The 72,089-nt window shown below is 36.7% G+C and overlaps 4 protein-coding genes and 1 long non-coding RNA gene across 5 annotated transcripts; 3 read left to right on the top strand and 2 right to left on the bottom strand.

Moving 5' to 3' along the window:
- The first annotated feature begins 26,786 nt into the window (after positions 1 to 26,786).
- LOC127091690 (arabinogalactan protein 41) lies at positions 26,787 to 27,345 on the top strand. The gene is made up of 2 exons (XM_051030372.1): positions 26,787 to 27,015; positions 27,160 to 27,345. The coding sequence occupies exons 1-2, from the start codon at positions 26,907 to 26,909 to the stop codon at positions 27,231 to 27,233; spliced, it is 183 nt and encodes a 60-aa protein (XP_050886329.1). The 5' UTR covers positions 26,787 to 26,906; the 3' UTR covers positions 27,234 to 27,345.
- An 11,611-nt stretch (positions 27,346 to 38,956) lies between these two features.
- On the top strand, positions 38,957 to 40,810 carry LOC127091689 (low affinity inorganic phosphate transporter 4). Its single transcript, XM_051030371.1, has 2 exons — positions 38,957 to 39,348; positions 39,616 to 40,810. Exons 1-2 carry the CDS (start codon positions 38,957 to 38,959, stop codon positions 40,808 to 40,810), a joined length of 1,587 nt encoding a protein of 528 aa, XP_050886328.1.
- Positions 40,811 to 47,719: 6,909 nt separating this feature from the next.
- Positions 47,720 to 50,340, bottom strand: LOC127093907 (pyrophosphate-energized vacuolar membrane proton pump 1). Its single transcript, XM_051032801.1, has 7 exons — positions 50,335 to 50,340; positions 50,058 to 50,272; positions 49,860 to 49,946; positions 49,432 to 49,762; positions 48,922 to 49,332; positions 48,774 to 48,833; positions 47,720 to 48,096 (listed from the first exon to the last, which is right to left on the bottom strand). The coding sequence occupies exons 1-7, from the start codon at positions 50,338 to 50,340 to the stop codon at positions 47,932 to 47,934; spliced, it is 1,275 nt and encodes a 424-aa protein (XP_050888758.1). The 3' UTR covers positions 47,720 to 47,931.
- An 80-nt stretch (positions 50,341 to 50,420) lies between these two features.
- Positions 50,421 to 51,459, bottom strand: LOC127091688 (uncharacterized). Its single transcript, XR_007791977.1, has 3 exons — positions 51,260 to 51,459; positions 50,695 to 50,817; positions 50,421 to 50,604 (listed from the first exon to the last, which is right to left on the bottom strand). It is a non-coding gene; the product is annotated as an uncharacterized LOC127091688 (long non-coding RNA).
- Positions 51,460 to 54,473: 3,014 nt separating this feature from the next.
- On the top strand, positions 54,474 to 58,119 carry LOC127091687 (plastid division protein PDV1). The gene is made up of 2 exons (XM_051030369.1): positions 54,474 to 54,958; positions 57,077 to 58,119. Exons 1-2 carry the CDS (start codon positions 54,641 to 54,643, stop codon positions 57,581 to 57,583), a joined length of 825 nt encoding a protein of 274 aa, XP_050886326.1. The 5' UTR covers positions 54,474 to 54,640; the 3' UTR covers positions 57,584 to 58,119.
- The last annotated feature ends 13,970 nt before the right edge of the window (positions 58,120 to 72,089 follow it).

The raw sequence follows: 72,089 nt of genomic DNA, 5'->3' as shown, positions 1-72,089 counted from the left end.
GATCAAACGGTCAGGTGAAATAATGATTGTCGAGGGGCATTGAAGAATAAAAGAATAAGTTGCAGGAGCCTCCGATTCTGTTGCCTCCCTATGGAAAGAGACTGTTAATCTGTACTTGACGGTCCTCGAGGGGTCTATGAGGTGTGTATTGGGGCAGCATGACGAGTCCGGTCGAAAAGAGCATGCAATTTACCTTAGCAAAAAGTTTACCAACTGTGAAACAATACATTCACTACTCGAGGAAACTTGTTGTACTTTGGCATAGGCTGCTCGCCGACTGAGACAGTATATGCTGGTTCATACCACTTTGTGGATTTCTGAGATGGATCCGATCGAGTATGTGTTTGAGAGTCAGCATTGACCGGACGGGTTGTGAGAGTGCAAAAGAATATTGACTGATTTGTGATGCTATCAGAAGGCCATCAAGGGGAGTGTATTGTCTGATTACCTCGCTCCGCAACCCATGGAGGATTATCAACCAAGGAAGTTTGAGTTCCCTGATGAGGACATCTCGAGGTGCTCAAATCGAAAGATTGTGAGGAACCGATCCCGGAGGAGGGGCCTGACCCTGAATCCGAACGGATTCTGATGTCTGATGGGGCCATTAACATGAATGGAAACGGAGTTGGTGCTGCTTTGGTTACGCCAAAGGGATCCCACGTTCCTTTTGTTGCCCGGATAACATTTGAATGCGCTGATAATGTGGCAAGTACGAAGCTTGTATCCTGGGTATTGTACCTCGGTGCGCCCACTGGGGCAACACCTTTCTCACTTATATATGGGATGGAAGTCGTGCTACCGGTTGAGGTCCAGATTCCCTCTTTGAGAGTCTCGATGGACATAAAATTGCAAGAGGCTGAATGGGTAAGAACTCGGTATGAAGAGTTGAACCTGATTGAGGAAAAGAGGCTGGCAGCCATCTGTCATGGGCAGTTGTACCAGCAGCGGATGAAGCGTGCTTTTGATCGAAAGGTACGACCTCGAGTATATCACGTAGGTGATATGGTGCTGAAAAGGATCCTTCCTCCTCAAAACGATCGAAGGGGCAAATGGACACCCAATTATGAAGGTCCATTCGTGGTCAAGAAGGTTTTCTCTGGCGGAGCCTTGTTGTTAACGACCATGGATGGCGAAGATTTTCCATCCCCTGTGAATGCGGACGCAGTTAAAAAATACTTTGTGTAAAGAGACCCGCTGGACGAAAAGAATAAAATAGTCCAGGCAAAAATGGGCATCCCGGCGAACCAAAAAACAGAAAGAAAAGGTTCGGGCAAAAATTAGGGATAAAGATAAAAAAAATTGTACATCCGGCAAGTCGAAAACCTGAAAAGGCGACTTGGGCAAAAAAGGGTATCCCGGTGGACTGAAAACCCGAAAGGGCGGTCCAGGCAAAAGAGGGATTGAAACGAACAATTGCGTCTGGCATGATCGTTTGTACTTTGGTTAAGGCACATGGATAATACCCGGTAGGGATCAGTCGGAAACGTCTTGTTCAGAAGGCAAAAAGCACGGAGAGTCTGAGGACATATGGGGTGTAACCGAGTTGGAACTCGATGAGATCACGGTTTCACATTGCCATTAGGATAGATTTTTCCTTTTGTGCGCAATTACCTCTTTTCAGGTATTGCTTCCTTTGTATTGCTCATTTATGAGCCACACTTTTTCAATCAATAAAATGCATATTCAGTCAAATAATTTTGTTTTTGTTTTTCATTACCGCTTTGATTGCAAAAACATCCAATTGTTTGTGATAAAGAATCTTTGCATTTTAAGACATACAGGTCCCTTCCAATGCATGATTATAAGATTGAGAACTTGAAATCTTATTCGGAAGGTTGAGCGACCCAAGTGTTGAAATCTTGACGCGCCTGAGGCACGTTTTTATCTAACGATCTCTTTTGCAGGTGTTGTTTGATGTCTTTCCCTCACTTGCAGGCTGTGATATGGAAGCTTTTGACGAACAATCCCCATGGAGTCCAATCAGGGACGAATGAATAGAAGAATGGTGGAAAAGACGACAAAAGATGTACGACGATCCTGGATATTAATCAAGAAGACTCTTCAAAGTCTGAGATTGAAAAGTTTGTACCAATCCCAGGAGTTCGCTCTCCGTGGAGTATGGAGCAGTCGAGAATACAAGGTGATGAATCAGAAAAGTCCAGGCGAGTCTGGGAGCTCTCAAAATTGGAAAGCTGACATTGGATTTGAATGTTGAATACCAAGGTTCGACGAGTCGGCAGGTGTTCAGTGTCAAGAATTTCCTGGTCTCCCCAAGCAGAGTTAGGACGAATAATTCCCCAGCAGATCCAAGGTCTGTGGTTTCCCTAGCAGGGTCGGGATGGTTATCTCCCCAGCAGGTTTTAAGTCGGTGTTTCCTCAGCAGCCAGGCCTGAAGGTTGTTGTTTCCCAGCGGAGGTATCTGTGGGTGGTGGTTTCCCTAAGCAGAGTCGGGATTGTTGTATCCTCAGAAAGTCAAAGACCGTTGTTTCCCCACAGAGTGCGTTGGTGGTTTATTCCCCAGCGAAATCCCCAAGCGGATCGGGTGCAGATGAGGTTTTCCCCAGCAAGGGTGGCCTATTTCCCAGCAGCAGTGCTATTCCCCAGCAGGGTGGAGATTAGAGTGTTGTCGAGTTCCTCAGCAGAGTGTCTTGAGCTCCCCAGGAGAGTCCCTTGAGGGGAATGCTTTTTATGCATTCATCATGTAGATAAGCATAGCATATTGCATAATAAATCGCGTAGCATTTCCATGATTATGGAGTATTACGTTGAAAAAAGTCATGCATCATTATTGCAAGCATAGGCTAGTCTCAAGCCGTGGTTACCGTTTGAGATTTGGTTTTGCCAGTGGGTGAGGATGCTACTCAAGCCGTGGTTACCATCCAAGAATGGGTTTTTGACGGTCAGTGAAGATGTTACTCTGAGGAGTTTAGCATCATGACGTCAGATCAGTAATGTTCCCTAGTAGTGCGATATTGGAGGAAACTTTTCCGTCGGACAGAGATGGAAATGAAGATCGCGATCAGCGCGACTCGAGCCGTGGTTACCGCTTGAGATTTAGTTTCGCCGGATGGTGAAGATGTTACTCTGAGGAGTTTAGCATCATGACTTCCGATCGACAATGTTCCCCGGTAGTGCGATACTGGAGGAAGATTTCTGTCGTGCGAGACGGAAGTTTGAAGATGTTACTCTGAGGAGTTTAGCATTGTGACATTGGGTCAATGGTATTCCCTAGTAGTGCGATACTGGAGGAAGATTTCTGTCGTGCGAGATGGAAGTTGGAATGTGTTACTCTGAGGAGTCCAACATCATGATTTTTGGAGCAACAGTATTTCCCAGTTAGTCCCCGACAAGCGTCTGCCTGGTTTTGACATATGTGGATGTCATCCTTGTGATACCAGTAAGTGTCGTGTCGATCCCCGTAATGTCTGTTTTCTTTGGTGTCAGTAAACATCATTGTTCGATGTCCAGTAAACGTCGAGTTCCTTCCCAGTCATTGGTCAATGTCTGGTCGAGTTTTCTTTGGTGTCAGTAAACATCATTGTTTGATGTCCAGTAAACGTCGAGCTCCCTCCCAGTCATTGGTTAATGTCTAGTCGAGTTTTCTTTGGTGTCAGTAAACATCATTGTTCGATGTCAAGTAAACGTCGAGTTCCCTCCCAGTCATTGGTCAATGTCTGGTCGAGCTTTCTTTGGTGTCAGTAAACATCATTGTTCGATGTCCAGTAGACGTCGAATTCCTTCCCAGTCATCAGTCAATGTCTGGTCGAGTGTCCTCTGATATGTTGCCATCGGAGTGGTATTTTGGTGTTATTTCCGGCGTTGCCAGCGGAATTATCACAAGAAAGCGGAGAACGGGGTTCAAATGGAGAAAAGGAAGTGTTGCGGCATTTTCTGGAGAGTGGGGTCCAAATGGAGAAAGGGAGACACAGGGTGTTTTCTGGAGAGCGGGGTTCACAATGGCGATCACAAGTTTTCGTCAGGCGACTGGGGTTCAAATGGAGAATGGGGTTCATTATTTGGCAAGCAAGACTACTATGAAGTTGTCGGGGTTCGACTGCGGTGATCCGGGATCATTCGCGCAAAAGAAAATATTTGTTCGGGGTTCAAGAAAATGAAAAAAAGGGAATCAATCAGAAAGTTTCGGGGTTCAAGAAAAGTAAAAAAAATATAATAATAATCCCCAGCGGATAGGTGGTGTTCAGGCCATGGTTATTCTTGTGTTACCATTTATTTTGGCATCCAGGTCAATATTTCTGTTTCGGTATTCAGGCCGACTATCTCCGTACCCGACGGATTCTTCTGTTCAAGATTGCTTCTTTGCCGACTCTGACAGGCATTATTAATTATTTTCCCATCAGAGTGCAAATTGTTCGTCTGTTCTTGGTATTCAATCACTCTTCATCCTGATCATCTGAAAGCCGAGGCTGTTCATATCGACAGGTTCACAGTGGATTGAATAGGGGCAGCTGTAACACCTCAAAATTTGCCCTCCTCTCTTGGGACTAGCCTAGCATATTGCATTTCATTTTGTAGGTCCTTAGTAATTGCATATTTGCATATCATGTGGCTACCTTGAGCAAGTCGTCCTCCTAGGTCTTGATCAGAAGATAAGGAGGTTAAGAGATTCAAGCTGAGGGTCCTATTGTATTGATCACTAGCCATCTGAGGGTGTGTGCTTCAAATTAGGGTTTCTTGGTTCCTCAAAGAGATTGGTCATTATCTTGGTTGCAATGGTACATCACCATCATCATGGTCTTATCATCACCAAGAGGTTCATTGTGCTTGATCAGATGCCTTGGGATTAGGGTTTTGACCTCTGGTCAACCCTAATCAGTTGTATTGGGCCAATCAGGGCTTGTCAAAGGAGATGAGGTCTTTATGGAGATGGGGATCATTATATGGTTATATTGAGCTTATGGAAGCTAGGGTTTCATGTTTGAGCCATTTCATCAGGAGATTGAGGCTCAAATTCATCTGTGCATAGCCAATTCATCTATCAGTCAACAAAAGTCAACCAGAAGTCAACTGATGGATTTGGAGGTGGGAGAGGGTTAGAGACACTTCATTCATGTCCAAGCAAGTTTCATTTGACATTTCAAACATCAACAATGAAGAAAATAAAGTCAGATGAAAACTTTCCAAAAATAGAAAGTGACTTGTAATTCAAAATTGCCAAAAATGGAAAGGTTTTCTCCTTAATATTACATGTCCAACAATGCTTCAAATGAAATTTTGTCCAACATGAAAGTTGTAGATCTTGCTCTCACCTTTCCAAAGAGTCCAAGAACATGAATTTCTCATGTGTGGTTGGCAAGTTATAGATCAATCTTGGTCAAGAAAATTTGAATTTCAAAAGTGCATAACTTTTGAACCAAAAGGCCAAATGAAGTGGGATTTTTTGCCACATTCTTATTTTGTCATGTACTATCCAAATTACACATCATAACTCATGCATTTTGCTCACAAAAATATTGAACTTTTCATGTGAATTCCATTTGAAAATTGGAGGGAAGAAGGCAATTTGAAAATTATGCTTGGTATTCACTTGATTCCATTTGCCTTGGCTTACAAACCACAGTTTGAGGTGAATTGGAACAAAAACCCTGCACTGTTCCATTGGTTACTACATGTACAAGGCAATTTGTTAATTTGCACTAAAACTTTCATTTCCTTAATCCACTTGTATTTTGGCTAATTGTGATTAGCAACCTCATTAACAACACATATAAAACCATAATCATAACTGCTTTTGGCCTAATCATAACAGAATTGAGATCTAGATCTAGAAATCCAAAAATTCTTCAACTTCTTCTCTCAACTTTTCTCCATTTTTCTGCACAAACCTTGCATTGATCTTCATATATCCTTGATCCACAAGCATTTTGGAGTGGAATTGAAGCAAGATCCATTGATTCTCAAGCCAATTCGAGGACTGTTGCAAATGTGTTCAACAATGGAAAATGGAGATTTGAGCTAAATCGTGCCAATTCAACTCTCAAGCATTCATCCAAAGCATCATACAAGAGTTGTAGAGCTTCTGTTTCAGCATTACAAGGCCAGAAAACATCAAATTCACTTCTGCCATTCCATTGAGGTCAGTTTTCGAGTATGATGATTCTTGAAATTGATACATGCTTTTGGTAGATCTTGGAATGTAGGTTAATCTGCAAGTTGAATCGTTGAAATCCATGAAGAAATGAACGAGTTACATTGATTAGAAGTTTCATGTATGAATATGTTTTCCTTCGAATCTTTTGATCTAGGATGAATTAGGTTAAATTGATGTTAGTTTGTTAATGTACGTTGAAAGAGGATTCTAGTGATATAGATTTTGTAAATTTCTGAGCACAATTGTTCTTGAGCTATGAATGTGGATAAACACGTGATAAACCCTAATTTTCGCGTCCAGAAAGTGTCTTTGATCCACTTTTGCCTCGTTTGCATGGCTTTTGGTGTTAGTCGCCCATGTAGTGGACCACGTGTCCTTCCATGTTAGTGAGCGCGCGCTACAATTTGAATCTTCCCTCTCTTCGATTCCGAGCGAGGGACAATCCAAACCTTGCCATTTGCTTTTTTTCACTTTAGGCCATGTTGTTCATGTGTGCTTCCATGTGGTTTTTTTATTTTTTCTCCAATTGAAAAATTCATAACTTCATGATAGATTGTCCAAATTATGTGAGATTTTTTTCATTGTGTTCATTAAGATCTCCAGTATTTTTTGGTGATTTTTCCAGAAATTGTGCACGTGTGGTTTTTAATGTGGCCTAGGGTTTACTCATGCTTATCTCTTCTTGCACCTTGCTTGCTATTTTGGTTGTGAAATGATGATGCTTAATCCAATGAAGCTGAAATTTTGCATGTATAAACTAGAGATCCTAAATGACATTTTGGCTTTGAGTTTGTAATTTTATCATTTCTGGTTTGTGAGATATGAGCTGATCAATATAGGTGTGACAATGTGTGTCACACCATTTCTTGTCCAACTTGTGGATTTTCATTACCATTCCATATGAACTTGAATTGATGTGAATTCTTGCATGTTGACTCTTCTGGATGTTAAGTATGATCATGACATGGATGGACTTGAAACTTTGCATGTGTGTTCTAGACACTTTGAAGTTTGCCATGGCTTTGGTTTGATGCATTTATCTTGCACCAATTCTGTTTTATGCTTGTGTAAAGTTGATGCATGAATTTGTGCTTCCTTTGAGCTTGTTTTGCCTTGCCTTGACTTAGGGAATTTATTTGACATTCTTCCACTTATCCAATTGACTTGAATTTTGGTATGATGATCATGTAATGAGTGCTGTTTAGCCATGATTTTTCTTGGGATTTATTGAATTATTTTTTAGTTAGTTTGGATTGGATCATTCTGTTTGGTTCTATGAGGTTCTAACTTGCATGCTTTGTGCTCTTTGCCTTATGAAATGAAATTGGTTGATGATATGGATATGAGACCATTTGGATTTGTTTCTAATTTGATTGAACTTGATTTTTGATAATTTTCATGTTCTGTTTTGGTTTATTGCTCCCATTTTGACCCTAGGCCATGTCCTAGTGGTTAATGCTTAATGTTTGAGCTTTGTTTCAGGTCAAAGAGCACAATTGCTTATACTTGATGATGTGCACTCAATTGGAGTTGGTCCATTGCTTGTTTATGACTAACCTTGAGCTTGTTTTGTAGGCTTTGAGACTTGTACTTAGGCCTTGTGGATTGCACCTTTGTGCATTGCTTTGCTTGTTTGTCTGTTTATGTACAGTTGACTGTTGACCATTAGCTTGTCTGTTTGACTGTTTGAGTTGTGTACTGATTATGTTAGATTGTTTTCAGGTACATTAGTTGATATAGTTCATTGTGAACTTGCTTGTGCTGTTGCCTGGTTGTGTAAACCATTTGAGGTATAACATTTCTTCTCCATGTAGTCTGGAAGACCTGGCCTGTTACTTGGTCAGGCACCTGTCTGAAGTCCTCCTTAAGAGGCAATGCTTGTGTATGTTTATTTTTGTGCCAAGCAGGAAAAGACCTTTGATAAGGCAATTGGCAGATACAAGAGATGTGCAATCCATCTCCTGCTATTCCGTTGAGTCATCCCTTTGCTCACATAACTGGTGTTGATGCATTGTGGATATTAATCCAAGATCCATGTTGAGTTAGTCATAAGTGTAGAAGGGCTCCCACTTTCTGAACCCACACTTCCTTTGTCTAAAGCTCTCCCAGGCCAGGGATAAGAGCTGTGAGGCACACCCCTCACTTCCCATTTCATCTGCTTCACCCTAACTCTCAATGTTAGGGTTAAGAGCTAACATCACCTTGATACAGTTGGCTTGCTTTTGCAACCTAACCCTTGTGTGAGCCCACTTTGTCTGTATATAGTGTGTGCTAATTGTGTATGTTTGCTTTGTGTTGATTATGCTTGCATGCTTTGCTTTGCCTGTTTAGGATAGCTTGTTGCCTGTGCAAGTAGATAGAAAACTCAACCTAGGACCATTCTGGAATACATGATAACTATTAGGCTCGAGTCAGTCTCCCTTCTAGTTTGTCATTTCCCAGTCTCTGGTTAGGAGAAAGTTTCTCCCCTGTTAAGGGGAACTACGTTGCCCTGATCCTCATACCAGATGATGTACGTAGGCAGGAGGTCGTACGAGATCTCTCCGGGCACCCTTTTCTTTTTTTTAGTGTGTTGTGCTTGACAGCTATCAGGCTCGAGTTCCCGACTCCCTGCTAGTCTGTGTTTTCACCCTTTTTTCTTTTTGTGTGTGTTTGCTTGACAGTTGCTAGGCTCGAGTGCCAGACTCCTTAGTAACTTGTTTGTGCGTTATCTTTCCTGTGTGTGTTAGGAGATGGACATAAGCCCAGCGATTGGCAGTCCGTATCCTATTGCTTGTTGTGTGGAGTCCGACGTAAGTCCAGCAATTGGCGTTTGGTTTCCTGTGTTTGTGTTTGTTGGTTCGGAATCCGATGTAAGCCCAGCGATTGGCATTCGGATTCCATGTTTGCCTGTCTGTGTGTGTTTTGTTTCGGCGTGCGTGAGCCGAACTACGGTAGCTCTGATTCTCATTCCAGATGAGATACGTAGGCATAGGATGCGATATCCTAGCGAGCCCTTTCCTCTCTTCCCCCACCTGTGTTGTTTGTTGTGTGTGTGCATTATTTTGAGCATTGTTTGAGCAACCTTTTTTCTATCTTTTGAGCGTGGATCCCGTCGAGTACGACGGATGCGTAGGGGTGCTAATACCTTCCCTTCGCATAACCGACTCCCGATCCCATTCTCTTTGGTCGCGAGACCATATCTTTCTAGGTTTACTTCGAGCGTTTCCTTTCCCTCTTTTGGGATAAATAACGCACGGTGGCGGCTCTGTCTGTTTTTGTTTTAGCCCGCCGGTTGTTTTTCGCGGATGCGACAAAATGCTCCACCTGTTTTGGGTCCTCTTCCTCCTAACATTCCTGATGAGGCGGGACCAGACACAGATGATGAATATGATCAGAGAGAGAGATCTCCCGTACCACATGTGTCCCCCCATCATCCTTCACCACCACACATCGCACGATCTTCTTCTTCTGCATGTACCACTCCTAGCTTCTATATTACAGAGGAGATGTGGCGTGACCACCTGGCTAGAGAGCAAAGGCGTGACGACCTACTCTCTACCCTCCAGCAACAAATAACGGGTAATATGAACTTCATGCAAGAATCGCAGCGGAGGACAGACATGTCCTATGACACTGTCCTGCAGTCCCTGCAAGTGATCACCGATACACAAGCCCGTCAACAACAATACAACCAGAGACACATGGCACTAATTGAAGCCACCCAAGGTTCCATTATTGGTAACCTTCGAGAGGTGAGGACCGCTCAGGATGCCCTGCAGGCGAGGATGGATCAGAGAGACCGTCGTCGTACCCGATCCCGTCGTCCACCTTAGGATGGCGAGGGCACTAGTGGTCAGCAATAGGTTGCCAAGTAACTCTTCCCTTATCTTATTTCGAAACATTGGGGACAATGTTCGATTTAAGTGTGGGAGGAGCATTTATCCTTTTCCTTTTATTTTCAGTTTTATTTGTTGTTTTTAGATTGTTTATTTCCTTTTAGTTGTTTAATTTTCCTTTTAGTTGTTTATTTTGCTTTCTAGTATAATACATGAGTCTGACGAGTCACCAAATACAGTAGATCTTTAGTACAATCCTATCTCCCCATACCTTTAGCCTCACCAAAATTTTTTGCAAAAGAAAATAGTGTTATTTCGGAAGTTTTCAGGTTTTAAGGACATGTTTTGAGTAAGGATGCGGTGACTTGGGAGAACTTTGCGAAACATCAGTATCTGTTGTAGCACCATAAGCTTCGTAAATATAGGAATCATTCCCGAAACCCCATATACCATGGCCTTAATCATCATTTCCGTATAAGTCCTTAGTAGTTTATCTCAGCAGTCAGCTCCGGCCTACGCATCCTCTACGTAGGGGACCGATGCAAATAAGTGAATGATCCAGAAAAACAAAAAAATAAAAGAAAGCAAAAAGGCAACTCCGGTATAGGTGACCCTCACAAAGTCATTTAAACCAAAGAATTGTAAAAAAATTGCTACAAAAAGAAAAAGAAAAAGAAAAAGAAAAGCAGTACTCACTGTTAGTTGGTTCAAAGGTATTTGGCACTGAACTCGGTAGGGCGGATTACGATCCGATCCCCCACAACTACAGTTGGGTCCAATAAAAGGATTTATGTAACACCCCAATAAAATGAAATAATTATTTAAATTGAGTTAATAGTATATTATTAATTTAATTAAATAATTGGATTAATATTATTGGATTATTAATATTATTATTTGGATAATATTATTGGGTTTTATTATTGGAGTATATAAGTTGGAATAATAAAAAGTCCCAATTTTTGGAAAAAGGGTTTTCACGTGAAAAGGAACAGAGAAACGGCTGAAAGAGAGAAAGGGCAAAGAGACAGAGCAAGGGAAGAGGAAAAGCTTGAAGCTAACGGAATTGCCGGATTAACTCAGGTAAGGGGGGTTTATCATCGTTTGATGGGTCTTATGGGATAGCATGTAATGGGTAGTGATAAACCTCTGATTTTGACTCTGATTGAAATGATATGTGATGAATTTGTGAAATATTGATGGACGAATTTGGAATGATAATTGATGAAAATTCGTAGGAATTAGATGTAGTAAGGTTAGCGATTTGAGAAGTTGAATGTGTCTGATCTGTATCTGATAAAACGAACGAAAGTGTATGAAAATTTAACTGTAGAAGGTTGGAATTAGAGAGATCTCGTAGCAGAGGAAACCATAGCAGATCTGGGAATTTGATTCTGGTCATACGCGTATGGCACTAGGCAATACGCGTATGGAATGGCTTGAAAATGGGAGTTTTGGTGCTGGTACGCGCCATACGCATGTGATACGCGTATCCCTGGATTGGTACGCGTATGGTGTATACCATACGCGTATGAGTGAAAAAGATGATGTTTTGAACGTGAAATTTTCTCTGTTGGTACGCGTATGAGGATGTGGTACGCGTAGCATACGCGTATGAGAGTGGGCATTACGCGTATGGACTTGGTCAGGTTTGGGCAATACGCGTATGGGCGTAGGCAATACGCGTATGGGCAGAATTGTGGTTTTTCTGAACTGTTGCTGTGCAGTTTTTGGTTGTTTAGGCTGAGTGATGTACTTAGCTGAGGTATGATGTTGTAGGGATCATTTCCCGCTATTTTGAATAGTATAGGTATTAGTAGAGTGTGCTAATACTATGATTGATTATGTGGCATGATATGATATACTTTTGTTGATGATATGTGATGGTATACATGATGATGTGAATGTGTGTATTTGTGAATAGATTATTTTATGGCTTAGAGTGTGAGCATGTGTCTATTCTCGAATTGTTGTTGATGTTGCATTGCTAGGTGATTAGCATGCATATTGTGGCCTTTATGGTGGTAGCTAATTCCCATGGTGAGGAATTAGTGAGTAAATCATTTTGATTGTTGTTGTTGATGTTTGCATGCTAGGTGATTAGCGTGCATAGCATGGCCCATTTGGGGTGGTAGCTAATTCCCATGGTGAGGAATTAGTGAGTGAGTCACTATGTCTCAAATGAGTGGGACTAGTGAGCTTGGTAGCCGTGCCTGGATTTGGACGGTGAGGTTGAACTATATGTTCACAAAGTAGTCGGTACCGCATGCATGGAGTCTCATTGCATAATATATGTATGGCGTATAATATGAATGGATGTATTCCAATATTATACGTGTGTTTGTGTTGATGTTGAGTATTATGTTGAGTTGATGTGCTGTTATTGAATATATGTCTGGATTAGGGTGATGAAGTGTGTTAAATTACTTAACATGACATGATATTTTATAATACTTATTATATCGATTGAGGAACTCACCCTTACAACTGTTTTTCAGGTAACGAGCAGTGATTGAGTAGGAGCTAGAACTTGGAGTCTAGAGTAGTTACTTAGTGGGTCATGCTCTGATAGATGTAACATCGGGACGGGATGTTTTACTTGTTTTCATTGATGATTGTTGAATAAGCTTACATGTATTGTGTTGCATGTTTTGTATTGATATTGGATTTTGTTCCGCTGCAAATTATGCAAATGATTTATTTAATTAAATAAATGAGCATGACAGGATAATTTGGAACATGGTGTGAAAATGTTGTGTGACACCCTTCGGGGCATAATTACTCTGATTGATATTTTTATTATTTTAATTAAATATTTGGGGTATTTTAGAAGGGTGTTACATTAGTGGTATCAGAGCATAGTCGGTCGAGTCGAGTCGTAATTATTCTATTTCCCTGTACGGTATAGGTGTTGTGTAACCCTATCAGTACTCATTGTTTTAGTTTGTTTGGGTTTTCATAATAGAGATGGCTGGAAGAGGTAGAGATGATGCTGCAATTGCTGAGGCTCTGGGTATGCTAGCTGGAGTACTTGGAGGAAATCCGAATGTTGTGGGAATGGGAGCTGCTCGTCAACTGAGTGAGTTCCAGAAGAACAATCCTCCAATGTTCAAGGGAGCATACGATCCAGATGGTGCTCAGAAGTGGTTGAAGGAGATCGAGAGAATCTTCCGAGTAACTGAGTGTGCCGATAACCAGAAGGTCAGGTTCGGTACGCATATGCTGTCAGAGGAAGCAGATGATTGGTGGGTTGCTACCCGCACTGAGTTGGAAACTGCTGGGAATGCTGAGATCACTTGGGCTGTGTTCAGAGAGAGGTTTCTGAGGAAGTACTTTCCAGAGGATGTTAGAGGAAAGAAAGAGATAGAGTTCTTGGAATTGAAGCAGGGTAACAAGTCGGTTACTGAGTATGCTGCTAAGTTCACAGAGCTGTCAAAGTATTACACTCCCTATAATGAGGCTGCTGGGGAATTCTCAAAGTGTGTGAAGTTTGAGAACGGGTTGCGTCCCGAGATCAAGCAGGCTATTGGATATCAGCGGATCAGAGTGTTTTCTGACTTGGTTGACTGTTGCAGGATTTTTGAACAGGATTCCAAGGCCAGAGCAGAGAGCTATCAGCAAAGGGTTGATAGGAAAGGCAAGAGTCAGAATGATCGTGGGAAACCGTATGCAGCTGGCAAAGGTTTCCAGAGACAGAGTGGGACGAAGAGGCCTAGTGGGGGAGACTCTAGTGCCCCTGCTAAGTGTTACAGATGTGGCCAGGCTGGACATCGTATCCATGAGTGTACCAGTAATGAGAAGAAGTGTTTTAAATGTGGAAAAGGTGGTCATTTGGCTGCAGATTGCCGGTTGAAGACTGTGACTTGTTTCAACTGTGGAGAGGTGGGTCATATCAGTCCACAGTGTCCTAAGCCGAAGAAAGAGAATCAGTCGGGAGGAAGGGTCTTTGCTTTATCGGGTTCTGAGACTTTTGCAGATGATCGGTTGATCCGAGGTACGTGTTATATTAATGGCTTTCCTCTTGTAGCTATTATAGACACAGGTGCGACTCATTCCTTTATATCTTTGGATTGTGCTGTGAAACTTAAGTTAGAGATATCTGAGATGTATGGTAGCATGGTGATTGATACTCCTGCGAAGGGTTCAGTGACTACTACTTCAGTTTGTTTGAGTTGTCCTTTGAGTATTTTTGGTAGAGACTTTGGGATAGACCTTGTGTGTCTCCCGTTAGTGCAGATTGATGTTATCTTGGGTATGAACTGGTTGGTGTTTAACCGAGTTTCTATCAACTGTTTTGATAAGACTGTGATCTTTCCTGAGATTGAGGAAGGAAAAAGTTTGTTTCTATCAGCGAGGCAGGTGAATGAGGAAGTAGCAGATGGGGCGGAATTGTTTATGCTGTTAGCGACTCTGGAGGCTAAAGATAAACTGATGATTGGCGATCTAGCCGTGGTGTGTGATTTTCCTGATGTGTTTCCTGAAGAAGTGAATGAATTGCCGCCAGAGCGTGAAGTTGAGTTCTCGATTGATTTGGTACCTGGTACTAGACCGATATCGATGGCTCCGTACCGTATGTCTGCTGTTGAGTTAGCTGAATTGAAGAGTCAGCTGGAAGATCTGTTGGATAAGAAATTTATTCGTCTGAGTGTGTCGCCGTGGGGTGCACCAGTGTTATTGGTTAAGAAGAAAGAAGGTACTATGAGGTTGTGTGTGGATTACAGACAACTGAATAAAGTGACGATCAAGAATCGGTATCCTTTGCCGAGGATTGATGACTTGATGGATCAGTTGGTTGGTGCGAGTGTGTTCAGCAAGATAGATTTGAGATCTGGGTATCATCAGATACGTGTGAAAACTGAGGATATTCAGAAGACTGCTTTCAGAACAAGGTATGGACATTATGAGTATTCTGTAATGCCTTTTGGTGTGACTAATGCGCCTGGAGTATTTATGGAGTATATGAATAGGATTTTCCATCCGTACCTAGATAAGTTTGTTGTAGTGTTTATTGATGACATTTTGGTGTATTCGAAATCTGAAGAAGAGCATGCTGAGCATTTGAGAGTGGTTTTAGGAATTCTACGAGAAAAGAAGTTGTTTGCCAAACTATCCAAGTGTGAATTTTGGTTAGAAGAAGTTAGTTTTCTTGGACATGTGATTTCAAGAGGTGGTGTTGCTGTTGATCCTTCTAAGATAGAAGCGGTATCTAAGTGGGAAGCTCCGAAGTCTGCTGCTGAGATTCGAAGTTTTCTTGGTTTGGCTGGTTATTATAGGAAGTTCATTGAGGGATTTTCTAAGTTGGCGTTACCGTTGACGATGTTGACTAGAAAGGGGCAAGCGTTTGTTTGGGACTCAAAATGTGAAGAAGGTTTCCAAGAGTTAAAGAGAAGGTTAACTACTGCTCCTATTCTGATATTACCGAGTTCGTCGGAATCATTTGAGGTTTATTGTGATGCGTCATTGTTGGGTTTGGGTGGTGTGTTGATGCAGAATAAGCAAGTTATAGCTTATGCTTCGAGACAGCTGAGGGTTCATGAGAGGAACTATCCGACGCACGACTTAGAGTTGGCAGCTGTGGTGTTCGTTCTGAAGTTATGGAGGCATTATTTGTACGGGTCCAGATTTGAGGTTTTCAGTGACCATAAGAGTTTAAAGTATTTGTTTGATCAGAAAGAGCTGAATATGAGGCAGAGGAGATGGTTAGAATTTCTGAAGGATTATGACTTTGGGTTGAATTACCATCCGGGTAAAGCAAATGTAGTGGCTGATGCGTTGAGTCGGAAATCATTGCATATGTCTATGTTAATGGTTAAGGAATTGGATTTAATTGAGCAGTTTAGAGACTTGAGCTTGGTGTGTGAGAGTACTCACAATAGTGTTAATTGGGAATGCTGAAGTTAACGAGTGGTATTTTGGATGAGATTAGAGAAGGTCAGAAATCTGATGTGCATTTGGTTGATAAGTTGACTTTAGTGAATCAAGGTCAAGGTGGTGAATTCAGAGTTGATGAGAATGGTGTTTTGAAATTTGATAATCGGGTGTGTATTCCAGATGTTATTGAGCTTAAGAAGAGTATTCTTGAGGAGGGACATCGTAGTGGCTTGAGTATTCATCCTGGAGCTACGAAGATGTATCATGATTTGAAAAAGTTATTCTGGTGGCCGGGAATGAAGAGAGAAATTGCGAGTTTTGTTTATTCTTGTTTGACTTGTCAGAAGTCAAAGATTGAGCATCAGAAGCCGTCTGGGTTAATGCAACCGTTGGCTATTCCAGAGTGGAAGTGGGATAGTATCAGTATGGATTTTGTTTCTGGTTTACCGAGGACAAATAAGAATTTTGAAGCTATTTGGGTGATTGTGGACAGGTTGACAAAATCGGCTCATTTCATTCCGATTAGAATGGATTATCCGTTAGAGAGATTGGCGGAGTTGTATATTGAGAAGATTGTAAGTTTGCATGGTATTCCGTCGAGTATTGTTTCGGACAGAGATCCTAGATTTACATCGAAGTTTTGGGAAGGTTTGCAGAGGGCTTTGGGAACTAAGCTGAGATTGAGTTCTGCATATCATCCGCAGACTGATGGTCAGACTGAGAGGACGATTCAGTCACTAGAGGATCTTTTGAGGGCTTGTGTTTTGGAAAAGGGAGGTGCTTGGGATTGTTACTTACCTTTGATTGAGTTTACCTACAACAATAGTTTTCATTCGAGCATTGGTATGGCACCGTTTGAAGCTTTGTATGGTAGGAGATGTCGGACACCTTTATGTTGGTATGAGTCCGGTGAGAGTGTTGTGGTTGGACCGGAGATTGTTCAACAGACTACAGAAAAGATTAAGATGATTCAGGAGAAGATGAGAATTGCTCAGAGTCGTCAGAAGAGTTATCATGACAAGAGGAGGAAGTCACTCGAGTTCCAAGAGGGAGATCATGTGTTTCTTCGTGTTACTCCGATAACTGGTGTTGGTCGAGCTTTGAAGTCGAAGAAGTTGACACCTCGATTTATTGGTCCTTATCAGATTTTGGAGAGGATAGGGGAGGTAGCCTATCGTGTCGCTTTACCGCCGTCGCTTGCGAATTTGCATGAGGTTTTTCATGTGTCTCAGTTAAGGAGGTACATTCATGATCCGTCGCATGTAGTCCAAGTAGATGATGTACAGGTGAGAGATAACCTGACTGTTGAAGCATCACCTACGAAGATAGAGGATCGAGAGTTGAAACAGTTGCGGGGTAAAGAGATCGCCTTGGTGAAGGTAGCTTGGGGAGGACCAGCAGGTGGAAATGTGACTTGGGAACTTGAGAGTCAGATGAAGGAGTCTTATCCTGAGTTGTTCGCTTGAGGTATGTTTTCGAGGACGAAAACTCTTTTAGTGGGGGAGAGTTGTAACACCCCAATAAAATGAAATAATTATTTAAATTGAGTTAATAGTATATTATTAATTTAATTAAATAATTGGATTAATATTATTGGATTATTAATATTATTATTTGGATAATATTATTGGGTTTTATTATTGGAGTATATAAGTTGGAATAATAAAAAGTCCCAATTTTTGGAAAAAGGGTTTTCACGTGAAAAGGAACAGAGAAACGGCTGAAAGAGAGAAAGGGCAAAGAGACAGAGCAAGGGAAGAGGAAAAGCTTGAAGCTAACGGAATTGCCGGATTAACTCAGGTAAGGGGGGTTTATCATCGTTTGATGGGTCTTATGGGATAGCATGTAATGGGTAGTGATAAACCTCTGATTTTGACTCTGATTGAAATGATATGTGATGAATTTGTGAAATATTGATGGACGAATTTGGAATGATAATTGATGAAAATTCGTAGGAATTAGATGTAGTAAGGTTAGCGATTTGAGAAGTTGAATGTGTCTGATCTGTATCTGATAAAACGAACGAAAGTGTATGAAAATTTAACTGTAGAAGGTTGGAATTAGAGAGATCTCGTAGCAGAGGAAACCATAGCAGGTCTGGGAATTTGATTCTGGTCATACGCGTATGGCAATAGGCAATACGCGTATGGAATGGCTTGAAAATGGGAGTTTTGGTGCTGGTACGCGCCATACGCATGTGATACGCGTATCCCTGGATTGGTACGCGTATGGTGTATACCATACGCGTATGAGTGAAAAAGATGATGTTTTGAACGTGAAATTTTCTCTGTTGGTACGCGTATGAGGATGTGGTACGCGTAGCATACGCGTATGAGAGTGGGCATTACGCGTATGGACTTGGTCAGGTTTGGGCAATACGCGTATGGGCGTAGGCAATACGCGTATGGGCAGAATTGTGGTTTTTCTGAACTGTTGCTGTGCATTTTTTGGTTGTTTAGGCTGAGTGATGTACTTAGCTGAGGTATGATGTTGTAGGGATCATTTCCCGCTATTTTGAATAGTATAGGTATTAGTAGAGTGTGCTAATACTATGATTGATTATGTGGCATGATATGATATACTTTTGTTGATGATATGTGATGGTATACATGATGATGTGAATGTGTGTATTTGTGAATAGATTATTTTATGGCTTAGAGTGTGAGCATGTGTCTATTCTCGAATTGTTGTTGATGTTGCATTGCTAGGTGATTAGCATGCATATTGTGGCCTTTATGGTGGTAGCTAATTCCCATGGTGAGGAATTAGTGAGTAAATCATTTTGATTGTTGTTGTTGATGTTTGCATGCTAGGTGATTAGCGTGCATAGCATGGCCCATTTGGGGTGGTAGCTAATTCCCATGGTGAGGAATTAGTGAGTGAGTCACTATGTCTCAAATGAGTGGGACTAGTGAGCTTGGTAGCCGTGCCTGGATTTGGACGGTGAGGTTGAACTATATGTTCACAAAGTAGTCGGTACCGCATGCATGGAGTCTCATTGCATAATATATGTATGGCGTATAATATGAATGGATGTATTCCAATATTATACGTGTGTTTGTGTTGATGTTGAGTATTATGTTGAGTTGATGTGCTGTTATTGAATATATGTCTGGATTAGGGTGATGAAGTGTGTTAAATTACTTAACATGACATGATATTTATAATACTTATTATATCGATTGAGGAACTCACCCTTACAACTGTTTTTCAGGTAACGAGCAGTGATTGAGTAGGAGCTAGAACTTGGAGTCTAGAGTAGTTACTTAGTGGGTCATGCTCTGATAGATGTAACATCGGGACGGGATGTTTTACTTGTTTTCATTGATGATTGTTGAATAAGCTTACATGTATTGTGTTGCATGTTTTGTATTGATATTGGATTTTGTTCCGCTGCAAATTATGCAAATGATTTATTTAATTAAATAAATGAGCATGACAGGATAATTTGGAACATGGTGTGAAAATGTTGTGTGACACCCTTCGGGGCATAATTACTCTGATTGATATTTTTATTATTTTAATTAAATATTTGGGGTATTTTAGAAGGGTGTTACAATTTACACATATTTATGTGCCAGAAATCCCATGCTCTGATCATAATCACTGACAGGCCACTCTACTATGAAGTATGTACGGATAACGGGCTTAATGTGATTGCGCCTGAATGAAAAGGACACAAAAGAGATGAAGAGGCAGGCCTAGGTATTGTGGGATAATATGGGTTGGTTAATATAGGAATGAAGTTTATGTCCGTATTTGCGGATTAGTGTCATCATGATACCCTTAGTTCACTCAGTTAGTACCTATCACTGCATCCCGACTTGAACTTAGAATTTCTACCTGAAGCACTCGTTTACACCAGTTTTTCTTTTATGAGCTTTATAATGTTTTGCTTGAGGACAAGCAAAGGTTTAAGTGTGGGAGAGTTTGATCACACTAAAATTTACGTATTTTTGACTCCGATTTCACATGCATTCTAATCATTTTATTGTCATTTTGTTGTGTTATTACTGTGTTTTCCTTTGTTTTCAGGTTTTTACCTTAATAGGAGCCCCAATCGAGAAAAGGAGCGAAAAAGAGCCAAAAACCCTAAAAATCAGCATTTTGCTCTTATGGCCTACCCAATGGCGGGCGCCACAGTCCAAGCCATGACGTGTCCAATTCAAACTTCCATCAACTCCCACGTTTTCCCACCACTTCCACTAAGGCGCCCCACTTTGTGCTTGTGGCGGGCGCCATGGCCTTGTGGCGGGCGCCACAAGAGGAAAACGGTTTCCTCTATTTTCAAGTTGAAGGGCATCCAAGTCAATTCCACCTTTTTTATTTGCTTATAAATAGAAACGCGAATTCAGTTTTACAATCACCCAAACTTAGAGCAGACGAAGATCCGAACGTCGGAACAAGGCGAAATCAGAAGCAACTTTGTTTCACTTAGGCATATATTCAGTTTTATAAAGTGGTAATCGCTTCGCATTGGAGTGTTACCACAATTGTGTAATTGAGCCTGTGATAGAGTCTGTACTCGAGTTTGGAGCACTTTGGAAGGAAGTTAATCCTGCCGCCATTTTCTTTTCCGCATTGCAATTTACTCAGTCCTCCGATTGGAGCAGGTTTTTATTACTCGCCTTTACTTTATTTATTTCCCGCACTCGCTTTTATTTTATTTATTTCCCGCACTCGCTTTTACTTTATTTATTTCCTCGCACTCGCACTACTTTTATTTATTTCCTCGCACTCGCTTTAAATTATTTACTTTCCGCATTCGCACTACTTTCATTTATTTTTCGCACTCGCTTTAAATTATTTACTTTCCGCACTCGCACTACTTTCATTTATTTTTCACACTCGCTTTAAATTATTTACTTTCCGCACTCGCACTACTTTTATTTATTTTAATTCACTTTTACTTTACCATGTCTAGCTAAATTTATAAGGCTATAATGTAAGGATCGTAATTAAACCAGTAATCTGTACAATTGTTCGTAGAAACGCTTAAGGGCTATTTTAACTTTCAAATTAAGTTTTCCCGCACTTCAATTCCGTTGGGTAAGATCGAAAGTCGTCCAACGTCTTTTTAAACTTAATTGTTTTTAACTATTTCAAAAACAACGAAAGCGCTTTGTTTAGTTCATTAGGAGTTTTTAACATTAAGAAGAAAAGAGATTTTAAAACTATTTTCGGACGCGTTTATAAGTTTAGAGTCTGGTTCGTAAGAACCTCTTTTGGTTAAGAAATCCAGGTTATAATACTTTTCAACTTAGTCAAGATACTATATTTCTTAAAAATAAGTTTACTACTCTAACGCAATGCACGCCTTTTTATAAGTGACAATAAGAGGGTTTGATTAGGGAGTACAACTCGGTTCTGAATACACGAAAGCGACAGTTCCTGTTAAATTAGTTCTTTTCAAAGTAGGAAACATTGTCCATAAGTAGTTCTATTAGCAAGTACTTGGATTATCAATTGATTACGTGAATTACATTCGACCTTGTCTTTATTAATTATATTCTATTTCAATACTTTACTTTTTATTGCACGCTACAAAAACACTTATTTTGATTGCCTTTGATAAACACCATAACGACAGATAACGATAGATTGACACTTGGTCTCTGTGGTTCGATAATCTTTTATATTACTCTGACGCGTTCGTACACTTGCGAACACCAAGTTTTCCAACGCATCAGAAGGCGAGATAAATGATAAGAAACAATGGCATATTTCAGGTAACTAGGGGTATGTGACAATATTAATTTCATAGTACTTGTACCTTGAATTACTGATTTCATATGAACCATTTTTCAGGCATGAGTCCTCCAATATTTTACAAGTATCATCAAGTGGAAATATGTTACCAAGTACAACAAAGAGTTGCGTCGTGCATGCGTGGCTAAAGCACATAGTGGGAACCCAACATTTGGGTTGTAAATAGACGTTCTTGACTATATTATGGCATTTGATATTTGTTTCACACCATACTCTAAGCACTGTCAGACATAACCTTTAGAGGAGGTTTGATGGTACTCTAGATGGCTAGCTTGTGGATCTCGACTTAAGTATCCACATATACTAGTATTGAGGAAATTTGGGTATTTGCAAGGTATACCTAGGGACCCCACACTTTCTACGCCTCCCACTATTCTCTATAGGGATATTTATGAGTTATTTGCATAGTATTATGAGCATCATACACATTTCCTTGTTTTTGTGCCATTACATTTTAACTTCGGATATGTTCTTTATATTAGTCACTTCTTTCACATCTCATCATAGAAAATGGTTGTCTTCTAGCTTAGCCAGAATTTGACCTCTCGATAACTATCCCAAAACCTAATTTGACAGCTTTCGTTGGACCCATTTAAGCACATGTTCACCTAACGTAAACTCTTGTATAGTGGTAAATTCTTTTCCAAAATAAACATGTACAACATCGGGTTAGGGGTCTTTTAAAAGATTATCCTCTGGTGCATTAGATTTGTTGACAACATCAGGGTGCATCATACTTATAACCAATGAAAATTAAGAAAATTTAAGCAACCATTCAAAGCATTCAGATGTTTCACTTCAGAAGGCTCTGAATATTACTATCCAGAGGACATTCACAATGAAGAAAAAACATATCATTAAATGATCATCAATGATATACATGTAAGTTACCTATAATTGCACACGACTATGATGTTGAAATACAATTGAATTGTGTTTCTAAACAAAGTTATTCAATAAGAATTGAAGAATTTTTTAGAGTTTAAGAAAAAATGTTATATGATCATGAGTGAAAGGTTTTAAGAAACTGGTATACAAAAAAAAACATAATTGTTCAGATGTTACTATATGAAGTATGTACAGAAGATATAATCCAAACACCTAAATTTCATTCTCAAAAATCATTTTAAATAAACTAGTTAGAGATGAGGAATTTTCAATCGTTATGGTACACCAACTGAGTGTCACCCTAGATGAATACTAAAAAAAATCATTGAGATACATCTCCGGAATTTCCAACAAATATGTTAATAGTTGATTATCCCAGTAAACATTCCAGATATGCATCTTCGAAAGTTTGGGCGGGACTTTGAAATTTGATGTTACCTCACAGAGTTGCATGATCATACAACCATACTTGTTTTTCACTCAAAACCCTCACCAAAAACCTTCCATTCTCAATCCACATTTTTACTCCAAATCTTTAATCTTGTGTTTCATCACATCAAAGGGAGCAAAAGAAGTTGAAATTTAAGGTAAATGTCATTTATTTCAAGCCTCATTGCTCATATTAATCTTGTTTTCTGTCTGAAAAACTAGCATTTTTCCGAAAGAATGAACTTACCCAGAAATGCATTTAGTATCAGTTTGTGTTCATTTTTTCCCAGCTCTGAGCATTATCATTTATTTACTGTTCTGTGGTAATTGTTTTCATTAGATATGGTGCATCCCGATATTTTTCCTTAAAAAGTTGTGTCTCCCGCTGTTAAAGGTGTTGTTGTGAAGGAGGTAGATGTTGTCAACCAATTTAAAAATGAGCAAGAGTTTGAATCTCGTGATCACATGCTTCAATGGATTCATTCGGAGGTCTCCAAATTGGGATTTGGTGTGGTTATCGGAAGGTCCGATAATGGTTCAGATATAAGATGTGCTTTTGTGACAATGACGTGCGAAAGAAGAGGGAAATATAGACCTTCTATCCGGAATCTTAAACGAGATGACACCGGTTCATGAAAATGAAAGTGTTCCTTTAATGAGGGTGTTTATATGTTGGCAAATAATAACTGGATATTTAATGTCATATATGGTTTGCATAACCATGATTTGTGTGAAAAGTTAGTCGGTCATCCAATTGTGTGCCGCCTCATGCCGGGAGAGATGGAATGTGCTACTGACATGACATTGAATTTGGTCCAATCGAAAAATATACTTACAACTTTGAAATATAAAAGATCAGAAAATATCTTAAATATCAAACAAGTGTACAATATTTGGTACCAAACTAACATGGAGCTTTAGGGGGGGGGGGGGGGGGGGGGATATAAAACTGAAATGCAACAACTGTTGAAACTGTTGGGTAATAACAGTTATATGTCTAGGTACCGAACATGCGAGGATGGAGTTATCGTTTGATATATATTTTGGGCTCATCCTAATTCCATCAAGTTGTTGAACATGTTTACTACTGTGCACATAGTTGATTCAATGTACAAGACCAACAAGTATAAACTTCCATTATTGAAGATGGTTGGTGTCACCTCTGCTGAGAAGAATTATTTTGTCGAGTTTACATTTCTAGAGAGCGAAAAAGAGGAGAATGTTACTTGGGCCTTAGAGGTGTGTCGTGCAATGTTGAAGAACCAAGAAGAAATGTCTAAAGTGATATTACTGACTGCGATACCGCATTGATGAATTCGGTTGCAAAGGTATTTCCTACTTCTTATGTATTACTTGGTAGATATCACATAACAAAGAATGTGAGAAGTCGGATTAAATCGACGGTAGGGACAAAATAGGTAGAGTTTGAAGATGGAAAAATGGTGAAGGCGGGGGGGGGGGGGGGGGGGGTGTTTGTGGAAAAAATAACTGATGCATGGAATCGTATGGTAAATTCTTCCACAAAAGAATTATATGTCGATTCCGTTATGTATTTTTGGAAAATGTGTGAAAAATATCTCGATTTGTTGAAAAATATCTTGATTAGGTGAAGGAGAAAATTGTTTTTGCTTGGACCGATCAGGTTATACACCTTAGAAATACAAAAATGAACCGAGTTGAGTCTTCCCGTGCTACATTGAAGAATTGGTTGGGAAATAGTAAGGGTGATTTGTGTAGAGATTGGGACTCCATGAACCAAATGATTCAGAACCAGCATAATGAGATACAGACATTGTCGTTGCGTGAAAAATACAGAGTCACCATCGAATTTTATTCATTCCATAGGAAAGGGAAAATATCGAGAAAAACCCAAAAGAATGGTCATCGCAACCACGAACAGGTTCGGGAGTCGGTTATGCAAGGGGAAGGTATTAGCACCCCTCACATCCATCGTACTTAATGAGAACCATCTAGGATGTCTACGCTTGAATGAGTATCGTTATCTTAATGCTTACTTGCTAAAGGTTTACAGAGTGGAAATGAATTTTTTATTAGTGTACTCGCCAAGGATTTGGATCCTCGTGCCTATGTATGTTCACTTGTTGAAGTGAGAAATCAGAGCCTCGTACTTCGCGATAAAAAATATATATTTGTTTGGTTGATTTTATACCTTTGAAAAAAGGGTTTTCGGTGTGATTCCCTAAGGCTCAAACAAAAGGTTCGATGAGTTGATATTGATTTTAGGTTATACGAACAAACATAAAAGCATTGTTGTTGGTTTTGTCAATCACAATCATTGGGTTCAGGTAAAATTGAAACCTGATAGTCCATTACCACCCGTCACTGACCGTTGGAGACAGAATTGTACTGAAGATGCAAAAGTATGGGAATCAACATATGCAAGACAAATTAGGCACTAGGAAGATGAAGTTAGGAAGTCATCCTAAGTTGTTATGTAATATTGTACGTAGAACAACTTTTGTGAAAAATATGTATCTGTTATATGTGATGGATTTTTAATCTAACCATTTGTGCAAAAAAAATTGAAAATTCATGTTTCTGATAATTTTGGGATCATACCAAAAATTTGGCAATTTTGAAAATTTTAATATTCCGAAAATTTAAAATTTTCGAGATTTTTAAACATTTTATGCAAAATTCATGATTTTCAATATATCTTTATCGAAAATTTTGAAAATTTTGATATGTTTCATCCGAAAATATGTATCTGTTATATGTGATGGATTTTTAATCTAACCATTTGTGCAAAAAAAAATTGAAAATTCATGTTTCTGATAATTTTGGGATCATACCAAAAATTTGGCAATTTTGAAAATTTTAATATTCCGAAAATTTAAAATTTTCGAGATTTTTAAACATTTTATGCAAAATTCATGATTTTCAATATATCTTTATCGAAATTTTTTATATGTTTCATCCGAAAATTTGAAATTTACGGTATATGTCTTACGAGAGCGGTAAAAATCTGTAAATTCATAAAAAAAATTGATATTCACTTTTAATTTCTAGTACAAAACTGAAAATTTCAAAAAAAAATAAATTTTTGCAAGGATATCAAAGTAAATTTGCTTAAAATAGAGGGGTGTCAGATTCAAGTGGGGGTGTCAAGTTAAATGTTTTATAAACATTCTAGTAGTTTGTTAGTACTGTTATGATTTATTTATAATAATAAAAGGGGTATTTTAATTACCATTTTGACTGGCGATGAATATTAACCTCTAAAATGGAAATCATTGATTTTATTCTTTCTCTGGTTTATTATTAATTTTAATTTTACATTTTAATTAGATGTATTTTGAATTTTTGTTAATATGGATTATTTAATTAATTATTCACCCATCTCTTAATTTTTAATTATAAGGCTTTTTTTCATTATATTTTTTTAAAAAAAATTTGAAAATAAATTTATTACTTTTTCGAAATATTGTAAATTTTTATTTCTTAAACTAATTGACTATTCCATTAACTATGTAAACCATCAAACTCATAGTACATGGTCTAACAATAATTCATTAAGTAAATAATTTTAAACCAACACATCAAAATTAAATATACTATTTACTTATTAATGCTAAAATTCATTTTATTTTTGGAAATTCCCTTATTTAAAATAACTAAAAATGAAAAAATTGATATCAAATATTAGACACGTATACAATCTATAATCAAACCAATGATACATTACACAAATGCACAAGGCACAACAAACCTATCAAATTCTAGAAAATAAAGAAAAAATATATTAATTTAGACTATTGACTAAAAATGCAATCTTTTCTCTCTAAATGTGCGGGTGCACCTCTAATTTCTACATCTCAAAATTGTTAACTCTTTCCTATGAAATTTTCCAATGTGCTTATAAAAGGAACACATATCTCATTGTAATCACCACCCGCCCATAGTTTGATACTATTCTCTCTCCTTTTTCTTTCTCTTTTAAAGTTCGAAAGAAATTAAAGAGAGAATAAAGTTTAAGGAGAGAGAATAGTTGATATATAAAAATGGCAGTTTCATTCGGGGTGATCTTATTCCTTGGTCTTATCTTTGCATCTTTATTATCAATGGTTTGTTCGCAATCCATTGCTCCAGCACCTGCTCCCACGAGTGATGGTAAGTTATCTTAAAGATTCTATTTGTCTTCTCTTGTATTTCTTTTGTTTATAGATCTATATAATATTTTGGATTTGTGTCAATGTTGTTGTTTGGTTGCATAACTCATGGCTAATAGTTTAAAAATTTCCTTGAAATTTGCAGGCACATCAATTGACCAAGCAATAGCATATGTTCTAATGTTCTTGGCCTTGGTTCTCACTTACATCATGCATTAAGGCATCAAACATTGGACTATAATTCAAGGACATGTAAAATGTAATAGGAGGAAGGAATATGTTATAATTCGACTATTGCAAATTTGAATAAATTCCATTTTCTCCTTGGATATTCTCATTCTCATTTTCCAGTTATTTTATTCTAAATCGTTTTTAGTTGTTAGTAACAATGGAGGAAAAATAAACAAATAAAAAAGGATAGAATAATTACGCTTTAGAGTATATTCACTAATGATCTTTAAGTAGAATTTTATAGCAGAATGAAAATGTTTTTTATTTTATCTTTTTCTAAACAATGAAAAAACTTGAAATAAAAAGTGGCTTACTTAGATTTTATTGAAAATTCTTTAATTAAAAAGAATATAAAAGTGTGCACTGTTTAAGAATATTATTTGACCAAAATGTGCGTGAGTTTCATAAAAAATGACGTGGCTAAGGACCATTCATCGATAATATGTGAGAGTAGTGTTTTAAAAATTAGATCAAACCGGCCAAAATAAATAAAAACCAACAAATTAATAGATTAAATATTTGTTTTTTACCTCACAAAATGACACCATTTTATTAATATAAGAAACAAAATAAAATTATAAATAAACTTTGTTTAAAATTTATATGTAATAACTTTTTTTTTAATTTACTAAACACTCTGATATATTTTATTAGAGAAATGATTTAGTCAAAATTGACATTACACCATATTTTTATACTATACAATTTATTATTTTATTTTATTTATTATTATGATGAAAATAAAAATTTGTGCTGCAGTTAAATTAAAGCTGAAGAAGTGTAAACATACGGTGTAACCATTTTGGTGTAAGCATAGCACAACTCATTTTGTTATTCAATTTATTTTGTAAATTTGAAATTTTGAAATTTTATAGTTGTTGTGATTTTTTTTAGAAATCGAGTTATCATGTTTGATCAGTTTAATAATTATATATTTTTTATTATAGAGATTAGTTTAATATAAATTAATAATGTGATTCGATCGGTAATTCAATGGTTCGATCAATAAATCAATAATTAAGTATTTTCAACTATTTTATGATCAATTTGATTTTTAAAATACTCTTTTGGTAAATTAGTTTTAAAAACAGTTTTAAAGATAAAATAAAAATCCTATTTGATAATTCGATTTTTAAAAATTGTTTTTAAACTAATATAAAATAATAAATATTTTTATTAGTTAGGAATTATAATTTTAGTGAATTATATTTAAATATACAAATGTACAATTTTATTATTAAATCAAGTCGAGATAGAAATTTCTTATAATTAAATATATAAATTTTTTTCCAGAGTTGAATTAATAACTTGTTCACATAAAATGTTATCAAAGTACTATAACATATATCAATATTCGAAACATAAATAAATATCAAACTAAACCAACATAAGAACACATACGCGTATGGCAACATAAGACGCGTACCCAGACGTGTATGGCAAGTAGACAAACATGCATGAGACACGTATTCAAGCGTGTATGAGTTCTTTCAGGATAAAATCCTCCTCCACCCATATGTGTATCCATACGCGTATGGAATGGAGTAGTTTTCCCATACGCTTATGCAAAGCATTTTTCACAGGTTTTGACACCCAAATTTGTCCAAAAAACTCATTTGAGCATTTAAAAGAAGAAGAGTGATATTTTGATGTTTTTATCTTGGATTTGGCGATATAAAGTTCATATGGAGCAAGAAAAACACAACGTGAAGCACCAATTCACCAAATTCTTCAAATTCTAGGTTACTTATCACTTAAGCCTAGGGGTATCAACTAGAAACTATATTGTTTTTATAATCAAATGTTTGAGTTTATTTCTAATCTACTATGGACATAGGGCTTGATTTGAATACCAAAGTTTTATTCACCAAGTTATTACAAGGTCAATTTAGGATATCAAACGAGTTTAATTTCAAACTCTCATTTCTAGCATACTTTTCTTATTATTTTACACGCTATTAAATTTTTTTTAGTTTTATCTTTTGCAAACAAACAAATGGTAAAACCCCCACACACCATTTTGTTCAATTAAAATTAAACTGAACTCTAAAATATAACGCAGTCCTCGAGATCGATACTTTGGTAACTACCGATATTATTACTTGTTAACTTATCGATCACATCTCATCCAGAACAGTCACACGCTTAGTAAGAGAGAAGCATGATGTTACCAATTGATGTTATGTGATTCTCACCATGAATTCAAAAGATATGACAAGTGTGTCAAAAATTCCTATTGTGTGTGATTTTCCGAAGTCTTTCCTGAGGATGTTACTTCTCCCCCACTAGAAAGGGAAGTGGAATTCTTTATAGATATTGTTCCAGGATCTGCTCCAATTTTTATCGCTCCATATTGAATGTCTCTCATTGAGTTAAGGAAATTAAAGGGTTAGTTGGAAGAGCTGCTAGCAAAGTATTTCATTCAGCTTAGTGTTTCTTCATGGGGAGCTCCTGTGTTGTAGGTCAAGAAGAAGGACGGTAGTATGCGATTGTGCATCGACTACCGCCAGTTGAACAAGGTTACCATAGAGAACAAATACCATTTACCACGAACTGATGACCTCCTGGATCAGTTGAAAGGAGTTTGCATGTTCTCGGAGATTGATCTCAGGTCGGGGTACTATCAAATTCGGGTGAAGAGTTCGGACACGCCAAAAACCATTTCTAGGATGCGGTATGTGCATTATGAATTTCTGGTTATTCCATTTGGAATAACCAATGTTCCTGTCGTCTTTATGGATTACATGAATCAGGTGTTCCAACCATATTTGGACTAGTTCGTGGTGATCTTTATAGACGACATCTTGACTTACTCACAGACTCTTGAAGATCTTGTAGAACACTTGAGGATTGTGTTATTTATCCTCCGAGAAAATTATTTGTTCATGGAATTTAGTAAGTGTGAGTTTTGGATGTCTGAAGTGAAGTTCCTTGGTCATGTCATATCTGAAGGAGGCGTGGTCGTAGATCCGTCAAAAGTGGAAGGTATGGTAAATTGGGAACGACCAAAGAGTGCGCCTAACATTTGAAAGTTTCTTGAATTTGACAGGCTATTCATTATGAGATTCTCTAAGTTGGCATTACCGTTGACAAGACTTACAAAAAAAGGAAATTTCCTGCAAATAGAGCTTTCAGAAGTTAACTACTGCTATACATATTCTAAACATATATAATTTGTATGTATTTAATATGTAAAAGTTTTTAGTCAAAATAAAATATACCGTGATATTATTTTATAAAATTAATTATTTATATATTTATTTAATATGATATATATATATATATATATATATATATATATATATATATATATATATATATATATATTAACGAGAAGATGTTAGCGTTTTGATTCTTTAGAAAGAAAAAAAACTTAAGTGGATGAAAATAAAATAATAGCACTCTCACATTTATTAGTTATAATTTTATTATTTATTAGTTATAACTTTATTATACAAAACATTACATGCGGATATTACGTGCGGAAATTCTTACCGTATTATAGAAAAAATAGTACACCCTAATCATTAATCATTCTGAAGTTAAGAATAAGAAATCAAAATATTATCAAAATGTCGTTTATGAAAATTTGGTGTTTTCCAGGTGTTTTTATTTTCTAGATTTTTCCAAACAAGAAATTGAAATTGGAAACTAAAACAACTTTTACAAGTTTTCTAATTTTAGTTTTTAAAACTGAAAAACAAAATTAATTTTCAAAACTACTATTTTAAAAAGAGTTTATCAAACAAATTCTTTAGTTTTTAGTTTTTAAAAATTAAAAAACAGTTTTTGAGAAGCATTTCAAACAGACCCTAAATCTCTAGAATTTTAAATGATTCTTCTTTTTGCCAATTGTTCTCTACTAGGCATACTATCTTGCATTATCTCGAGCCAAATAACTTAATCTTATGTGGTACATTTTTCTTCCATAAATGTTTTAATGCATTTATTTCTTCTTCTCCAAGTTGGTCTCCCTGTCCAACAAAGTTTGCATTTTCTGCATACCTGTATAATGACCTAACATAATAGTTTTTTTATATCATTTTTAAGATTTAATCTCTTATCTTGTAAAAGGTTATTAGAATTTCATATTATCCTCACTTTACAAGCACCTTAACTCGACTGATCCGTTACAGATCTATGAAAGTTTTTCTCATTGATTCTTCCTTCACAAAATTTATTTACCTCCTTTTTCACACCCTTCACATCTTCTACCATTCCTTTGTTTTCCTTAACACAAGAAATGAAACTATTTTTATATCTCACCCTCAAAATACTGTGAAAAAAATTGTATTCAAGTCTTCTTCCCTTGTGCATGTCACTCTTGATTTTTGTCTTAATAAGATTTATTTGTATTGAAGATTTTTCAACATGTTTTTTGTTAATAGCTTTCTTTTCTCTACCTCTTCAGATACCAATTCCTATTCACAATTTTCTGATATCATATCCAATTCATTTACCTCATTTACTTCATCATCAACTTTCATATCCAACCATCCATAAACTTCCTTATTCCACCACCTTGTTCTATTTTTAATGCCTTTAACTTTTCCTTTAGAATATAAGCTTTTCTCCCTTCTATCCTCCTTGATTTCCATTTGTCATCCATAAACTTCCCAAAAACTGAATGATCTAGCCAATAATTGTTTATCCTAAAGGGTTTAGGGCTCCAATTGGATTCATTTTCCTTCAACCAAATAGGACAGTGGTATGATATATTTGTTGGACCACTTAGTTGACCTACCACTTTCCATTTATCTATTTGTACTTGTCGAAAAGTATAAGAGTGAGTGGTATCCCTATTCGAGTAAGGGATACTCATAGGTCTGTATAGTTAAGGGTGGTTAGGGCTTACTCTCGATGGTGAATGTAACACCATAAATCCCGACTCTTAATATAAAAGAGAAATTCATAATTTAGGATGCTACTCAAAACACAACATGCATACTTCATAAATATTTTTGAAATCTTGCAGTGGAACTCAAATAAAATCACATGACTTCAACCATTTTCATCAAGTCGAAAATACTTAATTAAAATAACATAATTCAAAAATTAACTCAAAGCAAAGAATACGCCATGTTCCCGATGTTACAGATCAAAACATATAAACCAACTAAATAGTGATAACTATAAAATACGAAAGAAAGATGCATGCCCATCTTCCAACTCACAAGCAACTACTCATGCTGAGCATATGTACAAAAATTCACAAAGCCACACAAAACAAACAAGAAAGAGGTGACAATACATCTTACAAATGTTAATGGTGGAAATTAATAGCAGGATGGTAAGCGAAACAACAAAAAGTATAATATTCTAACAAAAACACAATCACAATCCAATTTATAATGAAAATGCTAATGCACTAACTTCTCCTTTAATATGCATATGGTACCAGGTTTTGGGGATCAGAGGTGTATTACTAATTGCCTCTGTCTCTGGTTCCTCTCTGAATTGTGTCCCTCTTTGGACATGAGACCGTCAGGGTTCCTCTTTGAACCTGATCTCACTGGACCGAAGTCCTACTTAACTCCAAAATATATTCATGCATGATCATGGATAGCCAACAAGCATGCAACTCAAACAATCATCAACATCTAATCTCAAAATTTACTCAAAATAGGTTCCAGTCTTGAACCATGAGTTTGCCAATAATCAGGCCTCACTATAATCCCATTGGATTACTCATCTCAAAATTATAATTTAATTAAATAATTATAATTTATTTAAATAATTATAATATATCTCAAATTGAGTGAAGATGTGTTATTACTCAACAACTCTAAAATTAATCAAGATTCTCAAAAACATCTCAACAAATTATTATATTATTTATAACTCAAAGAACTCAAAAACAGCTCAACAACAACTCTTAGTTCTTAAAATGACTATAGATTACTCTAAAGTGCTAAAAAAAATACTCTATTGACAACTTCTCACATGTGATAACTCTACAAACTCTAAGGGCTGACAGTTTAAATAAAATTACTCGAAATTAACCCAAAGGTCACAGAAAGTTCACTAATGTCAAAAACTGCTCAAAAATCAGTAAAAAAACTCCCCGAATTCGAAACTGCCGGGAAAAAAAAGCACGAAACCTCCCAGAACCGCCGACGACTTACAGTCGTACGGCGCCGCCACCGCCGTGCGGCATCCCTCTGGCGTACACCTGCGCCCAAACGTCGTTGATTTTTTATTATTATTTTTACTAGGGAACTTATGCCCGACATAATATTTATTACTGAATAAATGAGCATTCATTCTTATTTCCCTTTTATTCCTGTTTATTTATTTGCTTACCATTGTTTCTAATTGCTGTGAGAATTGCCTTGAGTCTCGAGTTGGCTTTTCTAGGAATAAACTATTATCTGATGTTGTGCTCAAAAGTTTTATTGAAGGTCTCTGAGGAAAATGCTCGGCCAAAGATATATTCTTATTCATTGTCCCAAAGTTTATACTTGGTTTGAGGCTAACATAACAGGGACTCACCTTATGAATTATCAATATAAGAAAAAGACTATTTTTCAGGGATTAAACCCTCTCACAAAACAAATATTTTTGAGGGGTCAACTCACCTTGCAATACAGGTCATCACATTTTTAGAGGGGTTTTCCACGTCGTTGATTTTCCAGAGGCTTAACCCCTCCCAAAACCTGGCACCCTTTTTTATGTTGCAGACATGTAGGCGTAGATGCAGACTAGGTGATTGTTTTGACATTTTTTCATTTTAGTATTTTACCACCATCTTCATCATACTTGAATAAAAAAATAGAACATTTTCATCAATCATATTCAATCATTAATCTTTATCAAACATTTTCGTTTTAGTATTTTTCCACCATCTTCCTCACACTTGAATAAAAAAAACATAGCATCTTCATCAATCATATTCTATCATTAATCTTCATCAAACATTAATATAGCAGATTATGGGACAACAACAACCATTAACATCAAAAAATCACATTCAAACATTAACTCATATGAATCAAAAAACAAAGATTATGGGTAACAAAATCATAGTAGAAAATTTTCTTCTAATAGAGAAACAAACGCATTCCATTAGAAATCCACAAAACAAATAAATAAATAAATGAAAACAAAGGAAAGGAAAAAGAAAGAAGTTGTCAGTGTTGTTGTCTCCGCCAATGATACACCGCCACCATCATCTCTAGTCAGAAAACCACAATGGTCGCACAAAGTCCACGAACAACCTCATCACAACCGCATCTTCATAAGAAGTTACTCTTCACCACAAATCTGCTAGTTTCTTCCTTTCATGTTTGTTCTGCAAATTTGCGGTGTTGTGAGAGAGAAAAAAGGGAAGTTTTCTAATGAATGAAAGGAGGGAGATGCCTCGCTCTTGACTACAACACTTAGGTTTTGCTTATTTATTTCATTTAATGTTCTATTGTTATATTCTTTTAATGTCTTTTGTCTAGGGGGTGCCCCTCACAAACACACAGTTTTGTTTACCCAATAATATGTGCAAGGGGTAACCCCATATAATGTAGTTTTTTTGTTTTCTATGTTGCAAGGGGTTTAACCCCAAGTAACATATTAATTTAGTGAGGGGATTAACCCCTAGAATTTACCCCCAAGCAAAATAAGGTTTTTCTTGTAATTTATGGAGTGGTAAGCTACTAAGAGAGGGGTGAGTCAAAATCGCCACTTTGTTTTGTGGTTTGTTATCTTTATCTGTGTGGCTTTATTGTGGGGTTTTGATTGCCTTAGTTGAAAATCCATGGTGTTTATTACAACATCCCTTAGTTATGCATATCCTTTTGTGATTCAACAGAAGAGAACTCGGTGAGAACTTCATTCATTGCTTTGGAGAAAATATTACATGATGGTGTAAAGCTGATTTTACATGTATGAAAATAGAAATAATCATCTCATTAAGGTTTATCATAGCTGACTCTAGGCAACATTCATCGTTGTCTGTTGCAATTACCAAGTTAGAACAATTAATGTTATGCATGGTAGGAAGGTCAATCCCTTTCTTCGATTGTTGATCATTATATCTCCCGCGTGTCTGTTAAGGGAAACCATATTGACTTCCATTGCGCTATTTTTACCTTTCTTGTCTCGGTCATGTTGTAGAGCTTTGTCTATCCTTCAGGCTCCATATACATCGGAACATATTGTCATTGGCTCTTCGTGAAGTTATGGTATTTCATCTTAAGGTTGACTGGAGAGGCTACCACATCCAACGTCACATCGAAGGGTCATCCTAGGATGCCAGTGTCGACGCTTTTACATTGGACTACCAGGAACTATAGGTATACCGTTCTAGTATCTCTCCCTTCTCCAAGGGTGGTCATTAGCTTGATGTACTACCAGGGGCAAGTCATTTTTCCGTTAAAGGCGCATAGATTGGATTCATATGGTGACTGCTTTTCCTTTTGTAGCCTGAGTTTCTCAAAACAATTTATGTACATGATGTCACACGAAATCCCTTTGTCGATGAGAATTCTCAACACATCAAAGTTTGTCACTTTCATCGTTATCAGCAATACGAAGATTGCATTTGATATTCTGCTCAACTTTTCTCTATTATGCAACCTAAGGATAAGCCTCTCCAATTTCCATCAAAATCTTCCTCTCTTTCTCTATTAACCGTCATTAAATCAAAAATTATTATCTTAATTATACCATTAGACGAGTTCTTTGGCCTGGGAGACCTCTAGTAATAAATAAGATGTATTGGTGTTTCCCATCTGGTCTTATTCCTCTCTGCCACTATTGTCTTTATTACCTTTGGCTCTGATGACAACCTCTATGGTTTTCTTAGGAGATCCCTTTTCCCAACAAGGGGGTCATTTTTTCCTCGGCCACTCGTCCTACATCTTGTGTTCTTTCCTTCTTTCTCGATCATCATTCTGACTACTCTCCTAGGTGTATCGAGTAAGGCCCCCTTTATTAACCAATTCTTTGATTGTGTCCTTCAAGCAGATGCATTTATCAATATTATGATTATGGATTTTATGAAAATGACAAAACCTCGTCTTGTTAATTCTAGATGATCCCTTCACTGGGTAGAAGTTTCTTATATCGGCTTCCTTTAAGTCCATATTTGCATATTATTATAGAGTTTTATTCCTTGACGTGTTCAATGGAGTGTATGATGAGAACCTAGGCTAAGGTTCCTTGTCTCCATCGTCCCAACGATATTTATGGTCCTTCTCTAGTTCCCTTCGTTTCTTGGGTTTCTAGTCCCTCAACCTTTCTCTACCTCTTCGGAAAATAGTTCCTCATTGTAGTTATGTAGGATTGGGCCCTAGTTAAGAGATCATTTAAGTTGTAAGTTCCATCTAACCATGGTTTCTCGCAGAACATATAGTTCTTCCTTAACCCCTTTTTAAATATCCAACACTTTAATTTATCTCCTACATCTACTTCCACTTTTATAAACTGATTAATGTACTCTTATAGGGTTTCCTTCTTCTTTAACTAGATCTCATTGAGTACGGCTATTGTAGTGGGTTGTCGCTTTCGGGCGATGAACTGGGTGGTAAAGGACTCATAAATATCCTTCCAAGAATTTATGATCCCATCAGAGAGTACATTGAACCACGTCATAGAGGCCCCTTATAGATTTAACCTGAATAGTTTGCATTTCATGACCCCATGGGCATGGTAGTAGTCAAGAATGGTAGCTACATGTTTAACGTGCTCGTCTGGGTCTTTCGTGCCATCATAGCTCTCAATCTTTGGAGGTTTCTCAAAAGAATTTGAGATTCTCTTCCACTCAAGAACCTACACTTCGATACCATGAAACGGTAAACCTCTGGTGTAATGGGATTGCCACCTCTTCCTCCTGAATCATATGGAGGAGTCTGATGTTCTCGTCATCGAATATGATCTGATGATCTAGGGACCGCTCTGCATAGAGAAAAGGTATCAACAAGATCAACTATAACACAACTCTCTGGTCATCGTGTAAAGGTGTCTCACAAATAGAGTGGTCCCTAAGAGTAGCATACTATAATTTTTCTTTGATTCAAAGTATTATTTCAGCCAATGAGTGTGAATTATTTTGTTGCACCAGGTTATAAATATTTTTAAGCAGATCGTTCGCCCCTTGGATGCATAAATTGGCTTGCAACTGTTAGAGACTTTGAAACATCTTTTGTCTAGGACTTAAAAATTATGAAGGGGTGGCTTTGAGGACTGTCTTTTGAGTAGTTGTTGAGAAGATAAGAAGGTCGGGAGAACTTAGAACATGCCTTGGTCGATTGTTAAAAGGACTCGATTTTGAGGTGTAGGAGCGAAAAGAGAGGTTACTAGGATTAGATTGTCCTTAGTCAGAGGAGGAAGCAAAGCATCCTTCCTAAGACCGGGAGTGTTGAATGCAGCGATGATGTTGTGCAGAGCGGCAAATCAAGTAGATTTTGATGTTGTCATGGTTTCACGGGATCGGTTGATGGTTCACATAGGAAGGAGAATGGTTGTCCGAACAGGAAATAGATCATATTTTTTCTATTGCCATGAAAAGGTGGTGGTTTCTCATGGAGATTCGCATGAATTAGATGTCAATCCTGACAGACGGCGTCAATGTTCCGTGCGAGAACCAGAAATAGGTTTTGATGGAGATAAATAAGGTTCAAGTGTGCCCTTCCGTCCGGTGCAACGAAGTGGGATGCACCTCCAAGATTAGCTCTCTAATGCATAAGTCAGTGAATGAATGAGAAATAGTTTAAGAGTGAGAATGACATGGATACCTAGAATTGACGCGTATAAAGCTTATAACTGCTTCCTTCTAACTGAGTGCATCATGCAAATCGCCATTCAATTAGATTCATCGATGAGATATAGGAAAGAGGTTGGAATCATGTGTTTCGTCGTGCTTAAGTAAGGTACACTTGTTTCTCATGCATTTTTGTGTGGTGCTTGTGATTGGGATGTTGTACATAGGCTTTGCAAATGGCCGAGAACACATATTTCTTTTAAAATCATTTAAATTCTTAAAACTCATTTAAATAACTTTACCCAACTTCTTTTTCTTTTTGATGGATAGATAAGAATTCACATTTTCTAAAACATCATAGTGATATCCTCCATAAAACAAAATTAAAATGAAAAACTCGATAACAATCCTACTTTTATATAAACTTTTCAAATTAAAATGAACTTCTAAAAATCAGTAGAGAAGATAGTGAGATTATTCCTCTAATAACTTTTCTTCATTGTTTAGGATTCATTGTATTTTGCACTTGGGCTGATTTAAGATCCAGAACAACATTAATTATTAATTTGCACACATCTTCGTGTGTTTATATCCGTACATTGTACACAAGCATACAATTTTTAAGTATATAGTTCTATTAGGTCTTAACGTTTGTCTCATTCACCTCATTTGAATTGCATTTGCATTCTGCTAAAAAAACAAAACAAAAATAAGACAACATCTTCCTCTTTTAACAGCTAACTGTAACCAAAACAAAACCACTCAACATTCTTTAACATTCCCAATAAGAATATCCTAATTAATTGATCAACACAAGGTGAATATCCATTCAAATTAGCTAGCAATCCCAATTTTTCTTGTTCTCATCTCCTAAGCAAACTTAGAACTAAACGTCCAATGTTACATTATCAAACACACATGAATGCATAAACTATAATAATATATATAAGAGCATACACATAAACGACTAAACCAACTCAAAAACCAATTTGAGAGTCTTCTTTTTTTCTCCAATATTATGGCTTTAGAAGTTCTTGAGGCTCTTGATTCAGCTCGTACACAATGGTACCATGTAACAGCCATTGTAATTGCAGGCATGGGATTCTTCACAGATGCTTATGATCTCTTCTGCATTTCAACCGTTTCAAAGCTCTTGGGACGGTTATATTACTTCGATCCAACTACAGGCATACCGGGGAAGCTCCCGCCGACGATTAACAATATTGTCACCGGTGTGGCACTTGTCGGAACACTTACCGGACAACTAGTCTTTGGCTACCTTGGAGACAAACTAGGACGCAAAAAAGTCTATGGCATCACACTTATTCTCATGGTTGCATGTGCCATTTGCTCCGGCCTTTCATTCGGTTCTTCCGCAAAATCCGTTATAGGAACCCTTTGTTTTTTCAGGTCAGTGATAGAACCAAAAACTTTTGAAATTTATAAAACCTTAAAAAACTAGTATCAACGCGGATAATGGTTACAACCGTAGATATATTAAGTCTGAAATCGATATCATGTGATATCGATATCATATAAACCACTCTCTGATATCGATATCTCATGTCATATCGATATCATAGAAACATTATCTCGTTAATTATCTTAAATTTTCAATTAACTTATCCAAACACACACATGCTTAATATTTAACATAAACATTTCCCTCTAATTTAGGTTTTGGCTTGGATTTGGTATTGGTGGAGACTATCCTTTATCTGCGACCATCATGTCGGAATACGCCAACAAAAGAACACGAGGCGCTTTCATAGCAGCGGTTTTCGCAATGCAAGGCGTTGGAATTATCTTCGCCGGATTCATTTCAATGTTTTTTTCAGCTGTTTTCCGATCATATTACAAAGCTCCAATATTCTCAAAAGACGCAGTTTTATCAACACAACCAGAAGGTGATTTATTATGGCGTTTAGTTCTCATGATCGGTGCTGTTCCGGCTGCAATGACATACTATTGGAGAATGAAAATGCCTGAAACCGGTCGTTACACAGCAATCATAGAAGGAAACGCAAAACAAGCAGCTGCAGACATGGCTAGGGTTTTAGATATCGAAATCATAGCTGAACAAGATAAGTTAGCTGAATTCAAAGCGGCGAATGATTACTCTCTTTGGTCTAGCGAGTTTTTTAACCGCCATGGACGGCATTTAATCGGAACAATGAGTTGTTGGTTTTTGCTAGACATTGCTTTCTACAGTCAGAATTTAACACAGAAAGATATTTTTCCTGCAATGGGACTCATTGATAAAGATTCAGCCATGAATGCTATTGATGAAGTTTTCCAAACTTCACGTGCCATGTTCATCATTGCATTGTTTGGAACTTTCCCTGGTTACTGGTTCACCGTTTTCTTCATTGAAAAAATTGGAAGATTCAAGATACAGCTAGTTGGTTTCTTCATGATGTCTTTCTTCATGTTTATTATTGGTGTGAAATATGATTACTTGAAACACGATAACAAGAACCTTTTCGCTCTACTTTACGGGTTAACGTTCTTTTTTGCTAACTTTGGGCCTAATAGTACAACTTTCGTGTTGCCGGCGGAGCTGTTTCCGACGCGGGTGAGGTCGACCTGTCACGCTCTCAGCGCGGCGGCAGGGAAGGCCGGTGCTATGGTTGGTGCATTTGGGATACAATACTATACCTTGGATGGTAAGCCAGGTAAGATTAAACGTGCAATGATGATTCTGGCTGTGACTAATTTGTTAGGGTTCTTTTGCTCTTTCTTGGTTACTGAAACTAAGGGAAGATCTTTGGAAGAGATTTCTGGGGAGGATGGGAGAGAGAGTGAGCTTACTGCAACACCAAATGATAGGGTTTCGGGGACTCATCAGGATTCAAGAACTGAGAAGATGTGAAATATGATATGAATATGAATTCAATTACATGATACGATGATATCTAGGTTTATTTTAATGATATTAATAATGTAATAATGGAAATAATGGTGCCAAAATTGATGTGTTTTGTTGGTTTGTGATATGATAAAACAAAAGTAACATTTTGTTATGCGTCGTGAAAAAATAACCCTGTTGTAATGTTTATTTTTTAATGAAAACTTAGTATTCTATTGTAATGTTGTGTTTTTTCTGAATTGTATTATATTAAAAAAATTTAAGAGCTGATTTTATATAATTTGTGTTAATGTCTTTAGTGTGATATCACCTTTTCTAAGGAAAACACTGATAATTTGTTGGACTGAAGCGGTTTTGACAAATGTTTAGATATATGTTTTTTGACATTGGGGTTTGGGACCCAATTTAGTTAATATGACCATTTGGAGTTTGATATTTGATCTTTGCAGTTTTTTTTATTGAGATCGGCATTTGAGTTTTCAGTCTCGGCATGTTTAGTGGAATAAAGTGTTTCTTCAAAAGTTTAGAGAAGATGATCTATTCGATTAGTTTGTGGATAGTATCACTAAGAAAATGAGACTGTGTTTTTAGTTTTCTTTTTCTTCGAATCCTTGGGTGAGTGTCATTCCTCCTCAAAATTAGGTTATTTAGGACTTTTTCTCATCTCCAGATAGCTAGGGGTTTGTGGGTGAGATAGGTCGGTAGGAGGACAGGAATTCATTTGAGATTTGACATGGGGGAAACTGTTTTTTTGTTCATGAGCAACCTCTGGTCTCAAACATCATTTTTCTTCTTCATATATTTGAATCTCATTCTAGATAAAGATAGGTGGTGTTGGCGACATGCTAGTGATGGAACCTTCATTGTTGCCTCTTCCTATCAAGCTCTGTTGGATCTTAATAATTCTCTCTCTCTCTCTCTCTCTCTTTAGGTTTCAAACCCGGACCCTTTCTCTCACCTTGGGTTAGTTGGACCCCTAATAAGGTGATGATTTTCTCTTGGCACCTTTTGCAAGATAGCTTTCCCTGTAGAAAGAACCTATTTAAGCGAAGAGTAATTATTGACTTAGTTGATATCTCTTGTCCTTTATGTAGGGATGTGGTGCAACCAACCTCTCACTTATTTGTCACTTATGAGATAACTTTGTGTGTGTGATATAAGATCTTTAATTGGTTGGGTTGGTTAATAGTTCTCTCTAGGGACCTGTTAGCTTGTATTTTCGACATGGGTATTAATGGTAACCAAGACACGAAGGCATACCATGGTGAGGTGTGAAGTCAGACATGGACGATTGAGGCCATAAGTTGAATTGATGATTTTGTTTGGTCGAATGGTAGCTTAACAATCCCAAGTTAAATGCTAGCCAAAGATCAGAGGATGTGTGAAATCTGAACTTAGTAAAATTTCTAATATTTAGGTTGGTTATTTGGTCAATCGAATGAATCAGATATGGATAGGGCCAAGCGATTATTCAGAAACATGTGGAAGTCTGTCGAAGATAACAACTGCATGGGAATGAGACGTAGTGCAATGTGTCTAGTTGAATGTTGTGAGTAGTTATTTTAAACTAGTATATAAGTAGGCGTTTGCTTATGTGATAGAGGTGCGCATTTGTACTAAAAATCATGTAAACTCAAAGTATATACGTATTGAGAAACGAGGGAGGAAATATGTATGTATGTGTTCGACATTTATGAATTAAAAGCACTTTACTTTCAAGTTCTTAATGCATTCAAGTTACTTTCTTTAAATCTTTGCATTTCGATTACAAGCATTTTATTCACAAAGCTTTTACATTCCGATTTTGTTTACGTTCGGATCAATATTTTTTCAAATAATATTTTTCAATCTCGACAACAACATGTTCAAAAACCACAATTCACACAAATATGTTCTAGGAGATTTTCGAATTTGATCCTTTAAGTATTAATAGAAACTTGTTTTGTTTGCCAAATGCACTAGTAAACAAATTGGCACACCTGGTGGGACCCTTTTGTGTGAAGTTTTAGGTTTCATTTTGCAAACTATCATTTTTTAAGTTTTTCATTTCATTTACTTCGCAGTTTGTGAGTGTACATGAGATTGAGGAGTGGTAGGATAACTAGGAAAGAAGTTAGGAAATCTACAAGGAAATACGCCAGAAGAATGGCTATTCCCATAAACAACAATGGAGAACAACCCTCTAATAGCATCGGGGTGGGTACAATCATTGTGACGTCGACTAAGCAAATCCCTTCGATTTCTAGCACAATGGTTATACCGTTGATGACAGTTACGTCATCAACTGTGCAAGAAGGGATAATTTTTCCCCTTCAATAACCCAGAGTCACCCAATGACTCCTAGACCAATTATGGAGACAAAATATAGGACTTTCTCCACAGGTTTCACGATGCTCGTGATGGGGTGTGACCAACCTTATGGGATGCCAACATTAGTGATGACAAGCCTAGCTACTAATCTTGCAACTTTTGCAGATAATGTTGCGAATAAATATTCTCCAATATTGGCATTTGGGTCAGTCATAGGTAACCATGGTCGAACCATCCCACCTCATATGGGAATAGGATTTGGTTCCCTAGCAGTGTCGACATTTACATTGAATTCTATAATGGAAGTACGACAACAGATGGATGAGAGTAACCATGATATGATCAATACTCTTATCCAGCATATGGGTACGATATTTAACTCATTAATTCAAAATACGAATTAGAGTTACCAATAGTTGGCAACTCAAATGAATTGAATTGTTGATTTCTTCGCCGCTCCGCCAACGTAAATTCCACTTGCGGCACAACCCCAAGTTGTTATGCAAGTTCTAAATGAAGGAGTGGCTTTAGAGGAAAACAAGGTTAATTAAGGGCAATAATTTGTGCCCCAGATAGTCAAAAAAGGGTTGCCTAGGGAACTCGAACGTCGGCAAGTAGTAATGGTTAATCGAAACTAAGATGCTGATCAAGTCGTTCATAAAGTTCGACAAGGAAATCCGATGGGAGAAATCAAACTTGCAACCATTCTCGAACAGATAATGGCTCAAAATTATGTAAACATAGGCATGCAAGGCCAAATTATACATCTCCTCTATCAGAATATGTGTTATAAATTAAATTGCCAATGGGATGGAAAGTCCCTAAGTTCACCAAATTTTTTGGTGATATAAATGAGTCTACAGTCGAGCATATTGCCTGATATTTGACTGAGGCGGGAGACATAGAAAATAATGAGAACTTAAGAATGAGATACTTCCATAGTTCTCTCATAAAAAACGCCTTTACATGGTTTATAACACTCCCTGCTCATTCCATCAATGATTGGACTCGATTGGAAAGGTTGTTCCATGAGTAATTCTACATGGGGAAATCCAAGATTAGTCTGAAAGAGTTACCGAGTTCTTACCATTAGGGTGATTTCTTTCGTGAGCTGTAAATCACTCGCAGTAGATTCATCAATTTTAGGGTGATTTCTTTCGTGAGCTGTAAATCACTCGCGGTAGATTCATCAGTTTTTGCATTTCCATTTGAATCCACAAAGTTCTTACCATTAGTTTGTTCGGTTGATCCAGAAGGATCAACAAAAATATCGTCAGTCAGAACGTTGGCAACCTTCTTTAAGGTTAGAAAAAAATTCATTTTAGCTTGCCAACGTTTGAAGTGAAGACCGTCCAACTTGAATGGTTTGTCAGAGACAGTCGCCGCAGTATTACAAATAATTTCTTTCAGTAGTCATGACAGTTTTTGAAGCTTCTTAAAAATTTTGTTTCACGGTTTTGAAAATTAGCCACAGAAGAAATTATCGAGTCGAGTCGTGGATTAGGCCGCTCTCTTTAAGACGTCTCGCGATACTACCCAAAGTTATGCAAAACAGTTGAACTATCACGCCGCCTCCAAGATAAAACATCCAAGTTCTATACTATACGATTACTATTTGCACAGTAAATAATCAGTATAGAAATACACCCTTTGATGGTATAAATACCATTCAAATATGGTATAAATACCACTCGTAGTATCTGGTATAACGATCAGTCATAATAATCTCTCAAACCAAGAGAAATTCCAATAATTCTCCAAAGAGAATTCAATAATGGTAATTTGACCACTCAAAATGATTTCTCAAACAAAGAGAAATTCAAATAATTCTTTAAAGAGAATCCAAAAATTATCCTTGATAATTTCTAAACTCAAACGAGGATAAATTAACATAAATTCTTCAAAGAGAATCCAAAAATTATCCTTGACAATTTCTCAACTCAAACGAGGATAAATTAACATAATTCTCTAAAGAGAGTTTAAGAAAATACTCGGAGAGTTTAAGAAAATACTCGGAAAATTCAACGAGTAGAAAGAAAGGGGGAGAAGTTGGCGCTTCAACAATTCAAAGGACGCGGAGTTATAAGAGTGAGGAAGGAAAAACTCAATAAGTTTTTGGTAAATTTTAGAATGAAACAAGAAATTTTCTTATATAATGAAGTGAGAAAGAAAATATATCTCACCTAAGCAATGTGGGACTAAGAAATTTTTTCAACTAACACACGATGTGGGACTTGACTTAAGGAACTTTTTTAAATTCATCTTCCTATATTTGAATATTGACATAATATTCTAACAAGATCTTTTTTGAGATATATCTCACCTAAGCAATGTGGGACTAAGAAATTTTTTCAACTAATACACAATGTGGGACTTGACTTAAGGAACTTTTTCAAATTTATCTTCCTATATTTTAATATTGACATAGTGTTCTAACAAAATCTTTTTTGAGATTTCAAGTGGGAGAGACCCTTTTTCTTCATGAGTTACCCGTAATTGTGATTCATAACCTGATTCATAACCTTATCTTTGTGTTTCATGGTTCTACTCTCTCTCATAAAAGAGATAAGTGGAATTTGAAACATACAAGAGATGGTATATTCAATGTTGCTTCTATTTATCTGTTCAAGTGGTTCTTTTTTATCTCTTCTTCCTCTCATTTGGTTGAGAATTTGACAATCCTTCTCATCTAGATTAGTTGGACTCCTTTTAAGGTGATGGTACTTTTTGACAACTTTTGCAATATATACTCCTTTTAATAGAGAACTTATTTAACAGGGGGTGACTATTTATTCTAATAGTATTTCTTGTCCTATGTGAGAGAGCTCAATTGACTCGGTTTCTTATCTTTTTTATGACTTTTATCTCTTTATTAATATATTATTTTGTCATTAAAATAATTATTAAATTAATTCATGTTGTAAAATATGATTATTTCATATATTCGGTTAATCATAATTTTAATTAAAACTTGAAATAATAATTTCTTCAATTGAATTAATAAAAAAATTTATGCATATTTTAATCATGTGTCGTAAGTGTACGAGAAATAAAAAGTGTTTATATAGTTTTTTTGGAGGAATTTCTTAATGTACCATATATATTACTATTACACCACATGAAAATACTTATATGTTCCTTAGATTTTAGAGATGCATCTTCGGACGCACCCAAATATCAGGTAACATTAAAATGTTCTAGAGATGCATCTTTGAATTTATTTTAGAGATGCATCTCCAGAATGTTCTGGAGCTTAAATCGTGTCAGACCCTTCTCCTTCCTCATTTCTGATATTTCTAAAAACCTCTTCAAACTCTCTCAAATTTGTTTTCAACACCAAGTCTAAAATCAAACAACCAAGCTCAAAGAATCTTCAATCAACATTAGAAACATCATCCAACACTGAAGCAAGCTCATATTTGTAAGTTTTTTGATGTTTTAAAAAGTTTGAGTTTTTGTGTAAATGAGTAGAAATTGATGATTAAGCTTAGAAATGAGTAAAAATTGCATGAATGATAGTTTAGACGTGGTGTAAAATATGTTTGTTGGCTGGAAATCATGATCAAAACATTATTTTTTGTGTTTGCATGTGAGCATTGGCCCCATTGACGCACCTGCTATGTTGTAGAAAATTCCGGAGTTGCATCTCCATAATTTTTCAACGTTTTAGTTTCCTAGTAAACGGAGACGCAACTCCAGAATTTTCTTAGTCTTTTTTTTTACTTTCTTACTTGTAGTGTTGCTTGCTTGCACTAATTGTCTAATTTACTTTATCTTTCAGGCATTATGGCTGATAGACACGATAGACTGAGGCACGCGAGGGTTGCACAACATGCATCAGTGCATCGGGAGAAAAGTCAAGTTTCAGAGGCTCATGTTTCCTCTGCCCATGCAGAGGAATCTACCTATGGGGCTCATGTTTATCCTCATGCTTCTCCATCTTCTTATTTCCGTAGGAGACGAGTTTCACCTATTGACGCATCACTCTCCATCCTCACATAGGTGCCATGTTTTATCAGATGCCGAAGATACCAAGTCACCGGTGATACCAGATGCACCTCTAACTACTGATGCTTTTGAGCCAGTGCCACCTCTTACTGTTGATGTTGCTGAGCTAGTGGCACCTCCGGATGGTGAGGCTGTTGAGGATGTTGAGACAGAGATACACTACTAGAAAAACTGTTATTAGCGTCGGCCATTTACAGACGCTAACGGTGAAAAAACAGACACTAATATGTGGTTAGCGTCGGTTTAGCGTCGGTGTCGGGCCTTGAATAAAAGTTGCGAAGCTACTGTGTAACGTCGGCTAAAGATACACCGAGGCTACGTAGCCTCGGGGAGACGGAGGCTAAAGCGGACACTAATTGAACCGACGCTATGTTGTTTCAAAACCATGAAAAGTCAATATTATGTTTAGCGTTGGCCTGTCCGACTCTAAAGTCAACAGATAGCGTCCGTGTCACCGACCCTAAAGTCAACATAGAAAAGTCTATAATAATATTTAGCCTTGCATACACCGACTCTAAAGTCAACAAAAAAGGACAATAACGGGTTGCAACATGGCAACCTCACTCGAACAAATTTTTTCAATCCACAATATCATATTTATGGTAAAACATTTGGAAACAATTTTAAACATTCGTGAAAGTAACTACAAAAGTTCTACCCACATTAACTTTCAAAAAACATACACAAAAAGTAATCACATCCGAGATTAATTCGTTCTACTAAAAGTACAAGATCAATCTTCATCTAATGATTGATCATCCAAATCGTCATCATAATGATGAGAATGTGATACAAAAGTTGAAGTGTCAAATTTCTTCATCATAAATTCCTTCCAAGCATTCATCTCCCTCTCCATCCTTTGTGCAGTCTCGGTAGCAGCTTTTGCAGCCTCGGTAGCAGCTCGCATTGCTTCGTGAAGTTGCTTTTGAATGTGAAGGTGTGCCTAAATTGATTAAAGACGTGGGATGTTCCTTACAAAATAAACCAATTGAAGAATGGAAAGTGTCGTTAGATAATCTTAAACATTAGTTAATATATATTTATCCATATAAAGTGACAATGCATTAGTTAATATATACAGTAATTATAAAAGTACAGGCTCACTTTATCATAAAAGTACAGTAATTATATACATTAGTTAATATATATCTATCCATATAAAAGCAGCAACAACAACACAGCAGGAATTTCATTTTCAACAGAACTTTCCTTTTCAAACTGATAGCAGGAATTTCAAACTGATATCAAACAGCACAGCAGGAATTTCATTTTCAACAGAACTTTCCTTTTCAAACTGATAGCAGTCCTGACTGTAGAATTACAGCTTTCTATGGTCACTCTAAGCATGTTGATAAACATAGGACTTGTGCTATTATATCTAACTTACATTAGACTATAAAAATGGATAACTAGATCCTTTTTGGAGAGTTTAATTTGATTAAGTCTGCTTCTGAAAAATAAAGGGGTAAACATATATATTTTAAAACTACTAATATGTTTAACGATACTATAATTAATATCAACCTCCAAATAAGGTGGAGTCAGAGAGCTAAAAGCTCTTGGTTGATGGAAGGAGATAGAAACTCCAAATACTTCTATCAAAAATAGTATCATACAGCTCAATCTATTTAGTAAAATAGTATTTTACCTCGATGTACTTCTTGGCATTATCCCAAGCACCGCCAGTGTTGGATGCAGAGATGGCAATCTGTAATCAACACAACAACCACATTGCATCATGAATTAATATTGATTTTATTACAAGCAGCAGACAGTGGGTACCAAACATTAATTACCTGTACACCAGAAACCAATGATCCGGCAAGGACACCAGAAAGTGTTTCAACACCAAAAAAGATCCCAACAATAAGGGGTGTTAGCATAACAAGGGCACCAGGTGGGATCATTTCTTTGATGGAAGCGTCGGTGGAGATTGTCACACATGTGGCATAGTCAGGTTTCGCAGTTCCCTCCATCAATCCAGGAATCGTGTTGAATTGCCTGCGAACTTCCTCAACCATCTTCAATGCTGCACTTCCGACACTCTTCATGGTCATGGCAGAAAACCAGTAAGGGAGCATGACGCCCACAATCAGACCGATGAAAACCTTGGGAGTCAGGACATCGACGGTTGTAACACCAGCACGGCTCACAAAGGCACCAAAAAGGGCCAAAGACACAAGGGCGGCAGAACCAATAGCAAACCCCTACAACATAGTTACAACATACATCAAGAACTTAACTAGAATAATAGAATATATTGAACTAGGTGAAAAGAAAAGAAAAAAAAAAGAGGAAAACTGAACCTTTCCAATGGCAGCAGTTGTGTTTCCTGCAGCATCAAGAGCATCGGTTCTCTCACGAATTCTGTGACTCATTCCAGCCATCTCAGCAATACCTCCGGCATTGTCACTGATTGGACCATATGCATCGATGGCTAATCCGGTTGCTATAGTACTCAACATTCCAAGTGCATCAACAGCAACACCATACATAGCAGCAAAACTGAAACTTACAAAAATACTAATTGCAATGGCAAAAATTGGAATGATAACAGACTTGTATCCCAAGGCAAGACCAAAGATAACATTGGTAGCAGCACCAGTCCTGCAGGAATCAGCAACATCTTGCACAGGGCTGCAAAATTCAGAAAGAAAATGTAACTCCTGTTAATATTTAATCAATTAGATGAATGAAGATGAAAATGCAAAATATGATTCAGAATTGCTTTTACCTGTATGCATTGCTGGTATAGTATTCAGTAACAAATCCAATGATAAGCCCTGCCCAAAGACCAACAGAAACACACAAGAATAGCTGCCTGCAAAGCCAAAATCAATCCAGTAAGTACTAAGACTGTTCAAAATTTATGATTCAAATCATTATTTCGTAAATAGACTGAAACCCTAACAATAAGTGTTATGAAACTAACCAGTTCTTGACAACTTTCTGCTCTCCAAAATTGAAGATGGTGAAGGTAGATGGGAGTGCTATCCAACTAACAATTGCAATTCCAACAGTCATCAGTACTGTTGAAATAACAAGCTGTTTTTTCAATGCTGGCTCAATTTCCTTTACAAGTTTGATCTCAAAAAAGTCGGTTGCAAACAAACATATATTAGACAAAAATGAATGGCTGATAAGTTCCTAATGGGTATTAGGAGAAAATCAGATAACTTCCTAATGGGTATTAGGAGAGAATAGAATACATGCATTCCAAGGGATTTTTATTTTATTTTCAGTGGTTCAAAAATTAAACATGACGATATACACCATTCACAATTAACAGCCGATTTCTTGATACATACCTCTACGTATCCATCTCCAAAGTTGATGCCATTTCCAAAATAGGTGCGAGAGATATGACGGTTAAGGGATGCTGAGTTGAACTGTGTCAATACAAATACTTTGTTGATCCCGCTGTTGATGCAGTTGCTCATTGGAATGTCTATAAGCCTGTAGCATCCACCAACAGGAACCTGAAAAATGTAAACAATACTATGTATCATTACCGAATGAAACAATTCTCGAATTTTGAGTCAACAAAAACAATGGTTTGGTTAACTCACAGCTGGTGTAGCAGCTCGTTTGGTAAGAGGAAAAAGTTGAACACCAGAACCTCCTCCCAGTATGATGGAAACAACATTTTTAGGGTTGGCTTTTCTTCTCAAAAAAGACGGAACTTGAAATGTCTGAAGTTGTCACACATAAATACGAATCCAAGAATCATTTACCAAATAATGACATAAAATTTAGCTGCAGAATCTAAGGACCTAAGCCTTGAGTGTCATATTGATCAATACCATAACATTTGGATCACCCAAAATTGATTTTAACATGTTCGGTTGCTCTCATGTAGAACTGATTTTTCTTTCTATAACATACTGTAAAACATACTGTAAATCACTGTAAAACATACTGTAAATCATGTAGAACTGATTTTTCTTTCTTAACACAGCTCAACTCACTTTTGCAACAATTTATCTAAAACATACTGTAAATCACTTTTAGCCAGAATTACTTTTACAGAATCAATTCAATCAAAATCAATTTTCTTCACGGCAGAACCAAATACACAGACGAACTTTAAACTAAATTTGATTAATTCAAATTAGTGGAAACATACAAACATACCCGTAACCAAAACACAGAGACAAAAGGTTGAATAAACTATTTCTTCAACTGTATTCCATAGCATTTGAGAACGTCTGTACATAAAAATTCATGGATAGTAAATTGAATATGGAATCAAATCATGTATATACCGAGAAATAAAAATTAAAAAGGGAATAAGCATGTAGTCCGTTATGTGAGGAATTGAATTGGAACCTGGAGTAATCATAGAGGGGGATGAAGAATATGAATCAGAATCGGAAGACTAGCGATGATGCTTGCGACGTCGTTTGGTGTGGGAGTGAGACTTGGTTTTTTTTCGGTTCTTAACGGAGTCCTTGTCGCGGTCTCGGCGATTACGGTGGTGACGCCTGCGACGGTGAGAGGAAGAATCGGAAGAGAGAGAGGAAGAATCAGATTAGGGTTTTCGTTTTGTGAAATGAAATGGAGAGAGAGTGAAAAATGACGAGGGAAAAGGAAAGAGGGAAATAAGCTGATTTTTGGTACGAAATAGAAAATTCCATAGAGTCCGCCAAGCGGACTCTAATTAATAAATAAAATACTTAAACCTTAAATATATATATATATATATATATATATATATATATATATATATATATATTATAGATAAATCAATGGAAATTGTATATGTTATAAGAATAGAGTCGGCTCAGCGGACTCTAAGTAAATAAATACTAATTAAAAAATAATGCTACTAGATAGAGTCGGTCTCACCGACTCTAAATAAATTAATCAAACATTCTTCAAATATAAAATAACAAGTAGTGTCGGTTTTGCCGACACTGATAAAAAAAATAACTTGTCTTACAAGTGTACCTAGATAGAGTCCGTTAGTGTAGGCTTAGCCGACACTAATAGTGTCCGTGTCGGTGGCCGACTCTAAACTAGGAGGCTAAAATGACTTATTCTAGTAGTGATATTTTAAGAAGACTTGGTAGAGTTGTCACTATTGCCTTTGGCACATCCGAGATGTATCTCCAGAGTCTAAGGGTATTTAAGTATTTTTATGTGGTGCCTAATAAATATATATGTTGCTTCAATAAATTCCTCTTTCTTTGTTATAGATTGAATCATGTTACAAGATCTTGAAGTGTCGTAGTTTTAAGATATGTTTCAAGACTAATTTTCCAAAAGCCAATCAACATTTTATTGTCTTTTTATTTTTCTTTCCATTATATTATCAAAAATTCACATATATAATATTACCTGCTTTATTTGTTTCTCTCTCAAAGTGTAATTTTTTATGTATGAGTATTTATGAAATATTTTCGTATGGTGAATTAATTATTTAATTAATTAATTATGAATTGATATAATTAATTATTAATAATTATATTATAGTTAATTTATGTTAAATATTAATTATTGATAGCTTGTTTAATTGTATTTTTTGCGCCTAAATCATGATGGATTTTTAAACTATTAAGCTAAACTTAATGAGACGTCTTTATTTTTTTACTGTTTAGTTATTTAAGTTTTCTATCATTAGATAATTAATACATTGTTCAGAAAATCTAAACAGCCATGTCATTATTACATTTTTTGTTTTTTTAATGTCATTCTTCCAATTCATAAAAGACATGTCATTTTGTTAATAAGTGTTTTTGATAAATAATTACTTAGTTTTAAATTTATTGTTTGAAGGATCAAACTAAAAAATCCTGAGACAAGTTTTTGCTAAATTTATAAGAAAAGAAAGTGTGCATTTAATGTTGTCGGAATATTTGTATTGATGATGATGATGTTAAGCCGTCACTGAAGCCTACCCAAATGGAAGTCCCTCGACCCAAACCAAATCTTGTTGTCACCTCTGAGCCTCGACTGACTGAGAAGAAGAATCCTAAAAAACCTGGTCTAATGTGAAGGCAGTATCTCTCTGCTCATAATCCATTTCGTCGATATGGATAGTAAAAGTATAGTTCTATGTCTCACGATCTTAGTGTCCAAAAATTAGTATGATCCAACGGTTAACGAATATGGAATCTCTATTCTTTTGAAATTGGTTTGAGAAAAACAAAAACATGGTTTCTGATATCTTATATCTTTTATCTTTGGCAGATGGTTTTCTCTTTTATTTTCTCTCTATATTCTAGCCCTAAAATGATTGTCTATATACTTAATATAAGTGAGACGTAATAGACTAACATATTAAAGTTTTTCTCTAGATATAAAGGGAATCCAATATCTAATATTAGACAGATACAAATCTTTATATATGAAAGATAGTTAAAATTACTTTCACTTAATCCAGCTTTACATGAAGATCACCATTCGATTAGATTTGATGGCGAGAAGTTGATAAAAGATTTGAATCATACACTTCGTGCTTGAGCGAGGTCGTACATATTACTCACATTTTTCTCGTTGTGCTTCATACTGTATCTTCATGTGTGACTCTTGTGAGAGGCCAAAAATAAATTTTAATGTCGATTGTCTTAAAGTAAACTTTCTTAAAATTAAATTTTAAAATACGAGAAACAATTAAAATTTGTCAAAAATTAAAACTTCTTAAAAATAAATGTATGAATAGTAAGTTATAAACTACATAAAAAGGATGCTTAAAAAATGTAAAAATAATGCTAGAGTTAAATATGTTTTTTTTTTAAGTTGTGCATTAATTTGATTAAAAATTAGTTTTTTTTTTTTTAAGATTAACTTTCTACTTATGAAGTTTCTTAACCTATCCATTTAGGGGAAAATTAGCCTTACCCAAAATATAAATAAATAAAAATAAACACGCAATAGTAAAACACTGAAAAGGTTAAGTCATGTTTTAATTAGAGATAAATTGTTGATTACTTACAATATAACAAAATGATTAAATGAAGTAGTATCACACTAAGTGACAAACCACATTTGTGGTGGTTATCATCTCAAACTATGAATTTTAGTTTTGTGAATATTATTTTTGTCGACATGCCAACTTTATTTATTCTTTCTTGTGGTTCAATTTCCCTTGTCCATTTCTCTTGAATTTATCATAATTAAAAAGATAACTATTACTTTCAAATAGTTACTATAAAATAGATTTAATTGTAAATTGGAATATCCATTAATTTTTTTAGATTAGAATCAGCATAGTTTTTATCATCGTCTCTATGCACAAAATATTACTTAATTAAAAAGTAACTGTATAATATCTGGTAATTGAACACTGCATTATTATTTAGAAAATAGTAAAATACCATTGCGGTAGTATAATAAAAGTATTCGGAATTTCTTCTACAAGACAAAACGACGTGACGTTCACACACAAATTCTTTTCGTTGTTTTCAAGTATACGTGCTTTTTCCTCTTTATTACACTTTTAAGCGTCGACAACGAATCCAAATTTCAATCTCTCTGCGTTTCGCTCTTCGCTCCATTCTCTTTCTCGATGAAATGAAATGGAACATGCAAATGGAAGAAGTAGAAGCGATTCTCGAGAAAATCTGGGACTTACACGACAAACTCAGCGACGCCATTCATTCAATTTCGCGATCTCATTTTCTTACATCGGTTAAAACCATCACGAACTCTTCTCGCGATAAAAACGACACTGTTGCCACTGAAACGACACACGACGGTGCCGGTTTTGTTTTTGTGAAGGATTTTCGGCCGAAGAATGAGGATGTTGATGACGCTGTTCAGGAAGCTAAGAGTCTTAATGCTATAAGAACCGCGCTCGAGAATCTTGAAGACCAGCTCGAGTTTTTTCATGTGAGTTTTTTTTTTTGGATTGATTTTTGAAATTATTTGTTGTTTCAGCATTGACTTTGATGGTGCAATTGCTTTTTAGGTCGTTTTGTTCGGGATTCTGTTCTAGGGTTTGGTTAATTGCTAATTAGGCGCGAAAGTTTTTCTCTGTTTTTTCAATTGAATGTTTGCTGTGATTTTGTAATTTGAAATTATCATGAAATTGAATGTTAATACGAAGTTTTGCTTTGTTTCTTGAAGGCTGTGGTGCAATTGTTAGGCTACATTTGTGTGTAGGATTATTTCCCCTTTTTGAATGAGTTGGTAAATTTATGAATTGTGATAATCAAAATGCTTGCAATCTTCCCTGTTTTGCAGATCACAGTACTATTAGTATATTGTTGATTTCGATTTTAAAGAATGAATTTTAGGCAATAGAGAAAATTGGAAGATTGGCTGATAAGTGGGAGCTGTAATATGTCATATGTTAAATGTGGCAGAAATATGCCAATGTTGCAAAAAGCAACATAATGCTCATTTTTATACTGTAGACTACTATATACTATAAATCTATGTCATGTAGTTGCATAAAACATTCAAACCAAGCTTAGTCCAGTAAGACTACTGATGCTACACAGCATCTAGCTAATGTAATATTGCAACACTTATCATTAAAATGAAGCTTACTATTCCTCTTAACTTATTACAAATATACACCCCAAAGAAAATAATTCAAACATATAATGTGTGCTTCATAAAACATAGCAGGAAGTGAAGCCATCTTTACTGAAGAGAGTAAACATACACCCAATTAATTTTGCATCCATGATCAGGATTAGTTAAATAATAATAAGTCATTGTTATTTGGTGAAATTAGCTCTTTTCACCTCTAATGTTTTCACTTGATATTCCCATTATTGATGCATGACATACACAATAGACCATTATTTTTGAACTTAGGAGATGCAAAAGCTTTGAAAACTTGTTTTGGGAATATGAAAGCTGGGTGGTGTGCTAGAAAATGGTTCAAATCAGCTGGTAACTTGTAGCAGTAAGGGAAGAAGAAAACACAGTCAGAGATTGAAACTGATTGCAGCAAACCATGTAGAAAGATAGTCAATCAGATCTAACTCTAACTGCAGCCAAATACAAGTGAAATTGCAAGTGAACACTGAGAAGTCAATGTAACAAATAACGCTAAGACATTTAAACCTCTAAGGCTTAAAGTAACTAAACCTGAACATTGAAGCTCAAATAAAGTTTTCTAGGTTGGACTTGGAATCAATGATCATCATTTTCTAAATCAAAGACTTCATCCTTACCATTTCCAGAACTATTAGAGCATAGATGGTCATCAACTGATGGCTGGTTCCTGGAGATAGTCAGCTGATCACCGGAACAAAAGGCAAAGTGAGAAACTATAAAAGAAACCTCTGTCCAAACCAAAGAGAGTTCTAGTGTGATTTTCCTATGAAATCCCTAAAATACCTTCACTAAAAGTCCTAGTGGCTAACTGCTATTGGGTTTTTGGGATTTCAGTTTGTTTTCATCAGATGGCACTATCATGCCGCAATTTTCTCTTTTTTGCCACAAGAATGGATGCATTAGACTCCTGCCATAGTGAACTGCAACACAATGAAGGCATTGCATCCGCTAGGGGCCATGCCACGACAATTTTTATAGTGCCGCATTTGTGTGAAATTGGTAATCCTAATTATGCCGTGTACCTATTACTCCTATTTATATTGATAATAGAAGTCAAGTACCAACGTAGTACAATTCCAGAACCCTAATACTTTGACAGTCAGGATGAGATAGAGCCTTCATATTCATAAAGAATGACCCAATTGTTGAAGATAATGAATAATAATGTTCCATGGAGAGGCAGGTTTGTATAACAGGGATAAGTATGATTTAATGAGTAAAATGTAAAGGTCTATTATTTGGTTTATGTGACGAATAAGATATTTAATGCATAAAATGAGCCAAAAACATTGTTTGTCCTTTAGTTTCTTCCGGAACATGAGAAGGTTTATTGATCAGTTGCTTGATTTATTTACCATGAATTTTTCGGCCCCATCTTGTTTGTTTTTTTAATATGGTTTTGTTCTAAATTAGGATTTCATTCTATTTGATATGTAGACCATTCAAACTCAGCAGCGTGTTGAAAGAGATGCTGCAATTGCTCGTTTGGAACAGAGTAGAATTGTTCTTGCAATGAGACTGTCAGAACACCGTGGTAAAAAATATAAAGTCATTGAAGAAGCTCTTGCTTTTGTTGGAGATGTAGAGGATGCAAGCGGCCTTATTTCACCTGAAGTTTATGGACAAACAAAATGTACAGCTGAGAATTTTGTAGCTGATAAAGGGAAGAGATCTAATATCCTCATCAATGCTTTTGTCTCAAGTTTCAATTTTGTGAAGAAATCTCTCGGGTTGGATCATATGGGTGGAATAGTGGGCAATGCTGCTTTGGTTGCTGTTAGTATGATTGCTATGCTTCATTTACATCAGGTAACTAACCATGGACATCCATTTAGGGAAGAAAATAGAAATCACGGCAACAGAACTATGAGAAGAACAACTCAATTGGATTCTTCTTCCGGTGCCCATTCCAATAATCTGGATGTATTGTTGGCTAGAGGTTAGGATTTTACCTCGATCATTGTGGTGGATTGATGGGGGTTATGCCTCTAGCGATGTGTTTGTTTTCTTTCTTTTGTTCTTTTGTTCTTTTCTTCTTTCTTTTGTCTGTGCTCTTGGTCCTTTGTTTTTTCTTGGTTTCAATGGAGGGCCGAAACCTGGTCTGTGGGAGAGAGGAGAGAATATGCTAAAATGGAGGCATACCTACTCTAAAGAGTTTTCCCGAAGCGAGTTGGTATAGTTTGATATATGGTTTTTTCTTGCGACTGAAAGTTTGCACTAGTTGCTTATTAGTTGATCTGATGATGTGTGAGAAGTATAGGTTCTGTTTGCGAATTCCCACTTGTGGTTCTAGTGCAGATGCTTATACTTAGCTGGATAGTGTCATCTGTGATAGATTCCAACATCATTTTTGTGGGCTTTTAGTTTACAGAGTAGGTATGCCTTCTACCTTGATTTGTCTTGCTCTTTTTGGTCCCACATAGTAGAATTAAAATCTTTTGTGAGAATTCTGTTGCAATGAAAGAGCTATTTGGTGTCAATTTACAAGAAATTGATTATGCAGTATTGTATTGGTAGTTAGCTGTGGCCTTTGTGGTTCTCTCTTTAATCTTACATATGGTTACCTAAGATTCATATATTGTCCACTTGTTAATAGAGCATTGGTATGTATATAATGTATTAGCAAACTGCTCTATGGTGGCTAGGGGTGTTCATATCTAAACCTGCTCTATGGTGGCTAGGGGTGTTCATATCTAAACCTGCTCTATGGTGGCTAGGGGTGTTCATATCTAAACCGATCAAATAAAAACTGCAAATCGATTCAAAAAATTCAAAAATCGCTAAAATCAAATAGTATTTAATGTGTTTGGATCTGACTTTGTGAAAATTGCTCGGATCAGATCAAATTGATTTTTTGAGTCCGATATAAACCAAATCAAACCTCATGCATATATCTTAACTTATTTATTTGGATTGAATAACCGCATCACAAAATATCCCTAGTGCTGCCACTTTTGAAAGATGCACTTAGGATATGGAGTCTTAGAATTGAATCCTTCAATTTCAATTTTTAGCTATGTTTGGAATAAGAAATGGAATTTAGAGTTCTAGATTTTGGAGAGGAACATTCACTAGTTCATACTATGTTTCATACGTAGCATGAACTTCAATTTTAAATGCTATAGAAAAAATATAGGGAATTTTTTAATGCAACCTATGATTTATTAGTGCATCTTGTGAAAAGTAAAAAATATTTTTAGAATTCGGAGATTCATCTTTGGATGTACCCTATTCACATGCAACTCATTCGTTTTTGAGGTCATATTCCATTTGTATGATTAAATTTAATTCGTAAATGTATTTCCAGAAGAGTGTTTCTGGAATGTCTCTGAAAATACATCTTCGGAACCTGTAATGAGAATGATGATCAGAACCATTTCTGCAATATCTTGCACCCTGCACCATCTAAATTACTGCAAAAACTAACAGCACAGCAGAAAATGACACGCTGATAAGCCAATTCTCACTACCGCCCTACAATGACCTGCCTCCCAGCACAAACAACTACTACAATCTCAGCAGGCACACGCTGAAAACAGGTTGTCCACAAGGCCAAAATTAGAGATGGATTTTATACTATGTAAGATTTCACACTTGTTGTGTTGTTTTGGGTGCATTAATTAAAAAGGTTTGCCCCAGTTAGGTATAGAATTTCAGTAAAAAAATTTCAAATCCATCAAAAACAAATAAATTGTGTGTGCATGAGTGTGTCCGAAGATGCATCTTTGAATTTTGAGAAACATTTTTATAGGGTGTTGTTACACCACATAGGATGTGATAAGAAATTCTCAATAAAATATTGCTGGCATTGCCCATGGTGCTGTGAATGGAGTCCAATCCAACTATTCCTGCAAACATCTTTTTTACTATGGTTTCACTTAAATCCTTTTTGAAGGATAACCATGGCAGCCATAAATATTCTCCATTAAATTGCTAGAGTATCTTAAAGTTACTGCAAGAGTTTCATCAATGACCATAGGTTATGTTTCATGTCGGGCTGAGGCCTATTTATTTCTACAGATTTCATGTAAATAGGGAGTTATAGCTCTTGCTCAACCAAAACAAAACTTACAGGGTAGTTGTAGATAGCTATCATAAATAACTTATGCTTCATAATTTGATTTTAAATAAACCATCAATTTAATTCCTAAATCATGTAAATTTAATTTAAAGTATAGTAACACCTTCGTTGGAATTCTAAAAGAGCATAATAGCAAATAAAGTGATTACCCAATTGAGAACAATGCCAAAAGTGCAATAGCCCAACGGAAGGAATGTCGGCATATTTTCTACTTCATTTTGCTTTTAGAATTTGTGTCTGTTCTTTTTGTTATTTACATGTAAAAGGCAAAAGCTAACCCTAACATAATTAGCTTTAGTCATATTCACCTACCTCTAAACACTTCTTTTGACTTCTCATTGGATGCATGTCTCATGCATCATTAGATTTTTTTAATGAGCTTAAGCATTTAGAAATGATTCTTAGACAAAGAGACACACCCTACCTTATTGTACTTATTCTCTATTATTCTTCTGCCTTTTGTTAACTGATGTTTATATGTTCTTAACTAATAATCGCCCAATGTTTATGACAATATTTTGTAGCTCCAATTTCTACTATGCATGCGATCGATGGTTTCAAATATGAACAAATATCATAATTTATGGTAATAGCTGGTATCTTTTCTATAGTAATGGTTTCGAGATGTTAAGTACTACTAAAAAGAGGTTTTTCAGTTTGAAAATTAAGAATTTTAATGTGGTTTGAAATATGAGTTACCTTATCTGTAGATGAATGTCGAATATTGGCTGACCGACGGAGAGACTCCCTTAACAACGGAGCTTGATGACTGGGTGACATGGAAGAGGATATTTAGAGTTGCTATTCATTCCTCCTTATATTGATTGAATATTTTTATTCCATCGGACTTTATTGAAAAGTCGGGATTTCCTCTCATTTTTTGAAAAATCTCATAAAATGTATTAAATTATAATAAAATAGAATTTCTATTTGTTTTTCCACCATTAAATTGTGATACTCTAGCTTCCTAAAACTTAAATATATTCATATAAGTTTGTATAAATTATTTTTTTAATTAAAAATAAAACAAAATTGTTTTTTATATTCTATAATAGAAAAGTTATAAAAATAATATATAAAAAAATTTCATAACCTGTTTTTTTTTAATAAAACAACTATATAATATCTCAAAATTTATGCCAATAAATAAATTTAAATAAATTAATTCAAACATACATTTAACATAATATACAACATATAATACTATTAATATTATAAAATTATAAAATTATCTTTTATATTTATATGAATAGATTTATTAGATGATAATAATAATTTCATTATAAATTATGATGAATTCAAATTCTAAAGAAAATAAATATTTATATTTAGTGTTTGAAACAAATTTGATGCATTCAAATTCAAATTATGAGTAAAAGAATCTATATTTAGAGTTTGACATGCTGTATATAAAATTTTCTTTAATAAGAGTATTAGCTTGAATCATTATTCATATGTTTTTTAATCTTACTTATTAAAAGACTCTCCTTTTGATCAAACTCAGTCACAATGTTGATCTCATCATTTTCTCAAATAAGATTGGTTAGAACTTATAATTATAAGATTGATGAAAAATCAAGTGATTAAATGTGGAGAGAGAATAATTGAGACTGAGAGGGAGATAAAGAATTAGAGAGAGAATAATTGAGACTGGAAATTCATTAATATTGATTGAGATCCCTTTTTTGTATTTATACAAAATTATAATTGATTAGGACACAAGAAACAAATTCAAAAAACTGAATTAACTGTCTGTAACCAGTTACGTCAAACCTGTAACTGGATACAAATGTTTTAACAATTTAAAAACACAACAGTGGTAACCGGTTATTGTGAATGTGTAATCGGTTATACAAGCAATAACAGTAAAAAACACTATACCCTGTAACTAATTACATCTCCACAATAACCTGTTACAACAATTGAATTAGTGAATTTTCATAACACACTACATTAATTCAAGTGTTTCAAGTCTTTCATGCTCATGCTCTTCTTCAATCTCTTGAACACTTCAATTGTGACTCACTTGATCAGCAAATCAGCCATTTGGTCTTCACTTCTACAATATCACAATCTCAACCTTCCTTCCCTAACAAGTTCTCTCAAGTAGTCAAACCTCATCTCAATATGCTTGCTCCTCCCATGTGCAATTGGGTTCTTAGCAAGATTTATAGCAAAAATATTATCAATCATGAGTGTTACATCGTCACCTGATCGGGAAAATAGCAAGTGTACTATTTTTCCTTTTATAGTAATAATGGGGAAATTCCCCGAATGTCGATCTCAAGGACTGCACGTTAATATTGAGTTTCAATTATCATTCAATTAAACAAAAAGTATAAATTTGATATAAATTTGGTTTTTGAGTGTAAAAATATAATAATAAAAGTAAAGATAAAGAAATATAAAAATAAGGGTTTATAGAGAAAAAGGAACAATGCCAGGGAAGGTGTATGATTTATCCCTGTAACAACTCTGAGTTACTATTGCATCAACAAATATCAATTACTACCAGTTCTCAAGGGTATTTTCTCCCAAGTCCTTGGTGAGAAAACCTTTAGTCAATCTACCCTAATTCCTATGTCCATAGCCAATTAGGGTGAAGTTAAGTTGTATAATATCAAGAATGCTCTGGTTCATACAGGGTATCCCTAGTCCTAGGTGATATCTACTGTAGAGTAACCTTATGAAAACCTTATCAATGGCGGTCCAGCCTAATTGATAACCACAAATCAATCTCAATTTGTCCGAAAGAGAAAGCAATAAACACATCAAAAGGTTACCGTAAAAACAATATTATAAATGCAAATGTAAACTCAAATTCATTACAATTCTAAATCAGGGACACCCCCTAGCATTGGGGGTTTAGCTACTCATATTGTTTAAACTAAATTCAAGATAAAAATTACACATTACAAGTAATTGGATGACTTTGATCTTCAATTGCTCCCGCTCATGAATATCTTCAGCTTTCCAAATGCCTTGATCTCTGTAATACTTGATTGCTTCACAATACTGTGTTTTGCTGTATTCCAAGATGATTTTTCCTTTGGCAGAAGACCTCTTTTTATAGTGAAAGTTCTCAGCAGCAGTTGGACAGGTCCAATGATGTCTCTAAAAAGCCCGTAAAATGAAAAGCCCGAGAAAACTGGAAATTTTGGGCTTGGGCTGACACGGCCCGTGTTAGCTGACACGGGTGGCCGTGTCAGCCTACTGTTTAAGCTGACACGCCCATGGCAGGGGTGACACGGTTGATGTTTCTGTCTGACACGGCCCGTGTCAGCTGACACGGGTGGCCGTGTCAGACTACTGTTTTCTTCACTTGCTTCCCTTGCCCTGACACGGCTCGTGTCAGGTAACACGGGTGGCCGTGTCAGGCCTCCTGTACCGGGATTTTTTGCTCCTTTGCGTGCCGGAATCTCGCACTGTCTTGTTCTGAGTTCTCCGGTTCTTCTACCTGGATCTGTCGGACAAAAATACAATTATACCACGCATAAAATCAAGATAATAAAAGGTAAAACATAACAAAGATTAAAAACGCGTAAATAAAACAACGGAAGTAAAACTAACTCGAAATGTACCATAAATGCTTGCACAGTGTGTCAAATGTCTCTATTTTGCGTCAGATCAGTAATGAAAACTCAATATAAATGGTGACTGATCACAACCCCAAACTTAGCTCATTGCTTGTCCCAAGTAATGTTTCATGATCACTCCCCAGAGTTCTTCCCTTTTCCACCACTGCTGAGATCATTCGCTAACGTCTTCCCTTTTCCTTCCACAAGTCCTGCCTATCCTCGTTAGTCATTATTCACACTTTCACTTCAAAGCACCGTTTCACCTGTCAGCTTATATCACATTCTCACCAATTCTCTCGGGGTAAGTTGTTTACACTCATAATTCAAAGTATGCAATATCACTCACAAGTTTGAATAGTCTCTCTTTTCTCATCACCTACACATAACACACACACTTTTGAGGTCTTTAGGGTTGTAGCTTGGCTTGGGTTAGGGTATGGATTAAAAAGGAAAACAAGGGGCTTTTGGTTCAGAGTCGATGTCATATCCTGTGTTTGTTTCTTTTATTTCCTCGGTTTTCTTTTCTTATTTCTTTTTCACCGACTGCCCTTTTCCGTGCTTCTTCCTTTTGAATCTTCGAGTTGTCGAATTTTTATTTTTATTTCTTTTTCTTGATTCCTCAATTTTTTCTTTTTCTCTTGCTTTTGCACTTTCTTGGGCTTTGAGAGCTTTTGGGGTTTTTACCCCAAACTTAGCTTTTCAACACAACTTTGAATGCATTATCATGACTCTGAACAGGGTGAGGAAGTGTTGTGGCCAATGGTTACATTTGTGGTGTTTAAACAAAAAAATGGATATAGGCTCAAAGGGGGTTAACGAAGGATATAATTATTCGGGATGGCTAGAAAGGCTCGAGGTTAATTACAAACAACGTGCCTCAGTGTGTGTATCATGCAGTGACAGTCCCAGAGAGTCTACGCAAATTTAGAGTGATAAAGACAAACCTGAATGACGCTCATGATGATCAATGTGTTTGGCTTTTTATGACTCACTTGGTTTGGTTCAACTTTGGCAGGATCCACAGTGCTCATTAATTTGGTGCGATTTCTTTCTTACTTTGGAATGTGCAGGATACTCGTGTCGGTTAAGCTGTATACGTTGCGTCCGATCTTTATTCAGCAGTGTCACTTTTTGGGGAGATCCTTCACAACAAGCCATGGTGAGTGGTGTGATCCTTTCATCCACTCTCAATCGTGATCATTACTTTTTCCAACCTGTCAACACAGACTTGACACACTTGCAGCATAATGTACCTTCAACAGACAACTTAAATCTAGACTACAAAAGTAAAAAGTAAAAATAACACAATAATCAAATACTAATAAAAGACATAAAATCTCCCCCGCACTTGAACTCAACATTGTCCACAATGTTTTAGAACAAGCGCGGAGGAGGGTACTCACAGGGTCCTACTGAGGAGGAGGTTGTGGGAAATGCAACATCAACTGTCGCATCATGCTGCTCATCTCATCCAACATCGCTCCTTGACGGGCTTGCTCGATGCCTTGCCGTTGCTGTTCAGTCCTCAAGTCACCTATCTCGGTATGTACCCAGCTCCATTGGTCAGTTGACCAAGATGATGAACTTGCCGCCTGCTGGGTGGGTTCCTGATGCCGTGAGACAAACTGCTCAGGAGGTGCTTAAGGATCTTCTTCTATTTCCGTTTCTTCTGCCTGGTCATCCACAAAATGCTCACCTGCAGTAAAATTATCAGTTTCGTGGCCTTTATCCGCATCGGGATCGGCGCTCACATATAACCAATTAGCACAGTCAGTAATAGCAACTCTGTCTGGATCCGGCATAGCGATGATAAACCTCTTATGGATGAGTACAAAATAGTAAGTAGGGGCAACAACAATCATACCTTGGGAAATTAGAGCAGACATGTCAATTTTTGTGTTACCTGCAATTGGCGTGTCCTCGAGTAAAACAGCTTGATACCCGAAATGCAATGCAATTTGGGTGATCATTCCCCCTACGGATATGCCTCCGGAGTTAGCTCGGCCGACTCTGCCCAGGTAGTCTGCTGCAAAGGCAGCTACATTGATGGTCTTGGTTTGAGCCATCGAGTACATAAAGAATAGCTCTCTCTGAGTAGCTACCCCAGTGCTATCGCTTCTTCCGAACAGGGTATAGGCTAAACCTTTTTGGGCGTACCTGAAACATGGATTCTGGATGCTCGAGGCTTTCGCACCTTTGGAGGAGTAATCCGTCATCCTGGTTATGGCGATCCAGAAATCCTTAGGTGAGAACCCGTCTGGGACCGCTCCAGGTCCGTTCAGAGGGAGTCGGAGTATTGCAGATAACTCCTCAACAGACAATTCATGATAATTGTTAAACAACCGGAAACGTAAGGTGCCGAAATAATACCTGGTTGTGTCAATCCACCGTTTTTCCAGCTGGAACTCCAACGTGCTGAGGAACTCGAGAGTAATGCGCTCGTAGGTCGGCGCTTCCAAACTGATAAACTCGAGCATTCCTAAAACATGGAACATTCGGTCTACCTCAATTTTCAGCCCTAGAGCGTTTAGAGTATGCTCACACATATACCTTGTCGGCGTGAGTTTGCGCTTCCGGTGAATTTGGTATCGTCGTTCTTGTTCCGGATTGTCAAACACGATGTTGTGTGGATTAGGATTCCGGCTCGGGCGTTTCTGGGACTTCGCCATCTCTGCAGGTTGTTGCTTTCCGGTGAGGATTCTCCGTAGGGGCATTTTGGACCTGCAAAAAATAGAAAGATTTTGAAACTTCGAGTTAGGAAAATCTGAAACCGTGGTTAGGACCGGGACGGCGAGTGGAGTAATATATGTGAAGGGTGTTTTGGCGATAGGTTAGTGGAAATTGGGGTTATGGAAGGTTCTGTGTGGTGAAGTTAGTGAGGTTTAATGGAAGTTGTAAGAGTGTGAGAGAAGAAGATGAAAAATGATGAGAGAGAGTAATGATGTTTGTAGTGAATATCGGATAATGATGAGTTAATTGGGGAAAAGGTGTGGTTAAGAGTGGATTAAGTGGGTGGGCCCCACGAAAAATCAAAAATTTCAAAAAAATTTCAAAAATTCCGCCTGCCTGACACGACCGTGTCAGCTGACACGGGTGGCCGTGTCAGGCTACTATTTTACCACGTTCCAAAACATATCTTACAGTGCTCCTGACACGGCCGCCCGTGTCAGGCCACTGTTTACAAGTCCAAAAAATTCTTTTTCTTACAGTGCTCCTTGTTGGTGTAAGCCCTAGAGGCCAATACTTTTGGTACTTGTATCAAATTATTTATTAATAATAAAAGGCTTTTTCTTTATTATGTTTGTTTAATAAAGTCCCTGGAATAGCTAGTCCGTTTAATGTATCAAGTATGACTTAATCATGAGATCACATTAAACATAAGGACACTATTCTTAAAGTATCCGTAGTCGAGCTTTATTGTGAAGTGGGATAACATTAAAGCATGGAGACTATTATGTTTATAGACTGATGATCACATCTCATGGATCATGGATAAGGAGTTATCAAGTCTCAAACATAGGTATGAATATTAAGAGTAATATTTATACCGGATTGACCCGCTATGAGAATACTATATAGAAAGTTATGCAAAGTGTCATAAGTTATTCTCATGGTGATAATGGTGTATACCACTCTTCGACCTGAAACCACTATGGACCCTAGATGTAGAGTCGAGTGCTTTATTGCTGATCCAACATTGTCTGTAACTGGATAACCATAAAGACAGTTGATGGGTACTCCACAAAGCATGTTGAGGGACATGAGTGTCCTAGATGGAATTTGCCCATCCTGCGTAACAGGATAAATGTCTATGGGCTCAATATTAAACTGGACAAGGATGACACGGTCTATGCCTTGTGTTCAATATAGACATAAGGGCAAAGGGGTAATTATACACATAATTATTATCACAGAAGGACTTGTCAGATCACATGACATTTTCGTGTCTTGGGTAGCAGTGATGTGTTGCTAGATACCGTTCACTGTTTATTATGTTAAATACGTGATTTAATATAATTGCCAACGCCGCGAAAACCTATAGGGTCACACACCAAGGACGGATTGATGAGAGATAGAGTAACTAAGGAACATCGTAAGGTACGGTGTACTTAAGTAGAATACGAAATATGGTAAGGTACCAAATACTTAAGTGATTTTGGCATGTTATGAGATATGGGCCAAAATACACTTAAGTGGGCTTTTTGGCTTGAAGCCCACACATGTGGTTCTATAAATAGAACCCTTGGGTAGAAGCATTGTAACTCTAATTGGAATTTCGTTTCCCTCTCTCTCTCTCTCACTCAAAGCCTTCATTCATAGTAGCTAGCACTGAGATTGAAGAAATCCGTTCGTGTGGACTGAGTAGAGACGTTGTCATCGTTCAACGTTCGTGATCGCCACAAGAGGTAACGCTTCTATCACTGGTCATGCCCATTCATAAGGATCACTAAATGGAGAAATTTTTAAATTCCGCTGCGCCTTGGATGGCAATTCTCCTTCAGTGGTATCAGAGCCACTTACGAAACCATGAATCTGATAACTGTTTATTTTCTGCATTAATACGATTAAAGACAAAATGAATCAAAGATTAAATTGAGATCGATCAAGTTATATATATGATATATGTAATCCTGATGCAAAATACATTATATATGATATAGTGTTCTCGTTTCGTTCATTCAAACACTCAATGGTTGTTTTCCTTTGAGCGATCAATGGTCGTTTGCTTCTTGATCCGACATTAGTATGGTGAAGCAATGACGTGTTGATCAATCATACTTAATCAACAATTGAGATGTATTTGACGGTCTGAAATTGGTGCATTAGGGTTAGTGACGGCACAAGGGTTGTGTTGTCAGAGAGTTATGAGATTGGGGTTGTGACTGCACAAGAGTTGTGCTTTCTAAACACTTTTTCGAACAGTGTTAACCGGTTAATGCATATGGTTAACCGGTTAACGCAATAAGAAATAAATTTTTTTAAGTTTTTCAAACAGTGTTAACCGGTTAACGCATTTGGTTAACCGGTTAACGCAAGACGGAATACAGTTTTCCAAGAGATTTTCAAACAGTGTTAATCGGTTAACGCATTTGGTTAACCGGTTAACGCAAGGCAGAAAACAATTTTTTGAACAGATTTCAAACAGTGTTAACCGGTTAACGCATTTGGTTAACCGGTTAAGCAAGGCAAAATTCACCCGTTCGGCTAACTCTGCGTAATGTGATCGGTCGTTGAGATTTAATTTGGTTTTAATTGATTAAAAGAATTAAAATTGATAATAATAATAATGTGTTTATTATTGTCTTGTGGAGATCGGTTATGGCCTTAGTTTTCCTTTATTTTGTTTTGGGTTTTAAAATACGACCTGCGTGTCGTGCCTCTCTCTTTTAATCTCTCAATGTAACTTCTTTTCTCATCTCACTCCCTCGTATGTAAAACGAGTTTCTTTATGTAATGTAATGTTATGAAGAAAGCAAAGAAGTTAGTGCCAAAGGAGGACAACCTTGAAGATCTTGCTTGAGGAAGCTTAGATCGTTATTGGGTTAGCTTAGGTTCTCTCATTGGCTTAGGAGAACAACTGCGCTAGGGGCCATAACTGTTTCATTATGTATGCATGTATGTTGATGCATGTAAATGTATGTTGATGCATGTGAGAGACGATTTATATGATAAATAAGCCGGTGAGATCAGAAAAATTGCAATTCCCTCAAATTAAATATTAAGTTTATGCTTTCCAAGTTTTAACACTCATCAAGACTAGTATCAGATAATGTAGGTTTCGCCTACGCGAGGTGCATGTTCTATATTAGTAAGGTGCGATGGGATAATTGTAATATCCAACTGTTAAAACAATGGGTCAAACTTAACTAAACAAATTATAATAATATTGTATATGTTTGCTTTCCAAGTTTTTAGCACTCATCAAGACTAGTATAGGACAATGTAGGTTTCCCCTACGCGAGGTGCATTTTCTATATTGGTAAGATGCGATGGGATAATTGTAATATCCAACTGCTAAAACGATGAATCAAACTTAATTATAATAATATTATATATGTTTAGAAGTAAGAGTTGGGAATGATCCATATGATGGATTGGAATAAGGAGTTATTCACCCAACTGAAATTTTCGAGAGTTGTATGAGATACAACTGGAAGGCGTTCCTACCTAAATAACCTAGTTTTGTGTAATCCGCCTACGCGGACTTAGAACAAAGTGAAATATGGATCTCGACCCACTAGAAAATCTTCCAACGAGATTTTCCGAATCAAATGATGAGGGTCATTTGTTTTGAGTAAAATAGTGGGAGCATATTTAATTAAAGGCCTAATTAAATATGTCAATGATACTTATATTTTCATTAATCCTTATGTAGATTACCATGACAACGAACACCTCTAACGACATCTTGCGATCAATTCTTGAGAAGGAAAATTGTCTGGGACAAATTTTCTGGATTGGTACCGAAACTTGAGGATTGTCCTCAAACATGATAAAGGGAAAGGCAAGGAGGTTGCCAAACCCAAACCCACTATTGCTGCTTTGAAGCCTAGTGGAGGCATAGCAAAAGAGGGCATCTGCTTCCATTGCAGTAAGACCGGACAGTGGAAGAGGAACTGCCCAAAGTACCTGGAAGATAGGAAGAATGGAGTAGAGACTCCAACTTCAGGTATTTTTGTTATTGAAATTAATTTATCTACTTCTGCATCATGGGTATTAGATACTGGATGCGGTTCTCACATTTGTACAAATGTGCATGGACTAAAAAGGAGTAGAGATTTGGCAAAAGGTGAAGTCGACCTACGAGTTGGCAATGGAGCAAAGGTTGCTGCCTTAGCCGTAGGAACTTATGTATTGACTTTACCTAGTGGTTTAATAATTCAGTTAGAGAACTGTTATTATGTACCTGCAATTAGCAGGAATATTATTTCCGTTTCTTGTTTGGACAAGTTTGGTTTTTCATTTATAATAAAGAACAATTGTTGTTCAATTTATTTGAATGATATATTCTATGCTACTGCATAAATGAACAATGGACTATATGTCCTTGATCTTGAAATGCCTATTTATAACATTAATACTAAAAGGATGAAACCTAATGAGTTAAATCCAACTTACCTTTGGCATTGTCGATTAGGCCACATAAATGAGAAGCGCATTTCCAAACTCCATAAAGATGGACTCTTGGACTCTTTTGATTATGAATCATATGAGACATGCAGATCTTGTTTAATTGGAAAGATGACAAAGTCTCCATTCACAGGAAAAGGTGAAAGAGCTAATGATCTTTTGGCCCTCATACATACTGATGTATGTGGACCACTGAACATACCACCAGCCAGAGGAGGTTTTCAGTACTTCATCACATTCACTGATGATTTCAGTAGATATGGTTATGTGTATTTAATGAAACACAAATCAGAGTCCTTTGAAAAAGTTCAAGGAATTCAAGAATGAAGTACAAAACCAACTAGGTAAGAATATTAAAACTCTTCGATCAGATCGAGGTGGTGAGTATTTAAGCCTAGAGTTTGATGACCATCTGAAAGAGTGTGGGATCCTATCCCAACTCACTCCTCCTGGAACACCCCAATGGAATGGTGTATCTGAGAGAAGAAATCGGACCCTGTTAGACATGGTCCGATCCATGATGAGTCACGCCGATCTTCCAAACTCCTTTTGGGGACATGCACTATTGACAGCAGCTTACACACTTAACCGTGTTCCATCCAAAAAGGTTGAGAAGACACCATATGAGATATGGAGTGTTAAGAAACCACATATGTCTTACATGAAGATTTGGGGTTGCGAAGTTTATGTGAAACGACAAATTTCAACTAAGCTTGAGCCCAAATCTGACAAATGCTTATTTGTGGGGTATCCTAAAGAAACAAGAGGGTATTATTTCTACAATCCTTCTGAGGGCAAAGTGTTTGTCGCTCGAACTGGATTTTTCCTAGAAAAGGATTTTATTTCCAAAGGAACCAGTGGGAGGAAAGTAGAGCTTGAAGAAATTCAAGAATCACAAAGCATCGATACACCTATGGAGGAATTAGAGCAGGAAACAGAAGTGGTTGTGGGAGAGAAACCTGCTCAAGTAGAACAAGACCAGCGTAGGTCAAGCAGGATACGTCACCTACCTGAGAGATATGGATATCTCATAACAGATCAAGGTGATGTATTACTCATGGATCAAGATGAGCCTGTGACCTACCAAGAGGCCATAACTGGTCCTGAGTCTGAGAAGTGGCTAGAAGCCATGAAATCTGAAATGGATTCCATGTACACAAACCAAGTTTGGACCTTGGTAGAGCCTCCTGTAGGAGTTAACCCTATAGGATGCAAGTGGGTCTTTAAAAAGAAGACTGACATGGATGGTAAAGTATATACCTATAAGGCAAGACTGGTTGCAAAAGGATATAAACAAATTCATGGGGTTGACTATGATGAAACCTTTTCACCAGTTGCAATGCTTAAATTTGTTCGGATTTTACTTGCTATCTGTCACATTACGCGAAAAACCGGCGGAAAACAGAACAACAGAGCCGCCACCGTGCGTTATTTATCCCAAAAGAGGGAAAGGAAACGCTCGAAGTAAACCTGGAAAAAGCATGGTCTCGCGACCAAAGAGAATGGGATCGGGAGTCGGTTATGCGAAGGGAAGGTATTAGCACCCCTACGCATCCGTCGTACTCGACGGGATCCACGCACAATAGAAAGGAAAATGGTTGCTAAACACTGCTCAAACTCACACACACTGGCTGAAAGAGACACAAGAAAACAAAAGAAA

The sequence above is a fragment of the Lathyrus oleraceus genome, chromosome 6, assembly GCF_024323335.1.
Source record: "Lathyrus oleraceus cultivar Zhongwan6 chromosome 6, CAAS_Psat_ZW6_1.0, whole genome shotgun sequence".
Taxonomy (NCBI): domain Eukaryota; kingdom Viridiplantae; phylum Streptophyta; class Magnoliopsida; order Fabales; family Fabaceae; genus Lathyrus; species Lathyrus oleraceus.
This window is presented reverse-complemented; position numbering and strand designations above follow the sequence as displayed.

Coding starts and splice junctions, on each gene's coding strand:
- LOC127091690 (XM_051030372.1), top strand. CDS start 26,907: ATGGCAGTTTCATTCGGGGTGATCTTATTCCTTGGTCTTATCTTTGCA. Junction 27,016..27,159: donor ACCTGCTCCCACGAGTGATG/GTAAGTTATCTT, acceptor TGAAATTTGCAG/GCACATCAATTGACCAAGCA.
- LOC127093907 (XM_051032801.1), bottom strand. Junction 48,834..48,921: donor CATTGGTTTCTGGTGTACAG/GTAATTAATGTT, acceptor TGTTGATTACAG/ATTGCCATCTCTGCATCCAA. Junction 48,097..48,773: donor ATGCCAAGAAGTACATCGAG/GTAAAATACTAT, acceptor TTATTTTGTAAG/GAACATCCCACGTCTTTAAT.
- LOC127091689 (XM_051030371.1), top strand. CDS start 38,957: ATGGCTTTAGAAGTTCTTGAGGCTCTTGATTCAGCTCGTACACAATGG. Junction 39,349..39,615: donor GGAACCCTTTGTTTTTTCAG/GTCAGTGATAGA, acceptor CCTCTAATTTAG/GTTTTGGCTTGGATTTGGTA.
- LOC127091687 (XM_051030369.1), top strand. CDS start 54,641: ATGAAATGGAACATGCAAATGGAAGAAGTAGAAGCGATTCTCGAGAAA. Junction 54,959..57,076: donor ACCAGCTCGAGTTTTTTCAT/GTGAGTTTTTTT, acceptor TTTGATATGTAG/ACCATTCAAACTCAGCAGCG.